This window comes from Monodelphis domestica, chromosome 5, assembly GCF_027887165.1.
Source record: "Monodelphis domestica isolate mMonDom1 chromosome 5, mMonDom1.pri, whole genome shotgun sequence".
In the NCBI taxonomy this organism is placed as follows: domain Eukaryota; kingdom Metazoa; phylum Chordata; class Mammalia; order Didelphimorphia; family Didelphidae; genus Monodelphis; species Monodelphis domestica.
The window spans coordinates 28,987,020-29,059,108 of record NC_077231.1 but is presented as its reverse complement, the minus strand read 5'-3'; the positions used below and the strand labels follow the sequence as shown (position 1 = coordinate 29,059,108).

Here is a 72,089-nt window from a genome sequence, read left to right as displayed (position 1 = left end):
ATCTATTTCCCTCTCCCCTTCCCTCTCCTTACCTCCTCTATTTAAAAGAATAAAAGACCTCTTAGTTAAAGATTTGAGGGTGAGAGTTAGTTATTAAAGAAATCTTCAGCCTTACCATTTCTAAGAAGAGTCATCAAATCAGTTGAGAGGGGAACAGGAAGTGGTGTGGAGGGAGGAGTGCATGATCCAATCTTTCCCCTAGCTTGCTTCCTGGTGTTACTGCCCTATTACCATAAATCTCCCAATAGTGGTATCTATTAAAATTGCCTCTCTGATTAACAGTAGACTAACAATAGATGTCAAAAGATTCTCCTTGTCTCCAGAAGCCTCTCCCAGTATATCACACCCTCCTTCTGAGGATCAGGATCAAACTCAGGACCTTCAGCTTGAGAGACTGACATGCTACCTACTGTGCCAAATCTTAAAGTCTATTGTTAATATGAGAGGCAGTGAAGTAGGACTTTCCCTTGGGGAGGAACTCTCACGTGACAAGGTCAAACAAGGAGCCTTCACCCTTAAGATAAGTAAACTGGGGTTCATTTAATCTTTCTAGGATACAAGTTAGGGGACTTCTAGATTCCATGTTGACAGTGCATAAGAATTATTGACAGGCAGGCCATTAGACATTCCAGAGAACCTTCAGAGCTGGCAGGGGAAAGGTTCCAAATTGTTGAGAAGACTGTTGGACTTCTCTTGGGTTTTTTTTGCAGTCAACAAAGAAGCTGATGGTTGCAGATCTGTGTTCCTATGGACATCTCTGGATCTTCCTTCAAGCAGCCCTCTGGACAAGAGTGGATAGGTGTGTCTCAATTACTCTTGGGTGGACCAAGGGAAAGATTGAGAGTTCCAGCTATTTTCTGGACTCTCTAAGACTCTTCATCTGGACTTCAGCCTCTACTTGCCAGAAGACTCTATATGTAAAATCTCTGCACTTTCTGTTGGACTGACCCTTAGGAGTTTAGGATCAGATAGAATTATTAGTTAGGATTTTTAAATTAAGGAATTAAGTTGTAAAACCTCCTTCTCCCCCTCCCTCCTTTCCCAAACCTCTAATCTTTGTTGAATAAAAGCAAAATATTTATATGTAAATCCCTATGTGTTTTTATCTGAAACCCCTCCAAATTAATATTATTATTTCAGAGAGCCAGGCCTAGAAAAGGAAGCTCCTAGATTCAAATCTGGTCTCAGATAACTCCTAACTGTGTGACCCTGGGCAAGTTTTAACCCCTGTTACCTAATCCTTACTTATCTTCTGCCTTAGAATCAATACATAGTTTTAATTTTAAGATGGAAGGTAAGGGTTAAGAAAAATAAATTAGCAAAATAAAATTAAATCAATAAACAAAAGAATCCCTTGTCTAAGACAACATCCCATAAAAAAATTGATGAAGGACCCCAGATTAAGAACCCCAGGTCTGATATGTGCCATAAGAAATTTGAGGAGAGATAAATCACTTTCATCTGGGAAGCTTTCCCAATAGAGGTGGTTGCTAAACTGAGATGTAAAGAGGATTTCAGAAAGAAAAGATATGGTGGAAATGAACTGTAGGTAAGAAAGAGTATTGGAAAATGGAGCAGGAGAGTACAGAGCAGCTAGCTGTCCAGTTTGGGTAGAGATAAAATTCATGGAAGTTAGTTGGAAATCAGGCTCACCAGGTAGTGGAGAGATAGACTGGAAAGAACCTTAAAATGTCAGGGACACCCACTATAGGGTCTCCCAACTTTCAAGTATTACAGTGTGCCAAGCACAGTGCTAACTGCTGAAAAACCAAGACAAAAAAATGAACCATCCCTTCTTGTTAGGAGCTTGAATTCTAATAGGGAAGACAAATATAAATGTGACTGTATACTGCAGAAAGCACATCAATACAAATCTATATAAAGCAGTTAGGGATCCTACTCATTCTCTCTTTCACAATCATGAAAGCTTAGTGGAAAGACAAAAGACGAGATGACTGATAATGGCCTGGGATGCAGTGGATGACCTTGGCATCTTCAATATCTGACCAAGCTCTAGGTGCTCCTCAGTGCCTGCTTCAGGTATATTTATAGCCAATGGAACAAATTGTTCTCATCTGCCTATTCCAATGGGGAAGTCTTCACATGCTTGGGGTTGACTTTTCCTCTCCCCCCAACTCACCAACAGGTTTGAGTCCTATTGGTTATTTTCATCCTGGTCTGCTGAGAAGGTTTTACTGGGGTGTGTATACAGTGCATGCTACGTCTTCGTGGAGGAAAGAGTGAAAAGAGCCTGGCAAGCCCTCACCCAAGAGATGCTATCCCTCTCTGAATACCCTATGAAAATCTCTAAAATTTTCAGTTAATGATTAACAGATTCCCATTTGGTCATATCTTCTACATCCCAGTGATTCTGATCACCTATAGATTCTAATCCCCTATCCAAATCTCATTCCCCATTCCTTACCAACTAATTTTTATTTTCATGGCTCTCAAGTCACCCAAAGTTCTAACAGAAATTTATTCCCCCCAAATCCACCCCTCTATTGTGCTTTCTACAATACCTGCTCCCTGGCAACAAATTCTTTTATCTGGAATGCTTTCCTTTTCCACTACTTACCTATCTTCCAGCATCCACTGAGACCTGGCTCCATCTTGACACAGTTTTCTTGAACAATGTTTCCAACACTGGCTGAACTTTCATTTATTTCTTTCAACTAATAGGTCATGGTGGAAGAATTAGAATATCCCTTGCCAATTCCAGGTTCTTTTCCTACCACCATCACTCAGTAACTTCTCCTTGGGGTCCTTAGAATTCACATAAACCAGCCAATCAAAATGCAGATAACTCTTGTTTTCAGACCTTCAGGACATTCTCTTTCCTTTTTCTATGAGTTTAGTACTTGACACAATCTTTCTTTCCTCCCCAATTCCTGCCCTCATACTAGGGGCATACATATTGATATTTCCTTCAAGCAGTCTTAACTCCCAGTGTCTCAGCCTACTCAATTCCCAATACTTAACCCATCTCCACCACACACAAAGATAATAGTATCTTTAATGTTGCCTATGCCCATAAATGTACCACTTCCATGTTCATGAACTCTGAAGTTCCCTTATTTGACCATAATCTTTTAGTTTTCTACCTCTCACACTTTGAAATCTATTCCCTTTATTCTTCGATTTTCTCTAGGGCTATTATCCTTGCTCCTTTTGCCATTTTGACCCTTTGGAGGAATAGTTAGACTTCACCACATCCTTTCTTGAATGCCTTGTCCCTCTATATTGTCTCCTGCCAGCGTCAGCCTCAGATCATTCCCGTTTTCTACTGCCTTCCCATACATGTGTTGCTAAACAAAAGATGAGAAAATTGTGCAGTTACTTGGGTCATTGCAAATTTATATTATGTAACCTCAACTGGGCCATCACTGCTGCTAGGCAATTCTTTTATACTTCTTTAACTTTCCAACTCATCCCAGAAACTTTCCCAAACTTTTTCAACCCTCAAACTTCCTATGGCTGTTCCTCCCCTTCCTCGCTACCCCCTACATGTGAGAACATTGCCTCAAATTTCACCGAAGAAAATTGAATTCATTCATCAAGATTAACTTTTCCTCATATCTTATAACCAATATTCCTTCTGCCATCATCTTCACTGACCCATGTGGAAGAGAGAAATGCCAAAATGAATGCAAGGACTAGATTTTGCAAGATTATCTCATGAAAAAATGAGATACAATGCTGGCTGCCAGTGAGGGATAGGAATGGAACATTCCAGTTAAGAAAAGAAAGAACAGTTAGGGATTGCTGGTTTTTTTCTCCCTTTGACTTGAAGAGGGAAGTAGCAAAATCTTCATTGAGTCTACTTAGCTACAAATCTACAAATCCCTTGTTGAGTAGAAAAAGATCCAGAATAACCATCTGTTTTACAGTGGTAGAATAGAGACTTTTTCCCCTTTGGGGAAGGTAATAGCCTATCCTTCAGAAGACTCATTTAAGGCTATATCTCTGTGACAAGAAATACCATAATCTTGAATCTACAAAAGATAGTCTGGGACTTAGTCCCCAGACTTGTGCCTCAAACCCCTGAAGGCATCTATAAGAGGGAGATAGCTCAGGGACTTCCTGTTTCCTCTTTCCTAATTTATACCCAACCCCTTTATCTAATAAGTAGCTATTACAACTTATTGAGAACTCAGACATCTTAAATGTACTATAGGGGAATTACAAATACAATCAACTAAAGAAGAAAGAGATTGAAGGGGATTTTCTCCTACCCTTCAACTCTGGTCAGATCTAAATCTATCATACAGACAGCTCTGCCTGGGGGGAGGTAGATCTATTATTACTCTTTATCTGTTCTCTCTCTCTCAAGTATCTGTCAACACTTAGGTTCCCTGCTAGTACACCCATATAATACAAAGTGGTCCTTCTTGCCAATTCATACCCATTTATTGGCAAAACTGATTCCATTGCATCCCTTCTCTAGTGGATTGCCCTCTCTTATCTTTCCAACTCTTATCTTGCCCACTCACTTATCTTCAAACTTTCCTCATCTAATGCCTTTTCTTTTGCTGCCTATAAATTTGCTCCTCAAAATCCTCTAATTTGATTTTGCTATTCATGCTATCATACCTTACCTTTTCTACTTTTTTGTGGCTAAACTCCTGGAAAACAAAACAAAACAAAACAAAACATCTACAATAGGTGTCTCTACTTATTTTCCTCTCACTTGATTCATTGCCTACAATTGACTTTAAAATGCATCTTTAAACTAAACAATTCTTTCCAAAATTATCAATAATTTCTTTTTTTTTTGTCAAATTTATTTATTTTTTTCCTTTTAAACATTATTTTGTTTGGTCATTTTCAAACATTATTCATTGTAAACAAAGATCATTTTCTTTTTCCCCCCAACCTCCCACCACCCTTCCCATAGCCAACATGCGATTCCACTGGGTATCACATGTGTCCTTGATTCGAACTCATTTCCATGTTGTTGGTATTTGCATTAGGGCTTTCGTTTCATATCTCCTCAACATCTGTAGTCAAGCAGTTGCTTTTCCTTGGTGTTTTAACTCCCACAGTTTGTCCTCTTCTTGTGGATAGTGTTTTTTCTCCTAGATCCCTGCAGATTGTTCAGGGACATTGCATTGACACTAATGGAGAAATCCATTACATTCGATTGTACCACAGAGTATCAGTCTCTGTGTAAAATGTTTTCCTGGTTCTGCTCCTTTCGCTCTGCATCACTTCCTGGAGGTTGTTCCAGTCTCCATGGAATTCCTCCACTTTATTATTCGCACAATAGTATTCCATCACCAACATATACCACAATTTGTTCAGCCATTCCCCAATTGAAGGGCATCCCCTCATTTTCCAATTTTTGGCCACCAAAAAGAGCACAGCTATGAATATTCTTGTACAAGTCTTTTTCCTTATTATCTCTTTGGGGTACAAGCCCAGCAGTGCTATGGCTGGATCAAAGGGCAGACAGTCTTTTATTGCCCTTTGGGCATAGTTCCAAATTGCCCTCCAGAATGGTTGGATCAGTTCACAACTCCACCAGCAATGAATTAATGTCCCTACTTTGCCACATCCCCTCCAGCATTCATTACTTTCCTTTGCTATCATGTTAGCCAATCTGCTAGGTGTGAGGTGATACCTCAGAGTTGTTTTGATTTGCATCTCTCTGATTATTAGAGATTTAGAACACTTTTTCATGTACTTATTAATAGTTTTGATTTCTTTTTCTGCAAACTGCCTATTCACATCCCTTGCCCATTTTTCAATTGGAGAATGGCTTGATTTTTTGTACAATTAATTGAGCTCTTTGTAAATTTGAGTGATTAAAATTTTGTTAGGTTTTTATGAAGATTGTTTCCCAATTTGTTGCTTTCCTTCTGATTTTAGGTATATTGTTTTTGTTTGTACAAAAGCTTTTTAATTTGATGTAGTCAAAATTATTTATTTTACATTTTGTGACTCTAAGTCTTGCTTGGTTTTAAAATATTTCCCTTCTTAAAGGTCTGACATGTATACTATTCTGTGTTCACCTAATTTACTTATACTTTCCTTCTTTATGTTCAAGTCATTCACCCATTCTGAATTTATCTTTGTGTAGGGTGTGAAGTGTTGATCCAAACCTAATCTCTCCCACACTGTCTTCCAGTTTTCCCAGCAGTTTTTGTCAAATAGTAGATTTTTATCCCCAAAACTGGTGTCTTTGGCTTTGTCATAGACTTTCTTGCTGAGGCCACTTACCCCAAGTCTATTCCACTGATCCCCCTTTCTGTCTCTTAGCCAGTATCAAATTGTTGTGATGACCACTGCTTTCAAGTATAGTTTGAGATCTGGGACTGCAAGTCCTCCTTCCTTTGCATTTTTTTTTTCATGATTTCCCTGGATATCCTTGATTGTTTGTTCTTCCAAATGAACTTAGTTGTTTTTTTCTAATTCAGTAAAGAAGTTTTTTGGTAGTCCAATGGGTATGGCACTAAATAAATAAATTAATTTGGGTAGGATTGTGATTTTTATTATGTTAGCTCATCCCACCCAAGAACAATGAATGTTTTTCCAATTGTTTAGATATAGTTTTAACTGTGTGGAGAGTGTTTTGTAGTTGTGTTCATATAGTTCCTGTGTTTGTCTAGGGAGATAGATTCCTAAGTATTTTATATTGTCTAGGGTGATTTTAAATAATATTTCTCTTTCTAATTCTTCTTGCTGAGATAGGTTAGAGATATATAGAAATGCTGATGACTTGTGTGGGTTTATTTTGTATCCTGCAACTTTGCTAAAGTTGTTGATTATTTCGACTAGCTTTTTGGTTGATTCTCTAGGTTTTTTTTTTTAAGTAAACTGTAAAAAATAGACTCGAATACAGGACTACAATCCCCATGAGCCTTTGCTCCACTTCCCCAGAATGCCTTGTAATCTCACCTGGGCCGAGATCGAGAAGATATTTAAGCAAAGGCTTTTGAAGGGCTCGGCCTTTTTGGACTTCCGTTTTTGGAGCAGAGGCGTCTCTTCCATGATGTGAGGTTATTTTGTCTAGGCCTCTGGCCTAGGCACATGTTTCTTACTTGTATATTCTTAATCTTTAACCTTTAATAAACCTCTAAAAAATATATATTCCTTGCAGAGAGAAACTAATTTCTACCTGCCTCAGTCTCCCCTAAATTTTAATCATTACAGTTTGGCAACCACGAAGGGATAAAGAACTTTCAGTCTTCTGATTTCTTTTCTGATCTTAAATTCAGTTTTAATAGCTAGTACCTAGAAAGCGGCCCCGCCGCTTCCTGCCTGCAGCCTGCAGCCCTGATCATCCTCACCTGGTACCTGGTCCCGGCCTTGCCCACCCCCGCAGCCGCTCCTGCTCCTGGCCTCTCACCGGCCCGCTGCCTGCCTATTTCTGTGCCCCAGACCCAGGAGCCTGACCCAGCCGGCTCATCACCCAGATCCTTGGAGCAGATCGCTCAGGACTCATTGCGACCAGCTGGTAACAGTATTGGCCACGTGGGCGGAGGGGAGAGACCAGAGGGAAAGGAGATTTTCCCTTAGGCTAAGCCTCCACGTGGCTGGGGGTATTGGCCACTGCGGGATCAGAGAGGGGAAAGAGAGAAAAGACTAGAGAGAAGAAACAGACTTTTCAAACAGAAACCTAAAAAGCAATGGGCTGTTTAAAAGGATTTTTGACTCTTCTGGCAATTTCATTGATTTTGCCTGCCTGTCTGGGAGCAGACTCAGCCCAAAGATTCAACTTTAACTTTGGGGAGGAAAATGGGTGGCCCAGCGAACTGGAAGCCAGGCCCAGAGACGGGAGGTCTCTAGTTAAAATCTGGCCTCCGATGCTTCTCAGCTATGGGGCCCTGGACGGATCCCTTGAACCCCTTAGCCTAGCCTTTACTACTCTACCTTCAGACAATAGACATTTAAATGGATAAATAAAAACAAACAAACAAAAAAAAAACCCCAAGGAACTTTGAAGAGACTAAAGGCTACATTCTAAGGCATTTCAGACTCCAATGATTTATAAAAATCTCTGTATTCTATTGCATTTTTTGTTATGGTTTAACGTTGTGATTTTAAGTTCATATATTACTGGATTGAATATTATTCTGTGAACTGAAGGTTGATTGAATTTATTTTGAATGTACTGAGTTTTGAAATTCTGTTGTTTTTCCCCTATAACTGTGTTGAAAAAATATTATTGTGAATAAGCCCATATATGAAAAAACAGCTTTTTTCTATTTTGCTGAGGATAGATGGACTTCAGAACTGGTTATAATTGTATTAACAACCTTTGGAATTTTAATGTGCTAAATACCTCAAATGATTTGATTTTAAGGGTTTTTTTAAATATGATTTTGGGAATTTATTTTAACAATCTGGTTATTTTTGCCTGCCCCTACCACGAGGTAAGGCCCATTACAGTAGCTGAAGTGAAATGTATTTTATAACCCCCAACCTTCCCACATGTGAATGGAAGTTGGGCAGTTAATTTCAGGGCATTTGTACCCTTGGGAAAAGCCTCCAAAAGGAGCACCCTTTATTTATACTCTTCAGCTCACTACTTTACTTGCACCAGAATGATATATAGATTTCTTGATTATGTTCTTAACCCAAGATGAGTTTTACTTTGTTTAAAAAAAAAATATGTTTATTACCAAGGTTGAAAGATTGCTACGTTTGTAAAAATTGTGACAAATGTCCATCAATTCATAGGTTTTAAAAATGTCACACAGCAACTTATGTGAAATATGAAAGTGTGTTTGTTTGCTATTGTAATTAATTGGGCTATTGAGAATTTTGGGGATTTTGATATCTACATATTTGTACTACTGTATTTTTAAAGATGAAAAAATTGTTAACCTTGTTCAATTCATTTGCCTTCTACTCACAGTGATCATGGCCAGATACAAAGAGGAAATGGATCTCATTTTTTGGTGAGAAAGCCTTGTATTTTATATTTTCTTAACTGACACAGAGTGTCAATGGTTATAAGCTATATTTTTGAATTTTTTAAAGCTCTTTTTTTATTATATTTTTCTTGCATGTGCAATATACTTTTTCAGTTTTTTTTATTATTTTTTCTCTCCTTTTTATATTTGAAGCACATGTCACCAGTATTAAGATTTTCTTTAACTTTTTGACTTTTCAGTGCTACAAGTTTGAAATACATTTGCTAGTGCATGCCCTAGAAAGCTTGTGACTATAAAAATTATGCCACTAATTATTTAAATAAATTATGGGACTTTGCTTAATGATTCTGTCTGATTCTAGGACAAGATATACACAAAAGAGCCACTGCATAGTGCCAATAGAGCATAAGGTCAAAGAGACCAACCAATCCTGGAGAAATTGACGTCACTTTGAGCCTAGACAAAGAGGACTTGAACGTGTTTGGGGTTCGAGGTTGCGGCTGTTTAACATGTGTTAAAAGCAGGTCTTCCTTGTTCCACATTCTACCAAGTACCTCAAACTTGGCTCCCGGAACCTTGGCTTATATACTCTGGTCCCCTTTTCTGCCTCTCATAGTGTGGTAACTTTCTGTAGTCCTGGCTACTGACTGGGTAAATGCATCATTGCTTAGATCATTTTGATTGGGCCCTGATTCAAGGACCTGTTATAGATTTATTTTTCTTCTACTTGGAATTTTTACACATAAGACTTTGATAGTCTATATTTTCATCCAGAAATTTCTCTTTTCTTTTGGATTTTCTGGTGTCTTTTTAATATCTCTTGCCAATTGATTCATATACCTCATACCTCAGCCATGCATCCCTAACTGATTCTGAATCTTTCAATCACCCACAACACGGGGGAATGTAAAAAATATCATTATTCAAATTGCAAAGTTTAAATTCTTTTTGAGAAGAATTTTAGGTAAAGAAGATGCTACTTCCCTGAATTCAGAAACTGAACTGTTGGAGAAGCCACCATGAAGAAGCCTCCAGACCACAAGTTGCACAAAATTGAACTTTGGGTGTGGTTGATTGAACATTTATTTGTAAGTATACTTTTATGCCAAAGGGGACTGCCCCCTAACGGCTTTTTGTCAATGTGTTCAGAAATTACTTGTTTTATTCTTTTTTCTCTTATCCTCACACTATTGTAATCTTTTAAGTTTATTATGTTTTTATGATCCTTTTGGGGAAAAATTAATTTTTCCACAAATGATCACACGGGGGGATGTAAAAAATAGACTCGAATACAGGACTACAATCCCCATGAGCCTTTGCTCCACTTCCCCAGAATGCCTTGTAATCTCACCTGGGCCGAGATCGAGAAGATATTTAAGCAAAGGCTTTTGAAGGGCTCGGCCTTTTTGGACTTCCGTTTTTGGAGCAGAGGCGTCTCTTCCATGATGTGAGGTTATTTTGTCTAGGCCTCTGGCCTAGGCACATGTTTCTTACTTGTATATTCTTAATCTTTAACCTTTAATAAACCTCTAAAAATATATATATTCCTTACAGAGAGAAACTAATTTCTACCTGCCTCAGTCTCCCCTAAATTTTAATCATTACAAAACCATCATGTCATCTGCAAAGAGTGATACCATGGCATCCTCATTGCCAATTTTAATACCCTCAATTTCTTTTTCTTTTCTAATTGCTACTGCTAGTGTTTCTAGTACAATGTTAAATAATAGAGGTGATAATGGACATCTGTGTTTTACTTCTGATCTTATTGGGAAGGCTTCTAGTTTATCCTCATTGCAGATGATGTTTGCTGATGGTTTTGGATATATACTGTTTATTACTTTAAGGAAAGGCCCTTCTATTCCTATACTTTCTAGTGTTTTCAATAGGAATGTATGTTGGTATTTTATCAAAGGTCTTTTCTGCATCTATTGAGATAATCATGTGATTTTTGTCAGTTTGCTTGTTAATATGGTCAATTATGTGGATGGTTTTCTTAATATTGAACCATCCTTGCATTCCTGGTATGAATCTTGCCTAGTTATAGTGGATAACCCTTGTGATGACTTGCTGGAGTCTTTTTGCTAGTATCCTATTTAAGATTTTTGCATCTATATTCATTAGGGACATTGGTCTATAGTTTTCTTTCTGTTTTTGACCTGCCTGGCTTTGGGATCAGTATCATGTTTGTGTCATAAAATGAATTTGGTAGAACTCCTTTTTTTTTGCTTATTCTGCCAAATAGTTTGTATAGTATTGGGATTAGCTGTTTGAATGTTTGATAGAATTCATTTGTGAATCCATCTGGACCTGGGAATTTTTTCTTAGGGAGTTTTTTGATGGCTTGTTTAATTTCTTTATCTGATATGGGGTTGCTTAGGTAATTTATTTCTTCCTCTTTTATTCTAGGCAATTTATATTTTTGTAAGTATTCATCGATATCACCTAGATTTCCATATAATTGGGTATAGTAGTTTTTAATGATTGCCTTAAATTCCTCTTCATTAGAGGTGAGGTCTCCTTTTTCATCTTGGATATTTTCAATTTGGTTTTTTCTTTCCTTTTTTTAATTAGACTGACTACTTCTTTGTTTCTTCTATTTTTTTTCATAGTACCAGCTTCTAGTCTTATTTATGAAATCAATAGTTCTTTGACTTTAAATTTTATTAATTTCTCCTTTGAGTTTTAGGATCTCTAATTTAGTCTTCATTTGAGGATTTTTAATTTGTTAGCTTTCTAATTTTTAACTTGCATTCCCAATTCATTGACCTCTGCCCTTCTTAATTTCTTAATATATGAACTCAAGGATATAAATTTCCCCCTGAGCACTGCTTTGGCTGCATCCCATAGGTTTTGAAATTATGTCTCATCATTGTCATTTTCTTCAATGAATTTATTGTTTCTATGATTTGTTCTTTAACTAAATGGTTATGGAGAATCGTATTGTTTAATTTCCAATTAATTTTTTATTTACCTCTCCATGCTCCCTTACAAATTATTATTTTCATTGCATTGTGACCTGAGAAAGTTGCATTTATTATTTCTGCTCTTTTGCATTTGTTTACAATGTTTTTATGCCCTAACACATGAACAATTTTTGTGAATATACCATTTTTTGCTGAAAAGAAGGTATATTCCTTTTTGTCCCTATTTATTTTTTTCCACATATCTACTAACTCTAATTTTTCTAAGATTTCTTTCACTTCTCTTACCTCTTTCTTATTTATTTTTTGGTTTGATTAATCTAGTTCAGATAGAGGAAGGTTCAGGTCTCCCACTAGTATAGTTTTTCTATCTATTTCATCCTTGAGCTCCTCTAGTTTCTCCTTTAGAAATTTGGATGCTATGCCATTTGGTGCATATATGTTGAGTACTGATATTTCCTTATTGTCTATACTGCCTTTTATAAGGATGTAATTACCTTCCCTATCTCTTTTAACTAGATGTATTTTTACTTTGGCTTTGTAGGATATCATGATTGTGACTCCTGCCTTCTTTTTATCAGTTGATGCCCAATAGATTTGGCTCTACCCTCTTACTTTCACCCTATGTGTAGCTACCTTCCTCATGTGTGTTTCTTGTAGATAGCATATGGTAGGGTTTTGGATTCTAATCTACTCTGTTATTTGCTTGTGTTTTATGGGTGAATTCATTACATTCACATTCAGAGTTATGATTACTAGCTGTGTATTGCCCAGTATTTTGATTTCTACTTCTGTTCCTGCCTTTTCTGCTTTCACTATTTCCATCTACACAAATGTTTGTTTTTAATCAGTACTCCTAGTTCCTACCCTTATTTTACTTCCCTTTCTACCCGCCCCTCCCTTCTTATTCCCCTCTCTAATTTCCCTGTAGTCTTTCTAAAATTAACCCCCTGTACCCTCCCTCCATTGTACTGCTTCCCTCCCCACCAGTAAGTTTATTACCCTTCTACTCCCCTTTAGGGTGCAAATCTATTCTCTGCCCGAATGGATTGGTTTGTTCTTCCCTCTTTGGGTCAATTTCAAAGCATGCACATAAGAGTTGAGTATTTCCTATCTCCAAACTCTTTACCCTTCCAGTGTATTGATGTTCTCCCCCCTCCCACCTTAAGCTTCTTTGTGACATATAAATTTACCCCCATTTGTTTCTTTTCCCATTTCTTTTAGTGTTAACCTATTTTTAGCTCTAGTTTTATATCTATCTATCTATCTATCTATCTATCTATCTATCTATCTATCTATCTATCTATCTATATAGATATAGATATAGATATATGCATAGATGTGTGTGTATTTATGCATGAATATATCTATATACCTATTTATGTCTTGTCCTTTCATCCTATACAGTTTGTCACTGTTCCCTCTAAGTGTACTTCTTTTTGCTGCTCAAGTAATAACAACAGTTTTTAAGAGTTACCAATGACCTCTTTTCTTATGGGGATACATATCATTTTAACTTATTGAGTCTCTTAAATTTTTTTGTTTTGTTTTTCTTTTTTCCCTGTTTTTAAGTTACCTTTTGATGATTCTCTTGAGTTCTGTGCTTGGACATCAAATTTTCTGTTCAGGTCTGGTATTTTTTTTATGAATTCTTGGAATTCTATTTTATTAAATGACCATAATTTCCCCTGTAAGAATATAGTCAGCTTTGCTGGGTATTTGATTCTTGGTTGTAGACCTAGTTCCATTGCTTTCCAGAATATCATATTTCATGCCTTTCGGTTTTTCAGTGTGGATGCAGCCAGATCCTGGGTTATCCTCACTGTCGTTCCGTGGTATCTGAATGACTTCTTATTGGCAGCTTGTAATATCTTTTCTTTGGTCTGATAGTTCTTGAATTTGGCTATAACATTTCTGGGTGTTGTCAGTTGGGGATTAAGTACAGGAGATGATCTGTGGATTCTTTCAATCTCCACTTTTCCCTCTTTTTTAGCATATCAGGGCAGTTTTCTTTAATAATTTCCTGTAGCATGATGTCCAGGATTTTTCTTTTGCCATAGTCTTCTGGTAGACCTTTGATTTTTAAATTGTCTCTCCTTGAATGATTTTCTAAATCCTCTGTTTTGTGAATGAGATGCTTCATATTTTCCTCAATTTTTTCATTCTTTTTGTTTTGTTTTATATTGTCCTGCTGCCTTGTGAGGTCACTTAATTCTAGTTGTTGTATTCTGGTTCTTAAAGCCTGGATTTCATCCCTCCTTTTTGTTCATCCTTTTCCTTCTGGTCTGATTTTCTTTGGAGGTCATCTTTCATCCTCTTTAACTCGTCTTTCATCTCCTTTTTCTCATCTTCTATATTCTTCACTTCTTCTTTTATCTCCTTTGCCTCATTTTGCAGCTGGTTGATTTTGGCTTTCAAGACACTATTTTCTGTTTCCAGATGATTTATCTTTGTTTTTAAGGTCTTTTCCCAATTGTCTTCAGCCTCTCTTAATTGTCTTCAGCCTCTCTTAATTGTGTTTTGAATTGCATTTTGAGTTCTTCCGAAGCCTGTATCCAATTCGCTAGGATTTCAGATCTTTCCTTTGCTGATCCCTCCCCCTCTGTTTCATTTGCTCTTTGCTCATTACCTGTACAGAAACTGTCTATTGTAATTTCTTTCTTCTTTTTCTGTTGTTTGCTTGTGTTTACCCCTTCTTTGCTCCCTGTATTTGTCTGTGCTCTTGCTCTTCTCATTTTCTTTTTGGTTTTGAGGCTGTCAGTCTTCCCTCTTGGAGGTTTGTCACATCTCTTGGTATAGTCTCTAGGGGAGGAATGTTGGCTTCCCTGTTATCTGGAAGCTTTTGATCAGATTAAGTTCAACTGGGTTGGGCTGTATGTGCTCTGAGGCTGAAAACTCGTGGAAGGCTGGAGCTGCCCAGGCTCTCTTCATTTCTCTCCAGTTGCTTCTCCGCTGCCTGCGTTCCATGCTCTGAGCCTGGCACAGCACTGTCCTCAAGGTACACCAGTGCCTTTGCCTGTCCAGAGTTTCCTGTCCTTGCAGGAGGCCCTGTACTCTAGAGGGGGAGGGGTCCTCCTCCCTGAGGTCTGAGGACTCCTGATGGGATTAAGTTCAATTGGGTTGGTCTGGATGTGCCCCAAGACAAAAACCTCTGTTGAGACTGGAGTCATATGGAAGGATCCAGCTACAGGGCTGCAGGCTCTTCAGTGTCTCTCTGGCTGCTTCCCTGCCACCTGTGTTGGACACTCTGAGCCTGGCCCAGGTTTCTCTCAAGGTACACCCTCCAGACCAGCTCCTTTGCCCACCCAGAGGTTCCCGCTGCTGCTGGGGGCTCAGCACTCTGGGTTGGGGAGAGGGGCCCTGAGACCTTCCTTCTGCCTTCCCCTTAGACCCAAGTGTTCTCGGATTCTGGCTTTTTTGGGGGGTGTACCTTTTGAATTGTGTCCAGAAGAGGGTTCCTCACCTCTGTCCTGTTGTTAAGTTTGAATTTCGGTCCCCTAGGAGCATTCAGTTTGTGATCAGTAAGGAAGGGTTTTCAGAGGTCTGAACTTTTGCTGCTCCTAAGCTGCCATCTTGACTCTGCCTCCCATCAATGATTTCTTACTTGTCACATCCAATTACCTTTCCTCAAGTCATATCCTTCTGGATCTCTCTTCAGCCTTTGGCACTGTCAATCACCCCATTCTCTCTGAAATTCTGTTCTTTAGGTTTTTGGCACATTACTTTTTCCTAGTTCTCCTCTTACCTATCTGACCACTTCTATCCTACAGCACTTTGTTCTGGACCAGTTTCTCTTCTTCCTTTATACTATTTTGCTAAGTGATCTCAATCCCCATGACTTCAATATCTCTGCTCATGATTCTAAAATCTACTAATCCAGTCTCACATTTCTAAGTTCTACTCAAGGTATTGGGTAGACATCTCAAACTCAACACATCTGAAGCTGAAATCTTCTTTCTTCCTCTTTCCAAACTTTCATTATTATATAAGGCACCATCCAGTAATCCAGGCTCACAATCTAGATTTCATATTCAATTCTTCACTGCATCTCATCTCTTATATCCAATCTATTGCCAAGGCCTGTCAATGCTACCATTTCAGCATCTCTGAAATATAACCAATTCCCTCTTCTGATATTTCCACCATTTTACTGCAAGAATTCATCTCATTATGCATATCATTGAAAAAGTCTGCTGGTCTTCCCACTCTAGTCCATTCTTCACTCATTTGCCAAATTTATTTTCCTAAGTGGAAGTTAGTGCAATTAATAATTTTTTATTGACCAATGATTAACTAGTAGAAGATGTGAAACCTTTAATCTTCACCAGTTTTTCATGTGTCAAAGCTTCAAAGCCATTTCTCTGATTCTTGACTCACCACCAGGATGTAGTCAATCAAGGAGAGTGTACAAGGCATGTATGAACTGTTATCTGGCCAAAAGGCAGATCTTGTATGTAGCCAAAGAGTCTCCTGACTTTTCAACCACTGGGAAAGAATGGCAGCTAGATGTATGCCCAGAGTCTAACCTTGGATTACTTACTAACAGCCAAGCTTATATATACCATGGTGTAGCTCCTTCATCAGAAGACATTAAACAATGTCTCTCTTAAGTAGAACAAATTGTGAGTCAAAGACATGTTGATAACATTTTTCCTGAACTTCAGTTCACTTCACTGGTGATAAGACAATCAAATTTAAAGGGCTCCTACCTTGTTTTAAAAAAAGGATGTTACTTTCCCAATTCCTTGGCCCACTGGGGAATATTTCAGTAAATAGATCAGCCAAATATGCCAGTTTACACCATAATCTAGCATTTAGCATGGTGCCTGGCAAGTAGTGGGTGCTTAATTAAAGCTTGTTGACTGAATGACACTAATTCACAGATCCAGAGGATTTTAAACTAGTATATTTCCAAATATAGGAGTTGATAAAGAGATTCCTATTGGACAAATCTCATGTTTTATTTTATTGTCTACTAACATTCATCTATTTTTTAAAAATACATTGTTCTTAATACTTTTTATTCTTATGTCATATGTATTTCCTAATGTATCTCTCCCATCTTCCTTTCAAGGAACCATCCGTATAAAATGTAAAGCATTCATGTAACAAGGAATAAAAAAAGAAAAAAATTGTTTACTAAATTGACAAAAATCAAAATTTTGGGCATTGCATTCATTGTTTTGTACCTCGGGCCTTTCACCTCTGCAAAGAAGGAAGAGGTAACTTCTCATGTTTCTTCTTCAGGGCTTTTAAAATCGTTCTTTCTATTTACATTTTTATAGCCTTTGTGCATATTTTCTTTCTGATATATATCTGCCAATTTTTGTTTGCATTGGTTCATGGAATTATCCCAGGGCTTCTCTGTGTTTTTCACCTTTTCATTCCTTATGTGCTATTCCTTTACATTTTTATCAACTGTACATTATTTGTCCATTCTAAGTAAACAGTCTTCTATTTTTTGCTACCCCTAATGAGGTGCTTCTTTTATCATTAACTTCCTTGTGACACATGCTTAACAAAGAAATATTTTTAGTCAAAGGATATAGGAATATTCATTACTTTCTTAATATAATTGTAAATTGCTTTTGAGATAAAATAGACCAATTTATAGTTTTATCAGTAGTTCCTTAGTATGCCTCTTGTTCTCTAGCCTCACCAAAATGGATTATTCTTTTCTTTTGATATCTTTGCCAATTTGTTATATGTGAGGTAAGACCTTGGAGTTGTTTTGATTTGTATCTCTCTCATTATTTTTTTTAAACCCTTACCTTTCGTCTTGGAGTCAATACTGTGTATTGGCTCCAAGGCAGAAGAGTGGTAAGGGCTAGGCAATGGGTGTGAGGTGACTTGCCCAGGGTCACACAGCTGGGAAGTGTCTGAGGCCAGATTTGAAACTAGGACCTCCCGTCTCTTGGCCTGGCTCTCAATCCACTGAGCTACCCAGCTGCCCCCCCCCCCCCATCTCTCTTATTATTAAAGATTTTGAGTGTTCTTTACTATGTGTGATATTTTCAGATCTTTTGAGAATATTTGTTCATATCTTTTGATCACTTAAATAGAAAGAAGTAAGTTTTGTTAACTATTTTGTTGTTGACTATGTATTTTTAGTAACAAATTTCTTTTTCAAAGATATTTGACCTAATGTTTTTCTCCCTGGGTTGGCCCCTTTCCTTTTCATAGTTGCATTATATGTTTTTTAAACAAAAATTTTAGTATAACATTTTAATCAAAATATCAGTTATCAATTTTAAGTTATATATTTTTGTACACATATGCACATAAACATACACATATTTGGCTTTTCTGGGGGGAAAAGAGCACCATTTTTTCAAACACAAATTATCTTTTAAAAATAATTTTTAACTTATTTCAACAAACATTTCCCAATTACATATAAATTTTTTGACAATCATTTTTTTAAATTATGAGTTACAAATCCTCTCCTAATCTTCTGCCCCTACATCTTCTTGAGAAGACAAATAATTTAATAGGAGTTATACATTTGAATTCATTCAAAATATATTTTCATATTTGTGTGCTTCAAAAGAAAATACAAAAGAAAACAAAAATAAATACAATTTTAATTAGTATGCTTCATCTACATTCAAAGTTTTCTCAGAAGGTAGATATAATTTGTAATCATGTCCTTTAGAATTGTCTTGGATTATTGTCTTAATTGATTACCAATTGAGTGTGTGAATATGTATATGTATGTTTACATATGTGTGCACATATATGTATATATGTGTAGGTACACACACACACACACACACACACATATATATATAAATATATATATACATAATTCCCTCCCCTCCAAACAAGTTTAAATGAGTAAGATTCAAAAGTTTTGCCTTCCTGTTTTCCCTGTTCATTGTAAAAGGTCTTCTTATGTGCCTCTTTTAGGTGAATTAATTCCCCTCCCCCCCCTTTACTGTCCCTTTCCCATCATCCCAGGACTTCCTTATTCTCCCTTATGTTTAATTGAAAATCTGTTACCCTAAAAAGAAGAACTACATATCCCAAGAATCCACTGACTTCATGTCATTACATACTTCATGTAGACAGAGGATAAAGGGAGTGAGTATTGAGACTCCTCCTCTCTTTTTGGCATGATGTAGCATCAATGGTGATGGTGGTAAGGTGGGGAAATTTTGAAAATGACTAACTAGCCATGGGCATGTGGTTTTTATTTTGTATCCTCTTTATTCCTTGATTTCTAATGATCATTTAATAAACCTCCTAAACTACAATATTTTTATTATTAGAGATTATAATTTAATTTTTATAGTTGACCATAAGGGATGTAAATTACTCTCAAATTTTTTTTAAGATAGCCTAGATAAAATTTTAAGCCACTTTTCTCCTGCCAAGGCTTTTGGCCGACCCCACCTATCCACCCACCTTCACAAACTCAAACTCTCTTTGGAGCTGCTGCTTTTTTTTTCTTTTCCTACTTTTTGCCTGGTTGATTGCTCTCCCTACTGGCTGGGCTATTTTTAGCCTGGAGACTATTGGCAAAGAAGAGATAAGGCACTTCTCTTGCCCAACTTCTTGAGTCCATGTTTTTCAGTTGCTCACTGCTGACTCTGGCATTGCTGATACTGCTTCCTCCAGCTCTTGATGGTGATCACTCATCAGCGTGGCCCCAGCTCTAGGTCTCCCCCAGCAACTCTACTCCTGATCTCCAGTCTCTGATCTGTATCACTCATCCAACTCCAATCTCAGCCCCAGGTCCCAGGCTGCTGGTAGCTGCCTACTGTGTCTTCAGAATCACAAGGCAGATGGTAAAAAAGAAAAGAAAACAAAACAAAAAAACTGGGGTGTTCTTTCCTTAGGCAACAATTAGCCTCCAGGTGACAGGGGATGGGGGGTAAAGGAGAAGGAAGAGACTCTTCCAAATAGGAAATTGATTACAAGAATGGCATATTCTATGAAAGAGTAGTGCATTGCCTACAATTCATGAGTGCACTGATCCCTTTACTTATCTTACTTGAGATTCAGGGGAGAAATTCATCTCCCTGCAACTCTTTGCCATTTGGGCCTGACCAGTTTGAGATTCCTAAAACCCATGTTCTCCTCACTATGAAAGATCCCACAGTACTGACAAAAGGAATCTCAATGGATTAAAAAAAAAGAAACTTTAAAGAGACAGGAGGTGAAATTTTTGAGCCTTTTCAGACTCCAATGTTTTATAAAAGCCTCTATATTTTATTATACTTTGCAGATTGTTTTGTTTAAAATTTAATTTTGTTGTTTTAAGTTCATATATTAATGTATTCAATACTGTTTTGTTACACTGAATCATTTTAATCTACTATGTTTTAACTATTAGATATATTCTGTTACCTTTTCCTTATGGCTCCTAAACAAAATATTGTAAAATATTTTAAAAGCTCATAAACAGTCACCCCCCCCCCCCCATTTTTCATTAGTTAATTGTCACATAGATGATGTATGGACTCAACCTAGCTAACAACTTTTAGAGAATTTAATGAGCTGAAAATTTAATGATGATTCTAAAGGGTCTTCAGTAATAATTTTAATTAACTACTGGTTTCTGAATGGATGAGTTTTTTTATATTTATATTTTAAAGAATGCTGTATTAAAGGTAGAGAAACAAAGAAATGTTCCTACCAAGGTGTTTCTATGAATCAGGAAGCTGTAAAAAGACCTCTTGAAAGACCTCTTCAAATTAATTTACTTCCACCAGAACAATCTAGATTTCTTGTTGATGTTCTAGACCCAAATAAGTTTTACTTTGTATAAAAATATACTTGCCAAGGTTGAAAGAATTGCTATGTCAATAAAAATTGTGACAAATGTCCATCAGTTCATAGGTTTTTTATTGTCATACCAGCAACTTGTATGAAATATGATAATGGATTTGTTTGCTATTGCAATTAATTGGGTTATCATGAATTTTGGGGTCTTTGGTACTTCTTTAAATGTGCATTATCTATTGTATGACTGTTGCATTCTGAAAATCATTTGTACTCACACTGTGCTTAAGTTAAAAAGAAAATGGATCTCATTTGGGGGATGAGAAACCTTTGCATTCTACCTTTCCTTACCTGACACAGTGTGTTAATGATTATAAGCTATATATTTTTGAATTTTAAAACATTTATTATTGTTTTTGCTTGCATGTGCAATATTCTATTTCAGTTTTTTCTATCCTTTTTGCATTTAAAGCATATGTCATCAGTAACTGAGTAGATTTTTTAAACTTTTTTATTTTGCAGTAATATGTTTAAAATATATTTGCTATAATGTCGATGCATACCCAAAAAGCTTTACACTATAAAAATTATACCACTGATTGTTTTAAAAAATTATGGGAATTTGCTTAATGATTCTGTTGGATTCCAGGAATAGGGAATACAAAAAGAGCCATTGCACAGTGCCAAAGAAGCACAAAGATACTTCCATAGTGACAATTGAGCACAAAGTCAATGAGACCAAATTAATTCTATATGGACTGATGACATTCTATGCAAAGAGCGTAAGTACTTGATCATGTGTGAGACTTCAGGTTGCAGCACTTTACATATGTTAAGATGCAGGACTTCCTTGTAACACACACTCTATATCAAATGCATATACATCAATTGTTCTTGCTCCAGTATTCCAGAGAAAAATACATAAAATCAGACCAGGGAATGACACTTCCCTATCAATCCTTTTTCCTATCTTTTAGCATGGCAAATCCTCTCTTTTTGGCATGATGTAACATCAGCAGTGATGGTGGTAAGGTGGGGAAATTTTGAAAATGACTAATCAGCCATGGGCACATGGTTTTTATTTTGTATCCTCTTTATTGCTTGATTTCTAATGATCATTGAATAAACCTCCTAAACTACAATATTTTTATTATTAGAGATTATAATTTAATTTTTACACTCATCCAAAGTTTTTACATCATCCCAACATAATAGACTCACTCCCACACACTCTTTCTATATAGAAACCCTCTAACTCTCCTAATAATGATAGAGTTCTTATAAAATGCTTGTATCATCTGCACATACAAAAAATACTTAAAACTTATTGAACCCTTGTGATTTCTCTTCCATGTTTAACTTTTTATGCTTCTTTTAAGTCATTTATTTGAAAGTTATAGTTTCTGTCTAATTCTTGTCTTTTCACCCACAATGCTTGAATATCCTCCATTTCTTTATATATCCTTTTTTTTCACTTGAAATATTATACTGTTTTTCTTGGGTAGGTTATTTTTAGATGTAATCCTGTTAAGGGTAAATTTTAGGTAAAATTTAGGGTTGAGACTGAATATATTTTTTAGTAGTCACCAGGGATTTAAATTCTAAATCCAAATGAAATACTCAAGTCAGAATGGAATTTTATAGTGGTTTATTTACAATAGAAGGAAGAAATCAAGGATGAAGGAGAGAGAGAGAGAGAGAAGGGGAAGATTTGCTCTGAGTTGGTCTGAGCCAGGGGGAGTTCAGAGGCCTCAGCTAAAGGGCCTTCCCAGAAGATTAAATATAGCTTGGCTTCCAGCCATGAGGCCTCCTCCAAGATGAGGGCCTCCTTCAAGGCTGGTGCCTTCTGAAAGGTCAAGAGAAAGGGGAGTCATCCATATCACTCACTACATGGTCATTTCAGGGAAGCAGTCTGAGGTCCCTCACTCCAAGTTAAGTTCCACTGAAAAGGCCCCTATCATAGGAAGTGATGAAAAATATACAGGCAGTTCTTTACATCACTTCTTGTGTCTCACATGTACTAATGGTGGCTTAAACTTGACTTTGGACAGCCCAGGGGGTCAGTCAGTTGTTTCTGATTTGTCACTTGCTAGCACACAGAGGTCACAGTCCATCCTCTCTCACACTGAATCCTCAAATGGGCGTGTATACATTCCTGGTTGCTAAAATTCTAAAGACTAAGCAGGGTGGAGTAAATCTGAAATTCACAATCCCTCCCTGATAATGATTGGGAGACGAGTCTCCCCAGTTGATCACTAAAAATAATCATCTTGTACATATAAATCTTCTAACTACAGGTGCATACAAAATTTCACCTTCTAAGAGGAAACTACAATAATTAAAGATAAGAGGGGAATAGAAGAGAGAGACAGCAAAACCAATATTTTGCTGTGAGCATTAACAAAAACCAATTAGGGGGTAGTCCCCTTTTGGCATAAGAGTGTAGATTCAAAATAAATGTTCAATTAACATTCAGTTCAATCAATCACCCCCAAAGTTCATTCTGGATCTTCTTGATGTAGTATAGGTTTTTCAGGTATTTTTCTGCAAACAGTTTGTTCTCTGGATTTTAGGAGTTATCAAGCTTCTTTCCTTGAAGATCTTTCTCAAACAAAATTTTCAATTTTGGATTTTATGAAAATACAATCCCCCCTACCCCCGAAGTGGGTGTTGAGAAACACCTAGTTCAACTCAGGATGCATGGTTGGGCTATGGGGGTATATGAGTCAATTATTGAAAAAAGAGGAGAAAATCCCCTCAAAAACATCAAGACAAAAAATGGAAGAAAGTTAAACTTTTGGGAGAAAGAAAAACATTCAAAATCAGAATCAAAATATCAAAATCTAGTGTACAAAAGTTTTGAGTAAACAAGAATAAATTCATAATAGGCCCTGGTATTAGGGTCCAATTAAAGTAATTTCTATCCCACAAGTCTGTAGGACAGAACACAGTAATATTTCACTTGCCCATTTGCAGCCCAGACTACAGGAAGTTGCCATACTATAAGAGAGAAAAAAGGACTAAAGTTTTGTGTGTATGATAGGGAAGTATCATTCCCTCCTCTGATTTTTTGTCATTCTCAGGGATAGGGGGAACCAGGATGATAGCCAACCTTCAGTACTTGTTTCTGAGTATTTCACAAAGAGTTTGGATACAAGGGAGTCCTATGTCTTAACATATGTCAAGCATTGTAACCTCAAGTCTCACACTAGGTTCAAGTCCTTAAGTATTGACATAGAAGTTCATCATTTCTGCCTGGATTGGTTTCTTTCTTTTTGACCCGTGTGATGTTTTTGGCACTATTCAAGATAAGTCTGTGCTTCTATGGCACGGTATAGATGAAGTCTGAGCTCCCTTTTTTACTAGTATCAGACTCAAGCATTAATCACAGTTCCATCACATTTATCAATAAATGGCAGGTTTCCATAGTCTAAAGCTTTGGGGTATACATTATTATTATAGCAAGTATATATATTTTAAGCCCTATTACTACAGAATAAAAATTATTATTGATTGTATGTACTTTAAGTACAAGAAATGAGAAAAAGGAAAAAAAATCAAATATTCTAATCAAAATAAAAGAAAAGCAATAATAAAATAAAATTCTAGAATTCAATGTGTTCCCCAAAACAGTATCCACTTGTTTATGGATTATTATCTCCAATGCATGTGACAGGATAGTCAATCAGTCTCAACAGAAGATGCTTCTCTTTACATGTGAACAAAGAATCCAAGAGTCCTTCTCTCCAATTTTTATAGATATTGGAGTAGTTAGCAATATTTGGAATGGCCCTTCCCAGGAAGGCTGAGTTGCTCCTGTGTGCTGGAAGATTTTTATATACTCCTTGTCTCCTTGGTTTAGGTCATGAAGTGAAAAGTCTAGTGGTCCTGCTTGTACTGAAGTTCTGGATTCGTGGAGTTCACACAGTTTGTACTATTATTCTTGTATATAGGAAGCAATAGAAGTATCTCCCCCTAAAAGTGATGTATATGCAAAGGAGAAAGACTTAGCCTGTATAGGTGGATGTCCAAAAAGCATCTCAAATGGTGAGATGTGTAGGTCTCCCCTGGGGCTGCTTCTAAGATAAAATAGAGCCAGAGGGAGAATTTCAGCCATTTAAAGTGTCTCAGTGCATAACTTGCCAATCATAGTTTTAAGTTCTTTGTTCATTCTTTCAACTTGGCCTGATCTCTGGGGATGATATGGTACATGAAATTTGTGAGTTATCCCCAAGCAAGAATATATCTGATTTAGAATAGAAACAGTAAAATCACTGCCCCTATCTGAATCAGTACAAGCTAGCAGGCCAAAGTGATGAATAATCTCTTTTAAAAGTGTCTTAGCAAAAAAAGACTCTGTGACTCAGGCTGTAGGAAATGCTTATGACCATCTGGTCATTTGATCTACTATGACTAGACAAAATTTATAATTTCCAGCCTTTAGCATTGTTATGAAATCTATCTGCAGATGCTCAAAATTTGTGTAAGCCAGAGGATGCCCACCTAAAGCTTTGCAACAAAAAACATGTTGGTTATATGATTGGTAGGTAGAGCAGGCTATACACACTCTAGAGCCTATAGTAGTTATACCAGGGGCTATATTTTAACAGAGTCCATGATGCCCTGGGTACCAATGTGACCATTCTTATGAACAGATTGGCAAATATGGTGATAAGAACTTCTAGGGAGCAAGGGTTTTCCTTCAGATGACACTCATACTCCATTAAACAGTTTTGCTTTAAATTTTGGTTTAAAATTCCATGGAGACTGGAACAACCTCCAGGAAGTGATGCAGAGCGAAAGGAGCAGAACCAGGAAAACATTGTACACAGAGACTGATACACTGTGGTACAATTGAACGTAATGGACTTCTCCATTAGTGTCAATGCAATGTCCCTGAACAATCTGCAGGGATCTAGGAGAAAAAACACTATCCACAAGCAGAGGACAAACTGTGGGAGTAAAAACACTGAGGAAAAGGAACTGCTTGAATACAGGGGTTAAAGGGACATGTCTGAGGAGAGACTCTAAATGAACACTCTAATGCAAATACCAACAACATGGAAATGGGTTTGAATCAAGAACATGTGAAACCCAGTGGAATCTTGCATCGGCGATGGGGAGGGGAGGAAAGAAAATGATCTTTGTCTCCAATGAATAATGTTTTGAAATGACCAAATAAAATGTTGTTTAAAAAATTTTGGTTTCCATTTTTACACTTCCTCTTCATTATAGGACAGTGATAAATTTAAGACAATTGTGGTTGTTAATGTTAAAATTAATTCATGCCCTTCTATGTTCACTACCTTTGCATTGGTATCTGCCTGGTCATTTCCCCTAGATACAGGGTCAGTGCCACCTCTATGGGCAGAGTAGTGAACCACAGCTAGGGCTTCAGGCATCTGGAGAGCAGAAATAACTTCATTAATAATTTCTGCATTAGCTATAGATTTTCTAGCTGAGGTTAAAAATCTTCTCTGGAGTCATAGCATCCAGTCTGAATGACAAATGCCAAAATCATATCTAGAATCTGTATAAATTGTTGCCTTTTTATCATTGGCAATTATACAGGCATGTTACAGGGCTATGAGTTTCTGCACCTTGAGCAATAATATTTGAGGGCAGTGAAGCTGACCATTCAGTGGCAAATTCTGTGACTATAGCAGCTCCAGTGTAAAAACATCTGTAAATAAGACAAGATCTGGGTTGTCCAAGGGAGTGTCCAAGAGATTATCTCGAGACTTTTATGCCATGGACACTAGTGTTTCACAGCTGTGTAATGGTTCTCCTGAAGCTGGTAAATCAGGAAGCAAGGTGGCAGGGTTTGTAACAGTTAAAAATTTAGGAAACTGAGGCAGGTAGAAATTAGTTTCTCTCTGCAAGGAGTATTATATTTTTTATGAGGTTTATTAAAGGTTAAGGATTAAAGAAAATACAGAATAAGAAAGCACATGCCTAGGCCATAGAGGCCTAGACAAGATAATCTCACATCATGAAAGAGACACGTCTGTTCCAAAATGGAAGTCCAAAAGATAGAGGCCGAGCCTATTCACAACCAGGTTTAAATACCCCATCTCCCTCTTGGCCCAGGTGAGAATTCAGTGATATTACAAAGCATTCTGGGGAAGGGGAGCAAGGAATTCTGGGGATTGAAGTCCTGGATTAGAGTCTATTTTTTACAGGTTAAGGGTTGTATAGCATTTCAAGGTAATGTTTTCACTGTTTAAAAAGGTTATTTCATATCTTGTAATTCTCTGATCAGAAAATGCCTGTGTTCTATGCCTCAGCAACAATGCTTCTACCTCATGTGGGCCAATAATTGTCAATGGGAATCCCAATACTAGATCAACAGTTTTTGTCACTACTAAAGCTGTGACTGCTCTGCCTCTAAGACATGGTGATGCTCCTGAAGGTACTGGGTCCAGCTGGGCCTCATAATAAGGAATTGGGTTCTGAGAAGGTCCCAAATTTTCAGTTAAAACACCTTAAGCTAGCCCTTTCTGCTCATGTACATATAAAAGTAAATGGCTTCTTGTAATCTGGGAGAGCAGGGTGATACAGGATAGCCTGTTTTAGATCTGACAGAGCTGACAAGTGTTATGGCTCTAATTTAAGTGGTGCAGGGACTGAATCCCTTTTTAGTGCTCTAAGAGGCTTAGTAATTTCACCATAGCAAGGGATCGATTGTCTACAAAACACTGTTGTTCCTAAAATTGCTGTTAACTATTTCTTAGTGGTAGGAGTGCTCAATTTTTGAATATTTTCAATGAGCTTGGGAGAAATAGAATGGGCACCAGCAGTTAGGATGAATCCCAAATATTCTACTTTGGGGAGACACCACTGAACCGTATCCTTTGAGATCTTATGCTCTCTTTTGTGCAATTCCAAAAGAAGATGTTTACAATCATCCTGACATGCTTCTATATTTGTTGAAGCCAAGAGTAGATCATCTATGTTTTTGATTAATTTGTTGTTTTTAAATTTTGTATTATCTATATCTTGGCTCAAAATTTGTGCAAATAAACTCGGGCTTTTCCCAAAACCTTGGGGTAGATGGACCCATGTATACTTAGAGTCCTTCCAGGTGAAAACAAAGATATGCTTGGAATCCTCATGTATGGGTATGGAAAAGAAGGCTGAGCACAAGTCCACTACTATAAGGTATGTAACTGTGCTAGGAATAGAAGAAATAATAGTATTTATGTTGGAAACTTTGGAGTGTCTTTTGATAAGATGATTGTTCTTGGCTCTCAAATCCTGTATGAAACTATAGAGGTACTTGCCATCAGGCCCCAATTTTGATTTTTTAATAGGCATGATGGGCATATTGTATTCAGATTTACAGGGAATTATGATGCCCTGATTGATTAATAAATTTATTACCGGGGTAATGCCCTCTATTGCCTCCTTTGAGAGAGGGTCCTGTGGAATGGAAGGGGATGGGCTAGATTGAGTTTTAATCTGCACAGGAACAGCCAACTTAAGTAAGCCTATATTGGAAGAAGATGTGGCCAAAAGAGACTCCAGTATGTCTGCAGATATTGCAAAGGTGGGAGGCTCTTTCACCTCCTGGGTCTCTGAGAGAAGTATAGAGAGAAAATTTAAAGATTTCTCAGGTACTTCCAATAATAAGGAACCAGCTGGAGAGCAAGTTATTGTGGCTCTGATTTTGCATAGAAAGGTCCCTCCCCAGCAAATTTAAAGGGGAGTCAGGCATCAAGAGGAATCAATGCTATACTTCTAGGGGTCCTTCAGACACCATCCTAGAGGAAAGCTTTTTAACTCTATGGGGTATCCCTGACACCCTCCCATTACATTCTATGAGCCAATGGAATTTCAATATAAATCAGTTGTACTCTTTAATACAGATCTGGAAGCTCCAGTGTCCAAAAGACAATCATAATATGTGTTACCTACCTTTAAGGTAACATGGGGCTCATGTATGGTGGGGCAGTGGATAGGGATAACAGATAGTAAGACATCAGGGCCAGGAAAATCAAAGGTTGTATCCTCTGATTTCTGCCTCCCCAGACACCTTCATAATATTTGGGAAGTTTCTTGGGGACCCCCCTAAGCTGCATTAATACCCTGAGTATTTTTTGAAAAAGCTCTACTTAAGATATATTGTTGTTGGGTCATTTGGTTTGAGTTATCATTCTCCTAATTTCTATTTCTAGAATTTATATTCCTAAAGCTGTGGTTTCTATTATCATTATTATAGTTATTTCTATATATTATTTCTATAATTATTATTTCTGTAGTTGTTATCAAACTGCACATTATTTCTGATTGCCTTGAATAAATTTCTACACTCCATCATTTTGTGGCCCTTCTTCTCAAAGAATTGGCAGGTAATTGATTGAAAGTTAGATTCTTGGAGAGGGGCAAGTGCCATTGGTTGAGTATCATGCCCCTTTTCCTGTTTATCTATCTTGTCTCAAATATTTCAATTCTTTCCTATTTGACTCCATGAAATCATTAGTCTCTTCTTCCTTTTCTTTGTTTCCTTTTGAAACATATACAGCAGTTTTTCTCAAATCATCAAGATCCATTTCAGGTCACTTTGGGCAATGAGTTCTAAAATAATCCCTGATACTTTGCAAGAGTTATTGACAAAGTGTCTTCTAATTTGTCTTATGTAATTTTCTTTAGAAAGGTCAAAATCTAGGTATTGACCCCCAAGCTCAATGAGCCTATCCAGGAATCTGTAGGTTGTCTCATCATCATTTTGCTTAATTTTTTCAAATTCCATCCATTTCTCTGTATTTTCAGAGCACTCTCTCAAAGTAGTTAGAATGGCCTCCCTACAACAATATAGTTGTAAATAATCTTCAGAGTTGTTATAATTCCATCTGAGATATTGAGAAGGCCAGTATACTGCATTGTACCCCCGGACTTTATTGACGTGAGAAATTATTTTATTTTTCTCACGTTCCATTAAGAAAGCCTGGATTAAATTTTCAACATTTTTGTAAGATGGATTATACTGAAGAAAATATGTCTGCCATCTTTTTCATTATCATAAAGAGATCTTGTTCATATGTGGGAATATTTCGTTTGAATTCATTGATGATTTGGGGAGTAAAGGGTATATGGTGCCTTAGAGTCACCACATTCCCATTGCATCTTATTTTGGATACTTTTCTTAGGGGGAAAAAACCTTTAGTTGAATTTGGTAAGGGTGAGTCAGTTTTACTAGAAGCATTTTTGTTAGAAGGATGAGATTTTCTTGGGGCTGGAATTGATTTTGAGATGGGAGAAGGAAAAGGAGAAACTGGGATTTCAGGAGAAGCATCTTGGGAGGTAAGTTCAGCCAAGAATTGCAGACCATGAGAGAAGCAGTCCTGCAGCTGAACTATAGGAGAGGGGTCTTCCATCTCCATTTTGGGGGAAGGATTTTCCTTATTTAGAGGTTCAGAAACAGTAAAAGTAAGACATGTTTTGAGTGTGGTCAGTATTTGCCATTTGACCCTCTAAGAAGCATTTAAAATTATCCAATTGGTTTTGTATGTCTGCCTGCATTTTAGCTTCAAATTTTCCCGAGGTAGTATTTTTTGTCACAATATTTAGGAATATAAAAATAAAATGACCCAAAACCATAAGGAATGGGAGACATTCTGAAATCTTCAAGGTTCCTAATTTTTCAAACACCATGAAAGTTACGTAAAACATAGTATTCATTTTTATATTTTTAAAAATTATTTATAATTCTGGTTTTATTCAGTAAATGTTGCTACTGGCTAGGGGTTAAAGTGAAAACAAAATATAAGGGTGTAGTCTCTTTTAAAAGCCTTTTAATCCAATCAACTCTTTTAGGTGAAAGGGGAGACAGAAAGCAAAGCTTTTTGCCTGAGGCTGAGGCTGAGTTTTTATTAGTTTGGGAGGGATCAAAAATGTTTTCTCCTTCCCCTTCAGGGTAAAACCATTTCCCTCTTTGAGCAAATCCCACTTAAATTAAAAAAAAACTCAATACCTTTACTCTGGTGATTTAGCCATTTTTTGTTGGGAGAGATTAAAACAGGGTTCTTTTTTCCTGGTTTTCCATACTGCTAGTTAAGAGCAATCTAGCCACTTAGTATTGTCAGTGAGGGTCGGGTAATTGGGTTGTTTGTTCCCTAAGACAAGGGAGATTTGGAAACAGCTTCCCCAGCTAAAATCTCAGAGCCCTGCTCTGAGGAGAAACAAAAAAAAATGTTTTCTACTCACCTGATCTAGTAGCTCTTTTAAATTGTAGGCTCAAGAGGAGGTACTAAAGAGAGAAAGAGGAAGGAAATTTTTCAAAGAGATTGAGGGTAGTCATCACAACCTTCATGGATTAGCCAGACTGTTAAGGGTAAATTTTAGGGTTGAGACTGAATATATTTTTTATTGGTTACCAGGGATTTAAATTCTAAATTGCAATGAAATACTCAAGTCAGAATGGAATTTTATAGTGGTTTATTTACAATGGAAGGAAGAAATCAAGGATGAAGGAGAGAGAGAGAGAAGGGGAAGATCTGCTCTGAGCTGGTCTGAACCAGGGTAAATTCAGAAGCCTCAGCCAAAGGGCCTTCCCAGAAGATTAAATCTAGCTTGGCTTCCAGCCATGAGGCCTCCTTCAAGATGAGGGCCTCCTTGAAGGCTAGTGCCTTCAGAAAAGTCAAGAGAAAGGGGAGTCAGCCTTATCCCTCACCACATGATCATTTCAGGGAAACAGTCTGAGGTCCCATGCTCCATCAAGTCAAGTTCCAACACAAAATCCCCTCTCACAGGAAGACATGCGATATATAAATGTAGTTCTTTCATCACTTCCTGTGTCTCACATGTACTAATGGTGGCTTAAACTTGACAGCCCAGGGGGTCAGTCAGTTGTTTCTGATTTGTCACTTTCTAGGACACACAGGTCACAGACCATCATCCCCCACACTTTATCCTTAAGTGGGGGTGTACATTCCTGGTTGCTAAAATTCTAAAGACTAAGCAGGGTGGAGTAGATCTAAAATTCACAATCCCAGTTATTTTGCCTTCTGGAATATCATATGCCAAACTCCTTTTTTTAATGTGATAGCTGCAAATATCATGTGATCCTAGATTTGGCTCCATAGTATTTGAATGGTTTCTTTCTGGATATTTGAAGTATTTTCTTTTCAACCTGGGAACTATGGAATTATGCTAGGATTTTTCATTTTGGGATCTCTTTTAAGGGGTGATGATTGGATTCTTTCAATTTCTATTTTATGTTCTGGTTGAAAGATATCAGGGCAGTTTTACTTGATGATTCTAAAAAATATTATGTCTTAGCTGTTTCTTTCATCATGGATTTCAGGTAACCCAATAATTCTTAAATTATCTCTCCTAAATCTATTTTCCAGGTCAGTTATTTTTTCAAGCAGATAGCTCAAATTTTCTTCAATTTTTTTATTCCTTTGACTTTGTTTGTTTAATTGTTTCTTGATATCTCATGGCATCATTAGTGTCCAAAATCCCAACTCTAATTTGAAGGATTATTTTCTTTAGTTACCTTTTTACCTCTTTATCCCATTTGGCTAGTTCTATTTTTTAAGGTATTGTTACAAATATCTCTTGTGTCTCTTTTACTAAGCTGTGTGTTTTCTTTCCATAATTTTCTTCTTTTTTCTTTCATTTATTTACTCAATTCTTCATTTGAATGAATTATCCTCAACTATTCATTTAAAATATTTTTAATTCTCCTAGGAATTCTTTTTGGGTTTGTGTCTAATTTACATTACCCCATTTTGACTTCATTGCATTTTTCTGTGTTTGGAATTTGGTCTTTCTTGACACCACTGTAATTTTTATGATCAACTTTCTTTGTTATTGTTGTTTTCTCGTTTTTTGCTCTATTTCCTAATCTGGGACTCTATGTTAATATTGGATTCTATTCTTTTTGTATACAACTAGGAACATTGTCTTAAACTTCTGACTCTCATTCAGCGAATTCTGAGGGTTTGGAAATTTTTTTGTTGCTTCCAAGATGGTGTGAACTGGAGAGAGATGTTGTCATTGTATTCTTCATCTGTTCCCTGGTCCAAACCCAAGAAGGAATCCTGATTCTTTGGTATGGCAATCAATACTTCTCCTTCTGGCCCTTACTCTCTTATAACTAGTAAAGGGATTTCTCCTTAGAATCTCCACTTTCTCTTGACTGAGAGTTCTTTATGACCTTGAATTATGACCTATAAGAGGGTATAGGTAATGGAATTTCCAAGCAAAGTCTGGTCATTCTTCGAGTGCTAGGGCAGGAGTACCCTGTGATTTCTGTCTGACCAATTGCCAGACCCCTTAGTATAAATGGCTTGAGAACTTCTGAAACTACTGCTGCTTCTGTCACCACCATTTATTTCTATCTCTAGTGTTTAATCTCTTTAGGTCCTATCAGGTTCCCCCACAATATAGGGAAATAGTTTATTTGCATTGCTTTAATCTTTCTATTGTGGTATTAAGTGCTAACATAATCATTATTATTCTACTTCCAACTTAAAATTCATTTTTGAGTATGTACTACAAATACAATATATAATTTCCAAAATATATATAAATATAGTTTATGGGGTTTTTGTCATTTTTATAATCTTTGCAAATTTAATCACCTAAAATGTAATTTTATACAGGACATAATTTGTACATCTCTAGGAGGGCATATACTATATTGAAAGACACAACAATATCTGCAAAAATGCAATAAAATACAGAAAATAGAAAGAATAGATGTTATCATATGGGGAACAATTATAAACAACAGTACTATTGGAGTTGTAAATTTAACAAACCCATAGTTTATAGAAACAACTGCAAATCAGGAGACTGTTCTGACAGATATTAAAACATTATATACACAATGAGGTAAATGTACCTCGGTCTTTCAAGAGGTAATTTTGGTTTAAAGCTAATGAAATATTGAAACATCTTCTTTACATGTATATTAACACCAAATACCTCTATAATAATTTTCAATGGCACAATGTGAAAAAGGATACCAAAAAAATGGTCATGATTTATTTTACAAATTTTGTTTAGAAAAATTAATGAATGTCTATGTTCCACAAAAAGAGTAAAATGTTATTAGCCACATTTTCAAAGGTATAACAAAATAAATTTAATATTGGAGTGAAAAGTGCCAAGGTTGTACTGTCATCAAGAAATCCAGCATCTCTTTTCTTACTTCTTATACTATCGTGGGGGTAGAAGATGTCTCACTGACCTTTTATTGGCTCTGCCACTCCAGAATTAAATTCAAAGCATTATTTTAACGTGTTTAGAGGGGGAATGTTGAAATGAATGGTATGTAATCTTGGCTCTGAAAAGTGTCAGAGGTTGTAATTTTTAATTTCTAAGAAATGTCAAAACTGGACAAATATTTCCTTACTATAAAGAAAAATTATTTTAAAAATGGAATAATACTTAGAACAAGATAATGAAAGAATTAAAATTCACAATACTCCTATATTGGCAGTTAAATGCTTGCTGATTAAAGAGCTCTTAAGTCTGCTTTGAAGACCTAGGATCAAAAAAAGATCCAGTGGTTGCTATAGAGATCAAACTTTTTATTTTTATTTGATATTATGAGATATTGTAGCAGATATTTGACAGAAGGGAATACCCTGGGCCTAGAGTCATGAAGATTCATCTTCCTGAGTTCAAATTTGGCCTCAGATATGTAACAGTTGTGTTACTCTGGGCAAGGCACTTAACTCTGTTTGCCTTAGTTTCCTCATCTGTAAAATAAGTTGGAGAAGGAAACGGCAAGACACTTTTGCATCTTTGCCCAGAAAACCCCAAATAGGGCCACAAAGACTGGGACACAACTGAAACAACTGAACAACAAAATTATAAGAATATTTTTCTGTTTTAAAATCATCTGTTATTATACAAGCCATTAAGATAACCTAAGAATGACTATGTATATGCAACAATTTTCAAAGAGATATATAAGATCTATTTATACAAAACAGAGGGAAGGAGCATATGGATGTGAAAATAGCAAATGAATCCAAGTGCTCTTTCACCCTGAGTTTAATGAGTAGGGACCATTATAAAAGATAGGAAACGAGATGCTGGGAGACCAAAGGACATTCTAATGTCCCCTCATTATTTAAAGTAGTAAAACTCTCTCCATCTCTAGGGACTTTAGAATTCACTCTCCCTTGAGTGTAGGCAAAATATTATTTAGGAAATATGCAAAACAGCCCACTTTGTAAACTTGGCTTCTTGGTCAATTCCCTGATAATTTCATTTCTTATAGGATCTTTCTCAATTATTTCTATGGTTACTTTTTGTTAGACTTTCTAATCTAAATTATATATTAAAGAGATTTATGCCATAGTTTCAATTATAACCTGTGCATATATCTCTCCCTGACAACCTTTGCTAATTTGCTGAATGAATCCCTTAGAGCCCATAGCAAATAGAAGGGATTAAAATAAATTTAGCTCTGAATAGTTGAAAAATGCTCCTTGCCTAGAAAGTTTGAAAACATCCTATCTTCTTTTCTTTGATAGCAGGGGTTGCCTGTGGTCTGTGAACTTGATTTTTAAAAATATTTTTATAACTATTTTAATATAATTCATCTTTCTTGTAATCTTATTTTTTATATTTATATAATTTTTTTCTTAGAAGGAATTCATAAGCTTTACCAGGTTGCCAAAGGTGGTGAGGAGTACATTAATGATATGCAAAACAAAAACAAAAACAAAAAACAACCCTAAACCCTGCTTCAGAGAAAAATTTATAAGAAATCTGTCTAGAATTTGGAAAACTATTTCTAATATTTTCAGTGGATAGGGTTTAGTAAGATCTCAAACTCAGAGATTTCTTTGAATGGATAATAACATAATGGACTTGGAAATACCCCTTTATCAGGCATGGGATAAGGACAATTGGGAGAGTTATTTATTATCTAAATCTGCAATATCTATGATCATATGTGACATATATGAAAGATGAGCTAAAAGTAAGAACTGAGCTATATGCAGGTTTTAAAAAGTGCCTCCTTGCATAGATTAATACTGTATCACATCAGCTTTTGAATAAATCATATAGAATATTCAGGATTCAACTTTTGACTGCAGTCATCAAAAACTTTCAAAGTATGAATAGCATTTGCTAATGAGAACTGTTATTTCATTTTCTTCTAATAACAATTCTTAGTGTGTATGACCCTTGGGTTTTGAGACCTATCCCTTCAAAATGTATATATTAAATTAAATAGAAATCAACTCAATGTGAGAAACAACTTGAATTGTCCCTTTGATTCTAAAACTACATTCCCCCTTGCAAAGGTATGTGAGTTTTGTTGATTTGAACTTGCATTATCTGAGAGGGTATTGATTTACAAGTAATTAGGTAATTAGGAAAGAGAATATGTTTCTTTTATGTTAGGTCACTCAGTCTGCAAAGTCTGAAGTTCTGGAGTGAATGTACAGGTCCTGTGTAAATAAAGTACATACAGTAATAGTTCCTCATATTCAAGAGAAGCTCTCCTCCAGATTCTTTGAGAGAACATTTTAAAATAATGAAAATTTTTATATGAATACTATTTAGAATCCCCTAGAGTGACATATTTCCATTCAATAATAGAGCAAAGAGAGGAAATTAATTTGAGGTGAGCACAGTATTGGGATTTGTCCTTGACTAAAACACAGACATTCAGGTAGTCTTTGCCCTTTGGTCTTACCATTTTCAGTGACATTAGGAATTGGCATAATAGGAATAGTGTTTTGACAAAGACCAAGCCAGAGGAGAAGAAAAAAAATCTGATGCTCAAATATCTATTTTTATCTTTGTCTTTGACTTTTGAGTTGTTCTAGCCAGTCATCTTCACAGAAAACATTTCTGAGAACCCTTGTGAAAAAGGACATCATGGAAGTGACTCAAGATTTGATTGATTGTTCTACAATAATGTGGGTATTTATGAGACTACAGTGTCTACAATTTAAGCCTGAATACTATCTCTCTTGGAATTTTTCAAGCCTGTTATTCTATACATAGAAAATTTTAAAAAATCCCAAGAAATTATGTTTTAATATTAGTGAGTAACCACCAATACTTTTGTACATCCATAGACAATTAAAAGGGTACATTTCAACTACAGATATAGAAGGCAACATTTTACTTGGCTTCAGTGTTTTAACTAATTACATATTCACATGTACTTGAGAGTTGGGAGAGAAAGAAAAAATGTATATGCTCCATATTATTTAGCGATAGGAGATTCAGGATGAAATATATATTTATAAATAATTGTGAATTGTTCGATAGACTTTTTTTCCCAGGCTAATCTGAATAGATATTTTGTTTTTATTTGACCAAATTCAAATGTTAAATCATCAAATTGCAAAATCTTTAAGAACTGTTTCTCATTTCATCACTATGATTTTTAGAATTTAAATAAGATTTACACTATGATATGGGCAACATGAAATTATCAGATTTTAACATAATTATTATCTTCCATATATTTTCAGATATAAAGAAAATAATTTTGTATTGTATTTAACCATAGAGGAAAAAAAGACCAAATTTTGAGGCCTTGACTTTGGTAATCACCAGTTTTATGATCCTTGAAACACTACCTAAAATCTCTGAGTGTCAATTCTTTCACATGTAAGATGAGGCAAAATCTTTTCTACCTAATACACAGAGTAGTTATGGAAAAAAAGTATTTATGATTTTGAAAATGGAAATATTGTTTACTGGTAATATGATGTAAAGTTAAGGTCCACAGAGCAACTGACAACTTAGAATGCTGGGCCCAGTCCTTATGAAATATTATATTGAATAAGGATTAAGTTAAAGTCTTAAACTTGTGTTAAAAAACAACAATAAGGACCCTTGGGCTTCCAAGTTCAAAATGGAAAAGGAAAAGAGACAAAAATAAATAAACAAAACCAGACAACAGTTTTTTCAACAGAAAATGATGAAGTAGGTCTCAATAATAACAAAGAGGAAAGCACGACAATTGCATTTGAGTACTTGAATGACTATCATATCCAAGAGAAATTGGTTATATATTTGACTTAGCAGAAGTTCAGGGAAGGAGAAGGTCACCTAGAAGGAACAGTAGAAATTTGCAGAGACAGCATTTTCATACAAGGAAGAAATTCCTGATAATTAAGAGCTGTTCCAAAGTGGAAGTGACTTATTTGGTACCTATTATTATTCACTAAAATGATCAAAATACAGATACTTGTCTATTACCACATAGAATAAATTCTTGCTGAGATATAGGTCAAATATTTCTGTAGTTCCATCTAACTCAGAAATTTTTCAATTCTGTGAGTTTATATGTGATTGTTTTGTGGTCAAATCATTCATTTCTTCTTGTCCTCAATTCTGATTTCTTATTTTCACTAGCAGGTTTTTTATTCTGAGGATGCAACAAAAATGAGAAACAGCACAGTGATCACAGAGTTCATCCTCCTGGGACTTTCAGATGATCCTGACCTGCAGGTTGTGATTTTCCTCTTTCTGTTTATTGCCTACATCTTAAGTATTACTGGAAACCTGACCATCATCACCCTTACTCTGGTGGATTCTCACCTGCAGACACCCATGTATTTTTTCCTCCGGAATTTTGCCTTCTTAGAAGTCTCTTTCACTACTGTTTGCATTCCTCGATTCCTGAACACCATTATTACTGGAAACAAAACCATTTCCTTTAATAGCTGTGCAGCTCAGTTATTTTTTTTCATTTTCATGGGAGTGACAGAATTTTACCTTCTTACAGCCATGTCCTATGATCGCTATGTTGCTATCTGCAAACCCCTGCATTATATGACCATCATGAACAACAAAGTCTGTACAATGCTTGTTCTCTGTGCTTGGCTGGGAGGATTCATGATCATTTTCCCACCACTCATGCTCATTGTACAACTCGATTACTGTGGCTCCAATGTCATTGATCACTTTGCTTGTGACTATTTCCCCCTCTTGCAGCTTTCTTGCTCGGACACACGCATCTTGGAGGTGATCGGTTTTTACTGTGCTTTGGTGACTCTACTATTTACTTTGGCATTAGTGATTCTGTCCTATATGTACATCATTAGGACAATTTTGAGAATCCCTTCTGCTAGCCAGAGGAAAAAAGCCTTTTCCACATGCTCCTCTCACATGATCGTCATATCTATCTCCTATGGCAGCTGCATCTTTATGTATGTGAACCCCTCAGCCAAAGAAAGAGCATCATTGACCAAAGGAGTAGCTATTCTTAATACTTCAGTTGCTCCTATGTTGAACCCTTTCATTTATACCCTAAGGAACCAACAAGTAAAACAAGCATTCAAGGATATTGTTCAAAAGGTAGTTCATTTCTCAAGAAAGTGAAGTGCTCTATTGTCATGAGTAAGGGACAGTATAAAGTTCTGGTAATATTCATATTTTATTTGTTATATTTTATTTAGTTTGTATCACATCTTAGAAATCACTATTTCTTCACATTAAAGTTGATTTAAAGCTTTGTTTTTTTCTGTTCTCTTCCTGTCACTATTCCTGGCACACAGTAAGTGTTTAATTAATGCTTTTTCTTTTTCCTTGTTGCCTTCCCTTTCCTCTCATCTCAACTCATTTTCTTCTATATCTGGAATATGCTCCCTCTGTACCTTCAACTCAAAGAATTTCTAGCTTTTTTCAAAGCATGATTAAGGCATCATCTCTTCTAGGCCATTCTTGATGCCCTGAGTTAAAAAATCAATAAAACTATCTATCTATCTATCTATCTATCTATCTATCTATCTATCTATCTATCTATCTATCCATCCATCTATCTATCTATCTATCTATCTATCTATCTATCTATCTATCTATCTATCTATCTATGTGTCTATCTTTCTAAATCTACTATAAATATGGCAGGCTTTGTTCTGGTATCTGAAAATGAAAAGACAAAACAATTGAAATAATGCCTATTCTCATGTAGCTTACATTCTATTGGGAGACCTAGTTTATAAACATATAAATTGCAGAAGGTAATTAAATACAGACTAGTGAGGGAGAGGGGGTACTACCAATTGGTAGAATAAGGAAATACTAGTGAATATTCTCTAGCTGATTATCCAGGAATAAGTCTAGATACATCTGCCTTGTTCCAGTGTGTCTTGAGGAGCTGTAGTTGTGTTTTCTAGTTTTCTCAGGCTCCCCCCTTGTGTTCTCCCTATCTATATGTAAGATACACACACATGCACACTCACACACATACACACTCCTTTTTAGCCCTTTCTAATTTGGTCCTAACCCATATTTCCATATTCTTTTATATATAACTTTCTTCCCATATTCTTCAGTACATTCAAACTAACCTTTTCTCTATCTCTTCACCTAAAAACTATTTCCCTTCTCTGTAAAGATGGACTAGATATCCCCCATGCTTAAAATAATTTAATATATCTCTGCCTTCTCCCTATTTAAAATTTTAAAGTTTTTAATTTTTAAAAATTTTATTTAGTCAATTCAGAACATTATTCCTTGGTTACAAGAATCATATTCTTTCCCTCTATCCCCTCCCCATCCCCCTTCGAATAGCAGATGCACAATTTCATTGGGTATTACTTGTGTCTTTGATCAGAACCTATTTCCATGTTTTTGGTATTTCCATTAGTCTAAGAATTGAAAAGTTCATAAAGGATTAATAGCACAAGGGAAACTTTAACAATCAGGATAAGTGAAAATGGACAATTTGAAATGATTCAATATATACTAAATCTCCTGAAATTCCCTTTCCTTTGGTCAATTAATGTCTTGGACAAAAAGTTACAGGTGGAATGTAATGTAAATGAGTAATAGGCTTGTGGAAAAGAGAAAAAATATGTAAAGCATCTCTACCAAGTTCAGAGGTGAAGAGTAAGTGATTCCTATGGTCTAATTGCTTGATAGGTGAAGTAATCAATCAAAGATTTCTTTTTTCAGAATAAACTTTAAAAAAGAGAGATATTGAGGAGGAAAGAATGAATGAAAACATTTGGGAAAAGGTCACAGCAAACAAAAATTATTTAAAAATAAGAGTTTAGATGGTAAGATTTGTACCTAATCTGTTAAATGAGTGAGGAAAGATACAGAATAAAATGGGAAGAAATAACCATAAAAATTAAAAAAAAAATCTAATAATTGAAGAAAAGTAAAATAACTTGGAATAAGACAAGAAAACTGAAATTGAGGAGAGAGGAAATGCTTGTATGAATAAATTGGCTTTAAATATTTTATTAATAATAGTTAAAGAAAAAATATTGACTTAAAAGAAGAATAAACTAGAATTGAGGTAATTGAAGCACAGAGATATTAATGACATAGTCATGGTAAAGGACGTAATATCAGAGCTGGGGTTTGAACACAGTGTCTTTTATATAGCAGAAAGACTTATCCTACTTCATCCCTAAAATGCAGAAATTAGGAACAGTAGTCACAGAAAGATATATTTCAGTCTAAGAAAAGAAAAGAAAAAAACTTCCTAATCACTAAAACTGGCCAAAAGTAGAATGGAATGCCTTGGGGATAATGTTCTCACTAACACTGAGTGTTTTCAAGCAGAGGTTAGATGATAACATTTTAGCTACGTCTCAGATGCATTGAGATGATCTTTGAGGTCCTTTCTAAATCTAGGTGCTACAGAACTGGGGAGTTTCCATTGAAAAGGAATATTGAGTGGAATGTGGAACATAGTGTCATTAATGTATAAGTAGACATCAATCAATACACATTCATGTGGTATCTACTAAGAGTCAAAGAAAAGAGTTGGGTGGTGTAGGGTGTAGAGCACTAGGCTTGGAATCAAGAAGACATCTTCCCGAGTTCAGATCCTTTCAGAGATGCTTACTAGCTAGCTCTGTGTTCCTGGGCATGTCACTTAACCTGTTTATCTCAATTTCCTCCTCTGTAAAATGACCTAGAGAAGGAAATGGCAAACCACTCCAGTATCTTTGCCAAGAAATCCTCAAGTAGAGTCATGAAGAGTTAATTACTGAAATGATGTCTCATAGTAGATGTCTAATAAAAGTTTATTTTACTTTCTTTTTAAATTTTATTTATTTGTTGGTTTGTTACACTAAAGTTCCTGGGTATCTCCTTTTCTGCCTCCCCTCATTGTGCTAGAGAAGGCATCATTTGACAAAAAGATATATATGTATATACAATTCTGTCTTGTTTGCTTCTGTTTATTAGTTCTTTCTCTGGAGGTGGATATCCATGTTATTCTTTAAACAATATTACTGTTTCATGTAATATTCTTTTGGTTCTGCTTGATTTGTTCTTCATAAATTCATGGTGGTCTTTCCTTTTCTTTTTTTAAGATAAATATTTTATTAAAATCATATGCCACAACTTGTGTAGCCACTGTCTAATTGATGGTCATCCTCTCAATTTCCAGTTCTTTGACACCACAAAGAGAACTAATCTAAATATTTTACCACATTCTTTTTCCTCTTATCATCTTAGAAAAGAAATCTGATTGTTGATTCAAAGAGAAAAAAAAAAGTTTATTTCAAGGAGGTAGAAAGTACATATAAAAGTATTTACAGAATGATTAAAATAGTCTCCAGTCTGACAACACCCATCTCAGGGTCACTATTTAGACACATGACAAAGAAATAAACATTCAGGGGCTTCCATTAAAAGAATCTTCCACATTAGATGTATAATGAGAAGAATCAAATAAGGCCTACCAGATTTAGAATCATGGACAACTCCCAGTGTTGGATGCAATGCTGAATAACTTGGTGCTTTTTGATGAAACAACAAAAAAAAATTATGTTAACATGAAAGGGAGTATTATTTCTCTTCATCATTTCCCTTCCATTATGGCATGGTTAGGAATAATAGCTAAGTGTTTTATCTCAACTATTTTGGAATTTAACCAAACTTTTTATTTTGGCTAGCGTGAGATCTTATCTCTACTGTTTTATGGAAAAAATATCTTCTAAATTCTTGACGTTCTTAGAAATAAGTTTTTAAAAAATCCTTCTATGGCCCAACATTTTCAAAAAGCATTATTTGAAATTGTTTTTATAAGTTTCAATTTCCTATTAGCAGAATATGTGCTTTGGTTTTAGTTTAATGGAAAGGATCCATTATAGAATATAGGACATGAAAGAGCAAAGGACATTCCAGTATCCTCTCATGGTATAAAATAGCAGAGCTCTCTCCTGGAGATGGCCTGTCTCCAGAGATTTCAGTTCATATTCTCACTTGAGTTCAGGTAAAATGCTATTTGGACAACATGGGAAATAACCCACATTAGAAAACCAGAGTTTGGTTAATTATTCTGGTAATAATTTCACGATTTTATAAGGTCTTTCTCAGTTGGTTCTGTGATCCCTGTTCCTTAACTTTTTCTAAATGAATTCTTATTGTATGTCATTCTAACACTTTTTCTTAATTTTATGAATTAATTCCTCAGAACCCAGAGGAAGTAGATGAACATGAACCTGTCCATAGATAATGTGAATTACTCATTACTCAGAAACGTTGGAAGCAATTTACTTTCTTTTCCTTTAGAGAATTTTTACTTTTGAACTCTACGTATAATTTGGTAAAGTATCTCAGGATTTCAATGAGAAACATTTAATAGGATCTGAAATCTTGGGTAATATTTGGGCATATAGTGACAAAATGTATTTTGTAATTCTCCTTTGTCAATTATGGGATGGAGATAACAGGGAGAATTCTTTAACTGATGCTAAAATGTCTATGTATATGAGTTACCCCTGTGGAGAAGATGAGCTAGAACTGAGTTACACAAAGGTAAAAAGCAATGCTTGCTCTCACAGAGGAATATTGGATTTCATCTTATTTTTAAAGCAAATCACACAAAATATTCAGGACTCAACCTTTGACCGAAATCTTCAAAAACCATCTGAAAGTAAGTAATATTTGCCAATGCAGATTGTTAATGTATCTTTATGCTGTTTAGTTAACTTTTAAAAATATTTCATTTTCCCAATTACACATATTAACAAGTTGCAATGAATTTTCTGAAAGTATAAGATCCAAAATGTCTCCGTCTCTTCCATCTGCCCTCCTTGAGATGGTAAGCAAGTTGATCTAGGTTATACATGGATGTTCATTCAAAATATATTTCCATACTGGTCACTGATATGAGAAAATAGTTATATAAAACCAAAAGCCAAAGTAAAATCACAAATGAAATATAGTGAAAAAAATATGCCTCGATCTACATCTAAATTCCATCAGTTCTTTCTCTGGAGGTGGATAGCATTCTTTGTCCCAAGTCCTTCAGAATTGTATTACTGAAAATAGCAAAGTCTCTCATAGTCAATTGTCATATGATTTTTCTGTTTCTGTGTTTAGATACTTTTTTAAAAACTTTCATCTTCTGTCTTAATATCAGTACTGTGTATTGGTTCCAAGTCAGAAGAATGGTAAGGGTTTAGCAATGGGGGTTAAACAATTTGCTCAGGGTCAGAACTAGGAAGTATCTAAGGCCAGTTTTGAACTGAAGATATCTTGTCTCTGGGCCTTGCTCTCAATCCACTGAGAAACCTACCTTTCCCTATATAGTTAAGTTTTAATGTTTTTGGTGGGTACTATTTCTTTTTTTTTTTTTTAAACTCTTACCTTCCGTCTTGAAGTCAATACTGTGTATTGGCTCCAAGGCAGAAGAGTGGTAAGGGCTAGGCAATGGGGGTTAAGTGACTTGCCCAGGGTCACACAGCTGGGAAGTGGCTGAGGCCAGATTTGAACCTAGGACCTCCCATCTTTGGCCTGGCTCTCAATCCACTGAGCTACCCAGCTGCCCCCGGTACTATTTCTTAACGTGTACGATGCATGGATTTTTAGACCCAACCTTTTCCAAGGTTACCTGAGAGGCTATCAACTGTCAAGCAATTAGGTGATTAGGAAATGTGTGATTGTTCCTTTCTTTTCTTTTCTAAACTCTTACTTTATATTTCAATTTTAAGACAGATGAATGGCAAGAGGTAGGCATTTGGGATTAAGTGACTTGGCCATGGTCACACTGCTAGGATGTGATTTGAACCCAGGTTCTCTCAAATGCAGACCTGACACTCTCTCTACTGTTCTACCTACCTGCCCTTGTTGCTCCTTCTTGACTCTATCAACAAAGACTGAGGAATGAGGGAATCCTTTGTGGAAATTAAGACTACTTATTTAGGGAAGACAAGGAATATATATATATATATATATATATCTCAACTCAGAGGAAGCTCCGTTCTAGATTTTTTGAGAAAACATTTTAAAACAGGTAACTAAAATCATTCATATAAAAACTAATCATGGGCTTCTTCCATTTAGTCATTGAGTAGAGGCAGAAAGTTAATTTTAGCTGAGAACATTATTTGGAGTTCTCATTCATCAAAACACAGAAATAGTCTTACAGCTTTCAGTGATTCTGAGGAAATGAAGAATAATGTTTGGAAGAAGAAATAAATAGCCAGGGAAAAGAAATGTTATGCTCATGCATCTATCTTGGTTTGTCTTTTTAATTTATTAAATTCTTCTGGGAAAGTAGCCAACCATGTTCACATAAGAAAGTCTTATGTGACTGGAAATCAGGATAATAACTTAAGATTTGACCAATTGTTACTTTCGGTAACTGTAGAGTGCTACATTTTAAGCATAAACACTATCAATCTTGAAGGTAAAGGTAAAAGAAATAACAATTTAATTTGTTCACAGTTAGGATATTATCAGAAATAAAATAACAAGTTGTATTCTGTTCATATTAGGGATTAATGCAACTATCATTACTTTCAGAAAGCCATTCCTTTCACATCATCGGTTAACAAACATAGATTTGATTCAAGTGCAGTAAAAATACTTGGCTTCAGTTTTTTACCTAACGACACCTCCAAGACCATTCAAAGGTTGCCTGATAAATAAAGCATTGTTGATCCTCCATATTAAACAAGGGGCTAAAGGTTGAGAGGAAAGTATATGTGTTTATCACAAAAGTTGTGACTTGTAGAATTTGTAGCATCTTTTCCAGTTTGCTTGAGAAAGTATATGGTTTTTATGCACCAATTTTAAATGCTAAATGATTAGTTTGTAAATCTTCAATAATTATTTGTCATTTTACCATCATTATCTTTAGAGCTTAAATATGATTTTTTTTCTGTGATGAGAAAAATGAAATTGTTAAATTTCAAGGTAACAATTGTTGTCAATATATTTTAAGATATAAAGGACAATATTTTCTCATTATATCATATGTAGGAAAAATTTTAAAGACATCAAAAGAGTCAACAGTGATAGATCTATGAATAAAAGATTCACTGAAGTTATGCTTGTCCATAAATTTATGTATAGGTTCCACCTGTTAGTCCTGGGCATTTCTAATCACTAGCTTTGTGTTTAGCATTTACTTAGCTCTGGGAGCTTCCATTTCTTCCCCTGTAATATGTGGTAAATAATATTTGGACTACTTAGCTATAAAGTATTTACAGAAAAAGCTTTTGGACCTTAAGTTGAAAGAATGCAAAGATGTCTCCAGAAAGACTCTACAAGTTGGAATTTTGGGACTGATTCATATAAAAGATTAAATTTAATAGAAATTAAGTTAAAATCTTGCTTTAGAAGGAAATAAGCCTCTATTAAGTGCCCACTGTGTTATATACTATGCTAAACACTTTACAAAAATCAACTTTAGAAGTTCAAAATAGTGCAAGTGTAATCAGATAAGAGTTTTTCTGAAACTAATTAATGGGCTAGAGAATTACAAATTTAATGCATATTGTGATATGGCTATCAAGAAAAGTTAAAATGACCTAAGACTTTTATTAAGACTAGTATATGAGGCAACTAGGTGGCTCAGGAGGTAGATAGTAGACCTGGAAATGGGAGGTGCTGGGTTCAAATTTGGCCCCAGACACTTCTTTGCTCTGCTACTCTGGGTAAGTCACTTAACTGCAGTTGCATAGCCCTTACCACTCTTCTTCCTTGGAACCAATGCTTAATATCAGTTCTAAGACAGAAGGTATGGGTGTAAAAAAAGTGGCAAATAATCCAAGACTACAGGGATGATAAAGCTATAGTGTTCTCTTCTTTTTTGAGCAGTTTTTGATTCTTGCATTTAGTTCTGGTGCCATACTTTAGGAATTACAAATTAGTGACCAAGTCACAGACTTAGAAGAGTGTGACTACGTTGGTGAAGAACTTTAAAATGGGGGCAGCTAGGTGGTTCAGTGGATTGAGAGTCAGGCCCAGAGATCGGAGGTCCTGGGTTCAAATGTGACCTCAGACACTTCCTAGCTGTGTGACCTTGGGCAAGTCACTTAACCCCCATTGCCTAGCCCTTACCACTCTTCTGCCTTGGAACCAATACTCAGTATTGATTCTAAGGTGGAAGGTAAGGGTTTTTAAAAAATTTAAACAATTAAAATTTAAAAAAAAAAAAGGATTGGCTGAATAAAATGAGTTCATTTAGCTTTAAAACAAACAAAAAAACCTTCCCTTCTCTCTTAGAAGTATTGGTTCCAAGGTAGAAAAATAAGAACTAGGGAATTGGGGTTAAGTATTTTGCTCAGTCTCCCATCTAGGAAGTATCTGAGGCCATGTTTAAACCCAAGACTTTCCATCTTTAAGACTGGCTCTCTATCCACTGAGTTGCCTATCAGCCCTGGGTAATAGCAGACATAGAAGGGGTTAAGATGGTTGTCTGCATGTGAATGCTCTCCCTTTCATGTGACAATTCTTCAATTATTTGATAATTTAGACAGTTTGACACATTGGAAAACTGAGACTGATCCTTATAAGAGATTAAATTTTGTAGTGATTGTGTTAAAGTCTCCAAGTATTTGAAGATATGGCATGTGAAAGATAAACTGTTCACTTGTCCTATTTGACATGTGTCTTAGCAGAGGATTAATGAATCAGGACCAGTGGTAGAAATTATAAAAAAGATAGATTTTCATACAGGGAAAAATTCCCTAATAATTAAAAACTGTTCCAAATTGGAATTAACCTACTGGGTTATTATTCACTAGAATGACCAAAACTTAGACTGAATGTCTACTAGCCTGTCATGTTATCAAACACATTCTTGCTGTAATAAAACCCTAAAATTTTAAGAGGTGAATATATTTTGAGAGGTTTCTAGATGGTATGTGCTGACAGACTTGGATGTATGTGTCTGTCAGGACCTCTCTCTATATGTCGTCGCTATTACTAGGACAAAGAGGGAAAATCTTTGTTAAGATGGATTACTAGAGATTGAGCAAGCATTGATAGTTTGACTAGTCTTTACTTATGGGTAATATTGGAGGTACCCCGGGATTGATAAACTCAAATCCCCCTCAGGCATGGGGTTTGATCAAGACAGAGTATTAGTTCCTTGTTCCCTCTAAGTCCCCCTGAATAAAGTCTCCTTTTATCTGACTGCAAATCAAGTTTTATTATAATAATGATTAAGTTGTCAGGAGGTGGGAAGCAGGTAGAGGCATATGAGGACTCCCTGATTCACTAATTCCAAGGGTCCTTCTTCCTGGCTCACCAAATGGCCCAAACAAGAAATTCACCTTCCCTTTCCCTATTTCCTATTCTAATCTAAACCTACAGTGTTTAAAACATGACAGGGATTTCTAGTCCCTGACCCCTCAGGTCTAGAGGAACCAGAATCTCCTCCTAGTTGATGGTAGAGGATGTCAGGAAACACCAGGCTTTGAGGTAATATGTCCACAGTAAATCCCTTGGGCTGCTCTCCATCAGTCCCAGGAGGGCAAGTGCTCATCCTCTCTCCCCAATATTCCAGATTAAGAGCCCCCTCCATTCCTGTTCTTTTCCCAAGATCCTTTGCTCTGTTTCCAATGGTCCTCTCTGTTACTCAATTCAGCTTCCTGATCCTTCCAAGCCTCTTCAGCCCAGTCTGCTCTTACATTGCTCAGAGTTAGGTTGTTACTTGCTATGACCCCTTATGATTCAGAGATTTTTTTATAGGTGGTTCTTTTGTGGTCGAATCCTTTCCTCAATTGTCCTCAATTCTGATTTCTTATTTTCACTAGCAGGTCTTTTATTCTGAGGATGCAAGAAAAATGAGAAACAGCACAGTGATCACAGAGTTCATCCTCCTGGGACTTTCAGATGATCCTGACATGCAGGTTGTGATTTTCCTCTTTCTGTTTATCGCCTACATCTTAAGTATTACTGGAAACCTGACCATCATCACCCTTACTCTGGTGGATTCTCACCTGCAGACACCCATGTATTTTTTCCTCCGGAATTTTGCCTTCTTAGAAATCTCTTTCACTACTGTTTGCATTCCTCGATTCCTGAACACCATTATTACTGGAAACAAAACCATTTCCTTTAACAGCTGTGCAGCTCAGTTATTTTTTTTCATTTTCATGGGAGTGACAGAATTTTACCTTCTTACAGTCATGTCCTATGATCGCTATGTTGCTATCTGCAAACCCCTGCATTATATGACCATCATGAACAACAAAGTCTGTATCTTGCTTGTACTCTGTGCTTGGCTGGGATCGTTCTTGAGCATTTTCCCACCATTCTTGCTACTTCTACAGCTTGATTACTGTGACTCCAATGTCATCGATCACTTTTCCTGTGACTTTTTCCCCCTCTTACAGCTCTCTTGCTCAGATACACAGTTCTTAGAAGTGATCAGTTTTTACTTTGCTTTGGTGACTCTACTATTTACTTTGGCATTAGTGATTCTGTCCTATATGTACATCATTAGGACAATTTTGAGAATCCCTTCTGCTAGCCAGAGGAAAAAAGCCTTTTCCACATGCTCCTCTCACATGATCGTCATATCTATCTCCTATGGCAGCTGTATCTTTATGTATGTGAACCCCTCCGCCAAAGAAAGAGCATCATTGACCAAAGGAGTAGCTATTCTTAATACTTCGGTTGCTCCTATGTTGAACCCTTTCATTTATACCCTAAGGAACCAACAAGTAAAACAAGCGTTCAAGGATATTGTTCAAAAGGTAGTTCATTTCTCAAGAAAGTGAAGTGCTCTATTGTCATGAGTAAGGGACAGTATAAAGTTTTGGTAATATTCATATTTTACTTGTTATATTTTATTTAGTTTGTATCACGTCTTAGAAATCACTATTTCTTCACATTAAAGTTGATTTAATGCTTTGTTTTTTTCTGTTCTCTTCCTGTCACTATTCCTGGCACACAGTAAGTGTTTAATTAATGCTTTTTCTTTTTCCTTGTTGCCTTCCCTTTCCTCTCATCTCAACTCATTTTCTTCTATATCTGGAATATGCTTCCTCTGTACCTTCAACTCATAGAATTTCTAGCTTTTTTCAAAGCATGATTAAGGCATCATCTCTTCTAGGCCATTCTTGATGCCCTGAGTTAAAAAATCAATAAATCTATCTATCTATCTATCTATCTATCTATCTATCTATCTATCTATCTATCTATCTATCTATCTATCTATCTTTCTATCCATCCATCCATCCATCTATCCATCTATCTATCTATCTATCTATCTATCTATCTATCTATCTATCTATCTATCTATCTATCTTTCTAAGTCTACTATAAATATGGCAGGCTTTGTTCCAGTATCTGAAAATGAAAAGACAAAACAATTGAAATAATGCCTATTCTCATGTAGCTTACATTCTATTGGGAGACCTAGTTTATAAACATATAAATTGCAGAAGGTAATTAAATACAGACTAGTGAGGGAGAGGGGGTACTACCAATTGGTAGAATAAGGAAATACTAGTGAATATTCTCTAGCTGATTATCCATGAATTAGTCTAGATACATCTGCCTTGTTCCAGTGTGTCTTGAGGAGCTGTAGTTGTGTTTTCTAGTTTTCTCAGGCTCCCCCCTTGTGTTCTCCCTATCTATATGTAAGATACACACACATGCACACGCACACACATACACACTCCTTTTTAGCCCTTTCTAATTTGATCCTAACCCATATTTCCATATTCTTTTATATATAATTTTCTTCCCATATTCTTCAGTACATTCAAACTAACCTTTTCTCTATCTCTTCACCTAAAAACTATTTCCCATCTCTGTAAAGATGGACTAGCTATCCCCCATGTTTGAAATAATTCAATATATCTCTACCTTCTCCCTATTTAAAATTTTAAAATTTTTAATTTTTTAAAATTTTATTTAGTCAATTCAGAACATTATTCCTTGGTTACAAGAATCATATTCTTTCCCTCTATCCCCTCCCCATGCCCCTTCCCATAGCAGACGCACAATTTCATTGGGTATTACTTGTGTCTTTGATCAGAACCTATTTCCATGTTTTTGGTATTTCCATTAGTCTACATCCCCAACAATATCCCCGCAGCCCATGTACTCAAGCAGTTGTTTTTCTTCTCTGTTTCTACTCCCACAGTTTTTCCTCTAAATGTGGATTCTGTTCTTTTTCATAGATCCCTCCGAGTTGTTCAGGATCATGGCATTGCCACTAATGGCTTTATCCCTATTTTAGCTGGAATTTATAGCACCTCGTTTCCCAGCAAATATCAATTAACCTTTGGAAAGGGATATTTACTGAAAAGATTTGAACAAGAATAAAAGTGCTAATATGCCACATATGTCTCTCTTGTTCCTCCCCCTCTCCTGTTCCTCAAGGGTACACTCTGATTAGTTTCAAAATAATACTGATCACATAAAATTCACATCCAGATTTAGCAAGAGGACTTGATAAGGCTTCATCTGGGCTGCTACATGCAGAGTCCTGAAGGTTACTCCTGCTCCTCAGGGCATTCACATTGAGTTGAATGTTTACAACTTATACATGGGTTGATAGGATTCCAACATACTGATCTTTCTTCATCTCAAAGAAAAGAACAAATGCTGAAACAGGCAAAAAATTTGGGATTGTATTCACAAGGAAGAGAAGGCCAGAGATGTCTAAAGGCCCAAGGCCTCTTCTCTTATGATAGAATTGTCTCTCTCATTTTTTGAGTAAAAGAATCAAAGAACTCTTTCAATATTGAGCAGCCAAACAGTAAAGTGACTTTGGCTCTGGTTTCTAAGTCCCTTTTGGAGGCCTCTGAAGACTTTCAAAGAGCATGCAACAGAGGTTTTTCAACAAAAAATACTTGTCCAAGGCAATTCTATACATGATCATAACCATTCCTGGAAGCAAGCTGTCTAGTGTCTCTCTGTGACTAGATGTCATTAGTCACTCTACAATGCCAGAGACCCATTTCAAAGAAAAGAAATGTGATTTAATTAAGTAAGGAATATTATGATGTAGAGATAAAGATTAGATGGATTTCAAGCATGGGGATTTCAAGCCAGTACAAAGGTATGGAAATCATTTTTATGTGAAGAAATAGAGAAAATGTTAGTTTGAAATGTATTGAAAAATATGAGAAGAGAGTAAAGAATATGGAAATATAGATTAGGACCAGATTGGAAAGTATCAAAGGGAGTTTATTGAATAGGAGTATGGCATGATCTATGCCAAAGAAAAGTCTCTTTGGCATTTCTATGTTTTAATTGCAATGAAGAGAGATGAGGCAATGAGATCAATTATGAAACTATTACCATAGTCCAGGTGAGAGGTGCACATTCTCTCCCTATTGAAATTACCTTCTATTTCTTTAACACATATAGATATCTCCACAGGACAATGTAAAATCCTTCAGGACAGAGACTTTTTTTATGCTTATTTTCCACACTTACATTAAAAAAAAGAGGAGGGCAAAATATAAATTGAGGTAGGATGAAAACAAGCATCAAGTAGCTGAACTAGAAGATCAGCTACAGCAAGTCTTATAGCACTAAAAGGTTATTCAGGATAGGGACCCAGACCACCAACTCTGATATAATCCATTTCAAAGGAACTTAGATATCTCTAAAGCCAAGCAGCCTGAACAGCAGAAAAAGGAAGATGATTCACAGTGTAAGCGAGATAAGGAAATTACCAAAACACTAATGAAAATAAGAGAAAAATTCCAATAATAGTCTGGCCCCAAGCAGAAAATTCAACAGAAAGGGTCTTAAAATTGTAGACAATTTGAATAAAATCACAAAGAGGAACCAAAATAAGCTTAGCAAATGACTTCTGGACCCCAATCAACCATGGTCTTGTGACAGAATTTTTAAAAGATAAATATTATAATTTAAGGGATAGAAAACCAATAGGGCTTGATGTAAGTCAGTATTTATGGAACAATAAGAAAACTCAAGATCATTTAAGGAAAATAAAATCCACAAAAGAAAACAATTAGAATGACTATAGGTCAGGAGTTAGAGCTTTTGATGTAAAAAATAGAATTTTCAAGGTAGATGAAGTGGTGGAGAACAATATACAGAGTAGGAAAAAAATAAAGCCATACTGAAGACTCTAAAGAGAGAGAGAGAGACAAACAGTCACACAGAGTTCATAGGTGGTTGGTGGAGGCAGACATTGTAATATTCTTGAAATGTGAAAATATTGAAGTAAAAAACTGACAGTAAAGAAACAAAGGACCTTAGAAAAATTTATGGATTCTCTTTGGCCTAAGCAACTGACTCTGAAGATCTGATGCACAGAGATAACAGAAGAACATGAGAAATTAAAAATTTTGGATATTTCAATGAATAAGATACTGAAATAATGAAATACAGAAAACTGTTCATAACTTCTGAATATCAACAATTTACTGATTGAGAGAATCTAAATATTCTGGCAGAAAAAGCACTGGCACATTAAAATTCAAGATCTTTAAATTTAATCATGTAGTAGTTGGATATAGCAGATTAGTGAAAAATAATTGATTTTACTAGTATCTAGGAATGAGACTTTTAAATGAGATGGAAAGTCATTTGAATTAATAGGATTATTTCATATTAAAAAGTTGAAAAGTCACTTTAATCGAATTGAATAACAAACTTCAAAAAAGGAAAGCCAGTTATAATCCAAGATGATGTATCCCCAAATTGGAGATTAATCATAAGTTTTTTAAAATGGATTTTCAATATGAACGACATTTGAGACATTTCCAAGAAGCACATAACCATAATATTAACCTTGCAAATACTCCAGATAATAGAAGTAAAATATAGAGAACTAAGCATAATTACTGATGAAAAGAATAAGAAAATGGATCATTTCATGATAAGAGTTTGTTACTATAAAATTAGAGAAACAGAGATTGACCTAAGAATCAGAAGACAGAAAATAGAGAAACCATAAAAGAATTGAAAAGTTCATAAAGGATTAATAGCATAAGGGAAACTTTAACAATCAGGATAAGTGAAAATGGACAATTTGAAATGATTCAATATATACTAAATCTCCTGAAATTCCCTTTCCTTTGGTCAATTAATGTCTTGGACAAAATGTTACAGGTGGAATGTAATGTAAATGAGTAATAGGCTTGTGGAAAAGAGAAAAAATATGTAAAGCATCTCTACCCAGTCCAGAGGTGAAGAGTAAGTGATTCCTATGGTCTAATTGCTTGATAGGTGAAGTAATCAATCAAGGATTTTTTTTTCAGAATAAACTTTAAAAAAGAGAGATATTGAGGAGGAAAGAATGAATGAAAACATTTGGGAAAAAGTCACAGCAAACAAAAATTATTTAAAAATAAGAGTTTAGATGGTAAGATTTAGACCTAATCTGTTAAATGAGTGAGGAAAGATACAGAATAAAATGGGAAGAAATAACCATAAAAATTAAAAAAAATCTAATAATTGAAGAAAAGTAAAATAACTTGAAATAAGACAAGAAAACTGAAATTGAGGAGAGGAAATGCTTGTATGAATAAATTAGCTTTAAATATTTTATTAATAATAATTAAAAAAATATTGACTTAAAAGAAGAATAAACTAGAATTGAGGTAATTGAAGCACAGAGATATTAATGACATAGTCATGGTAACGGACGTAATATCAGAGCTGGGGTTTGAACACAGTGTCTTTTATATAGCAGAAAGACTTATCCTACTTCATCTCTAAAATGCAGAAATTAGGAACAGTAGTCACAGAAAGATATATTTCAGTCTAAGAAAAGAAAAGAAAAAAAAACTTCCTAATCACTAAAACTGGCCAAAAGTAGAATGGAATGCCTTGGGGATAATGATCTCACTAACACTGAGTGTTTTCAAGCAGAGGTTAGATGATAACATTTTAGCTATGTCTCAGATGCATTAAGATGATCTTTGAGGTCCTTTCTAAATCTAGGTGCTACAGAACTGGGTAGTTTCCATTGGAAAGGAATATTGAGTGGAATGTGGAACATAGTGGCATTAATGTATAAGTAGACATCAATCAATACACATTCATGTGGTATGTACTAAGAGTCAAACAGAAGAGTTGGGTGGTGTAGGGTGTAGAGCACTAGGCTTGGAATCAAGAAGACATCTTCCTGAGTTCAAATCCTTTCAGAGATGCTTACTAGCTAGCTCTGTGTTCCTGGGCATGTCACTTAACCTGTTTATCTCAATTTCCTCCTCTGTAAAATGACCTAGAGAAGGAAATGGCAAACCACTCCAGTATCTTTGCCAAGAAATCCTCAAGTAGAGTCATGAAGAGTTAATTACTGAAATGATATCTCATAGTAGATGTCTAATAAAAGTTTATTTTACTTTCTATTTAAATTTTATTTATTTGTTGGTTTGTTACACTAAAGTTCCTGGGTATCTCCTTTTCTGCCTCCCCTCATTGTGCTAGAGAAGGCATCATTTGACAAAAAGATATATATATGTATATACAATTCTGTCTTGTTTGCTTCTATTTATTAGTTCTTTCTCTGGAGGTGGATATCCATGTTATTCTTTAAACAATATAACTGTTTTATGTAATATTCTTTTGGTTCTGCTTGATTTGTTCTTCATAAATTCATGGTGGTCTTTCCTTTTCTTTTTTTAAGATAAATATTTTATTAAAATCATATGCCACAACTTGTGTAGCCACTGTCTAATTGATGGTCACCCTCTCAATTTCCAGTTCTTTGACACCACAAAGAGAACTAATCTAAATATTTTACCACATTCTTTTTCCTCTTATCATCTTAGAAAATAAATCTAATTGATTGTTGATTCAAAGAGAAAAAAAGTTTATTTCAAGGAGGTAGAATGTACATATAAAAGTATTTACAGACTGATTAAAATAGTCTCCAGTCTGACAACACCCATCTCAGGGTCACTATTTAGACACATGACAAAGAAATAAATATTCAAGGGCTTCCATTAAAAGAATCTTCCACATGTAAACCTTAAAATTCCTTAGACTTCTAAATGTTGGAAATTTCACCATTGGGAAATTTCATACTTGGAAAATTTCTTACTGATAGTCTATTGGAATGTGAACCCCATTGGCATGGGAGGTTCCTCCTCCTCCCTTCTTAAGATTACTTTAGGACAGAAAACTTTTGCTGAACAATGGAAAGGACTTTGACCTATGCTTAAGCATAGAACAGGAATTTCTTTGAGTCATGATTGATTTTAGAATTGATACAATGGAGATACTTGGAATCAATCTCCACCCTACTCAGTCCTAACAGGATTGAGGAAGGGCTGCAGCATAGATCAAAATTTAATTATTCCAATCTCTACCCTACTCAGGTTAACAGGATTTAGGAAGGGTTGTAGCAAAGGATCAAAGATTTAATTATTTGAGGATATGACCTTCAACAGACATGTGCAAAGCCAGAGACCTCTGGGAGGTCCTGGGTTAAGCTAGAGCCTCCATTGGCACAGGGAAATTGATGGACAGTGATTAGTAGATGTGAGAACTGAGGGGAGGGAACTTGGATGGTTTCCTTAAAGATAGAGGGGTCTGAAGACTCAGGTGGTGGTTGAGGAGTTGGTCTGAGTGGTTGGAGTGGGCTCTGAGAAGCTTGCTCTGAAGGAAGCTGAAGGTGGGGGCTCTGAGACTGTTTCTCCATTTTCGTCACGTGAGTAATAGGGACTGATCTCCTTTCTTTGCCCCAGCTATCTAAGGGCTTGGGCCTTTTTGGCCCAGCCTAAACAGAGGGGGTATTTAAGCCCTATTCCCTTCTCTCCTCTTCCTCTCTCTCTCTCTAATTCCTTTCTTCCTCCTGTTTGTAATTAAACTCTATAAAAGGCTGACGGCTGACTTGAGTTTTCATTTAGGAATTACATAGCTGAATTCCTTGGCGACCTTAAATTAATATATATCAGTCTTTTAAAGTGATTTCCTTGTCACATTGTGGCTGACCACAAGGGAGTCTAAAGAATCCTCCCAATAAACTTCTGAAATTCCTTGCCTTTTTACTATACCGTCTCACCACTTAGTCCCCTTTTTTAAACAAAAAACTAAAGACACAGCTGATAGAGCACGTGAGTATAAAAAACTTTTTCTCTCTTCTCTTTTCTCCTTAAGTTAAATTGGAATCAGCAGTTTTTTCTTTTTCTTCCCTTTAATCTTAAGGGACAGCTGGGTAGCTCAGCGGATTGAGAGCCAGGCCTAGAGACAGAAGGTCCTGAGTTCAAATCGGACCTCGGATACTTCCCAGCTATGTGACTCTGATAGACAGAAAACAGCTGTTTTAAATCTCAGCAACAGGACTATAAAGTCCTGCCTGGAAGAGCTGTTTCTAAATATCCTTTCCCTTAAGGAACAACTTCCTGGATAAAAAAAAAAACAAAAAAAACCTTGTGGAAAGTTTTTGGCTTTGCCCTGCTCCCCACGTGTTTTGTGAAATTACAAAATATATATAAAAAAATGAGTACTACAGTTTTTGACAATTATATGGCAGCTGAAGAAGTAGGGGCACTGAGGAATGCAGGATACCTCCAAATTTTTATATTAATAGGTACTGTCATTTTTGTACGCCTCAATACTATATTTAGAGATGCTAAAATAAAAAAAAAATTGAGGATAAAATAAAAAAATGAGGATAAAATAGAAAATATTGAGGATAAAATAGAAAAAAATGAGGATAAAATAGAAAATATTGAGGATAAAATAGAAAATATTGAGGATAAAATAGAAAAAATTGAGGATAAAATAGGAAATATTGAGGATAAAATAGAAAAAATTGAGGATAAAATAGGAAATATTGAGGATAAAATAGGGAATATTGAGGATAAAATGGGAAATATGGAGGATAAAATAGGAAAAATTGAGGATAAAATGCAAGCCCAATTAGAAGATCTAAAAAGTTTCTTACAGGATCAATTGGCAAACAACCACTCTACCAGAAACAGACCTGTTTCTGAACCTTTGAATGAGGAAATTTCCTTCCCTGAAATAGAGATGGAAAACACCTTCCCTATAGCCCAGTTAACAGACTGCTTCTCTCGTGCAGTGCAAATCTTGACTGAATTTAATCCCCAAAACCCTTCCCCTGTAATCCCAGTTTCTCATGTTCCCTCTCCTACAGAAAACCAAATTCCAAAGCAAAGGAGATCTTGTCCTCCTAGAGAAACCTGTTCTTGTCAAACTGACCCACAGGTACAAAATTCAACTAGAGGCCTGTTTCCTCTAAGAGAAGTACCTGAAATAGGACGGAATGGGGATGTGGTGACTTTAAGACATAGGATACTGTTTACTCCCCAAGAAATAAATGAATTTACACGAAATATCCCCACATATGAACAAGATCCTTTTCTAGTAACAAAAAAGATGGGAGACATATTTTTTCAGTATAATCCATCTTACAAGGACGTTGAGAACTTACTACAGGCTTTTTTAAGTGAACGTGAAAAAAATAAAATAATTGCTCATGTCAACAAAACCCGGGGGCGTAATGCAGCACATTGGCCATCTCAGGATCCCGAATGGGACTATAACAATCCTGAGGATTATCTACCACTATACCGTTGTAGAGAGGCCATCCTCACGACAATGAAGGAATGTGCAGACAGTACAGATAAGTGGATGGAACTGGAAAAAATTAAGCAAAAAGAAGAAGAATCACCATCCAGATTTATGGATAGAATTATCGAGTTTGGGGACAGATACTTAGATTGGGACTTAACTAAAGAGAGTAGTTTAAGACAAGTTAGAAGAATCTTTATAAATAACTCTTGCAAAGCAATTAAGAATTATTTTAGAACACAATGCCCAAGATGGTCAGATATGGACCTTGAAGAATTGCGAAAAACAGCTATATATGTTTTAAAGGGAAACAAGGAAAAGGAGGAAGAAAATAATGATGACATAGAGGAAATGAAGAAAAAAAATGAGATATTTAATAGATAGGATGACTAAATTAGAAAGTGGGCATGATAATGAACCAACGACAATTGCCCCTCTCCAGAAATCCAATTATCAATCCATTACTTGCCACTTCTGTGAGAAGAAGGGCCACAAAATGATGGAATGTAGAACCTTTCTTAAGATGTTTGGAAGGAATACACAGTTTAATAATAGTTTTAGAAATAATAACTATAGAAATGATGATAATGGTTATAGAAACCAGAATTCTAGAAATTATAATAATGACTATGGAAATAACTATAATGAATATAGAAATAAGAACTTTAGAAACCAGAATTATAGAAATAGGAATTGGGAAATTAATGACAATGCTCAAATTGAAGAAAATTATAATGATAATGAACAACAACAATAAATGAGAAATGGTGCTCGTCCAAAAAATACTCGAGGTACTAATGACCCTCAGAGAGGTGCCCTTCAGGGGGGTGCCCAAGGAATATCCCAAACACAATGATGGTGTTCGGGGGGGGTGGGGCTGGGGCACAGGAATCAGAAGATACAACCTTTGATTTCCCAGACCCTGATGTCCTACTACCCGTTGTCTCTATCCACTACCCTCCCCATACTAATGAACCCCATGTTACCTTAAAGGTGGGTAACACCTATTATGATTGTCTATTAGACACCAGAGCTTCCTGGTCTGTATTAAAGAGAACACCTGATTTACAATGCTATTCTATTGGCTCAGAGAATGTAATGGGAGTATCAGGGATAACCCAAAGAGTTAAAAGACTTCCTCCTAGAATGGTGTCTGTAGGACCCCTAGAGGTACAACACTCCTTCCTTTTGATGCCTGACTCCCCTTTAAATTTACTGGGGAGGGACCTTCTATGCAAACTCAGAGTCACAATAACCTGCTCCCCAGATGGCTCATTATCATTAGAAGTACCAGAGGAATCTTTAAATTTACTCCCTGTACTTCTCTCAGAAAACCAGGAGGCAAAAGATCCTTCCATTTTTGAAATACCTAAAGATATACCGGAGTCTCTTTGGGCCACATCTTCTTCTGATGTAGGCTTACTTAAATCTGCTGTTCCTGTGCAGATAAAAACTAAATCTAGCCCACCTCCTCTATCCCTCAGTATCCCCTCTCAAAGGAGGCAATTGAGGGTATTACACCAGTTATTAACTCATTAATAGAACAGGGAATAATAATCCCTTGCAAATCTGAATACAACACGCCCATCCTGCCAATTAAAAAACCAAAAAAAGGGCCCAATTGCAAGTACATTTATAGATTTGTACAGGATCTAAGGGCAGTGAATAATCATGTTATAAAGAGACACTCCGTAGTTTCTAACATACATACTATTATTTCATCTATTCCTAGCATAGCTACATACTTTACAGTAGTAGACTTGTGTTCAGCTTTCTTTTCCATACCAATACATGAGAACTCCAGGCATATTTTTGCTTTCACCTGGAAGGGCTCACAATATACCTGGTGTCGGCTGCCACAGGGTTATGTAGAAAGTCCGAGCTTATTTGAGCAAATTTTGAGCCAAGACACAGACAATATAACATTAAAAAATAGCAAATTAATCAAATATGTAGATGATCTACTCTTGGCTTCAACAGATGCAAAAACATGTCAAGAAGATAGCAAACACCTTCTTTTGGAATTGCACAAAAGAGGACATAAAATCTCTAAGGATAAAGTTCAATGGTGTCTCCAAAAAGTAGAATATTTGGGATTCATCTTGACTGTGGGTGCTCTTTATATTTCTCCAAAATGAATTGAGAACATTCAAAAATTGAGTGCTCCTACCACTAAGAAACAGCTGAGAGCAATTTTAGGAGCAACAGGGTTTTGTAGACAATGGATTCCTTGCTATGGGGAAATCACTAAACCACTTATAGCATTAACAAAGGATTCGGTTCCTGAACCCCTCAAATTAGAGCCTGAACACTTGTCAGCTCTATCAGATCTAAAAAAGGCTATCATGTCTTCCCCTGCTCTAGGCATCCCAGATTACAACAAGCCATTTACTTTATATGTGCATGAGCGAAGAGGAGTAGCCTCTGGTGTGTTAACTCTGACTTTGGGATCTTCTCAGCGCCCAATTGCTTATTATTCTGCCCAACTAGACCCAGTAGCAGCAGGAGCACCACCATGCCTTAGAGGAGTAGCTGCTACAGCCTTACTAGTAACAAAAACCATTGATTTAGTATTGGGATGTCCATTAACAATAATGTGCCCACATGAGATTGAAGCATTATTGATAAAACATAGAACACAGGCATTCTCGGATCAGAGAATTACAAGGTATGAAATAACCTTATTAAATAGTGAAAATATTACCTTGAAAAGCTATTCAACTCTTAATCCTGCCACCTTGCTTCCAGATTTACCTACTTCAGGAGAACCATTACATAACTGTGAAACATTAGTGTCCATGGCAGAAAAGCCTCGAGATAATCTCTTGGACACTCCCTTAGACAATGCAGATCTGATTTTATTTACCGATGGTTCCTCTTTTATGAGGGATAGCATACGTTACACTGGAGCTGCCGTAGTCTCAGAATTTGCCACTGAATGGTCAGCTTCACTACCTTCTAACATTAGCGCTCAAGGAGCAGAACTCATAGCTCTAAAACAAGCTTGTATAATTGCCAAGGATAAAAAGGCAACAAATTATATGGATTCTAGATATGCTTTCGGCATTTGTCACTCAGTCGGGATGTTATGGCTCCAAAGAGGATTTTTAACCTCAGCTGGAAAATCCATAGCTAATGCAGAAATTATTAATGAAGTTCTTTCTGCTCTCAAACTGCCTAAAGCCCTAGCTGTAGTTCATTGCTCTGCCCATACAGGTGGCTCTGACCCTGTCTCTAGAGGAAATGACTGAGCAGATGCCGCTGCAAAACTAGCAGCCATAGAAGGGCCTGGATTAATTTTAACATTAACAACCACTGATAATTTAAATTTATCACTTTCCTATAATGAAAAGGAAGTGGAAAAATGGAAACAAAAATTTAAAGCAAAACAAATTAATGGAGTATGGGTGTCATCTGAAGGAAAACACCTGCACCCTAGAAGTTTCTATAACCAAATTTGTCAATCTATTCATAAAAATGGTCATTTTGGCACCCAGGGCATCGTGGACTCTGTCAAGAGAGTATGGATAGCCCCTGGTATAACTACTATAGCCTCTAAAGTATGTTCAGCCTGCCCTATCTGCCAGGCATATAACCAACATGCATATCGTGGAAAAGCCTTTGGGGGACGTCCTCTGGCTTACACACCTTTTGAACATCTACAGATAGATTTCATAACAATGCCAAAGGCTGGACGTTATAAATTTTGTCTAGTAATTGTAGATCAACTAACCAGATGGCCGGAAGCATTTCCTATGACCCGAGCCACAGCAGATTTTGTTGCAAAGATACTTTTAAAAGAAATAATTCCTCGTTTTGGCCTACCAGCACGTATTGACTCCGATAGAGGGAGTCATTTTACCGATTCTGTCTTAAATCAAATATATTCTTGCTTGGGGATAACTCCAAAATTCCATGTTCCATATCACCCCCAGAGCTCAGGCCAAGTGGAGAGGATGAATAAAGAACTTAAGACTATGATTGGCAAATTATGCACTGAGACCCATTTAAAATGGCCTGAAATTCTTCCTCTGGCCCTATTTTATCTTAGAAGCAGGCCTAGAGGAGACTTACATATTTCACCATTTGAGATGCTTTTTGGACATCCACCTTTCTCCCTGGCTTATACATCGCTATTAGAGGGAGATATTACTATTGCTTCCTATATGCAGGAGTTACAGCACAAACTACGTGAACTTCATGAATCCGGAGCTGCAGTACAAGCCGGACCATTAGACTTTTCTCTGCATGACCTGAACCCAGGAGATAAAGTTTATATCAAGAATTTCAAGCGAACTGGAGCAACTCAACCTTCATGGGAAGGACCATTCCAAATATTATTAACTACTCCAACATCTATAAAGATTGGAGAAAGAGACTCTTGGATTCACTGCTCACATGTGAAGAAAGCATCTTCTGCTGAGACTGATTGACTCTATCCTATCATATGAATTGTGACTCTATCTTATCATATGAATTGGAGATAATAATCCATAGACAAATGGATGCTGTTTTTTCAAGAATATATTGAATTACTGATTTTTTTCTTATTTTTTCTTATTTCTTTTATTTTTTTGATCAGAATATTTGATTTTTTTCTCATTTTTTGTACTGAAGATACACATAATTAATATTAATATTATTTTTCCCTGCAGTAATACAAGTTAATATATATACTCTTGCTATAATATCAATATATGCCTAAAAGCTTTAAACTATGGGAACCTGCCATTTATTGATAAAATATTATAGGACTGTGATTAATGTTTGTGTCTGATTCCAGGAAAAGGGATAAAAACAAGGAGCACAGACTAAACCTGAATAGTGCCAATAGAGCACACAAGAAATATTAAAGTGAGACTCGAGGTTGCGACGCTTAACTTATGTTTAAGTCGTAGGACTTCCTTGTATCTACACTCTTTTCGAAGTACTCAAAAAAGTACAAAGCTTGACTATCATGCTGGCTCCCTATATCCCTGAGGAAAAAATCAGACAAGGGAATGACATTTCCCCATCAAAATAGAATTCTAATTCTTTCCTTCTTATATTAAGGCAACTTCCTGTAGTCTTGGCTACAAATGGCTAAGTGAAATATTACTGCATTCTGTCCTACATACTTGTGGGATAGAAATTACTTTAAACTGGACCTATACCAGGTCTATTTTGAATTTTTCTTATGTTTTTGATTATTTTTCTATTCTTTTGATAATTGACACATACACCCCCATAACTGAACATTTCATTCTGAGCTAAACTTGATATTTTTTTTAAATACTTACTTCAGGGGGGATTGTATTTTAATTTAAAATATAAGAATTTTTGAATTTTTTTTGTTTGAGATTGTATTTTTATAAAAATCCAAGAATTTTGTTTAAGATTTTACTTTTATAAAAAAAATTCAAAGATTTTGATTCTGTTTGAGAAAAGATCTTCAAGAAAGAAGCTTGAAACTTTTATATTCAGAGAATGAACTGTTGCAGAAAGATGCCAAAAACCTACACTTCATCAAGAAGATCAAGAATGAACTCTGGATGTGATTGATTGGACTGAACTTTTGATTGAACATTTATTGTAACTGTACACATTTATGCCAAAAGGGACTGCCCCTAATTTGGCTTTCTGTCAATGAGCCTAGCAAACATTGGTTTTGCTTTCTTTTCTTTTCTATTTCCTCTCTCACTATTCTAATTTCTCTTAGAAAATTGAATATTGTGTATATCTTTAGTTAGAAGTGAATTTAGAACTAAAAAATGATTATGTTAAATGATCAATGGGGAGACTAGTCTCCCAATGATCATCAGGGGGATTGTAAACCTTAAAATTCCTTAGACTTCTAAATGTTGGAAATTTCACCATTGGGAAATTTCATACTTGGAAAATTTCTTACTGATAGTCTATTGGAATGTGAACCCCATTGGCATGGGAGGTTCCTCCTCCTCCCTTCTTAAGATTACTTTAGGACAGAAAACTTTTGCTGAACAATGGAAAGGACTTTGACCTATGCTTAAGCATAGAACAGGAATTTCTTTGAGTCATGATTGATTTTAGAATTGATACAATGGAGATACTTGGAATCAATCTCCACCCTACTCAGTCCTAACAGGATTGAGGAAGGGCTGCAGCATAGATCAAAATTTAATTATTCCAATCTCTACCCTACTCAGGTTAACAGGATTTAGGAAGGGTTGTAGCAAAGGATCAAAGATTTAATTATTTGAGGATATGACCTTCAACAGACATGTGCAAAGCCAGAGACCTCTGGGAGGTCCTGGGTTAAGCTAGAGCCTCCATTGGCACAGGGAAATTGATGGACAGTGATTAGTAGATGTGAGAACTGAGGGGAGGGAACTTGGATGGTTTCCTTAAAGATAGAGGGGTCTGAAGACTCAGGTGGTGGTTGAGGAGTTGGTCTGAGTGGTTGGAGTGGGCTCTGAGAAGCTTGCTCTGAAGGAAGCTGAAGGTGGGGGCTCTGAGACTGTTTCTCCATTTTCGTCACGTGAGTAATAGGGACTGATCTCCTTTCTTTGCCCCAGCTATCTAAGGGCTTGGGCCTTTTTGGCCCAGCCTAAACAGAGGGGGTATTTAAGCCCTATTCCCTTCTCTCCTCTTCCTCTCTCTCTCTCTAATTCCTTTCTTCCTCCTGTTTGTAATTAAACTCTATAAAAGGCTGACGGCTGACTTGAGTTTTCATTTAGGAATTACATAGCTGAATTCCTTGGAGACCTTAAATTAATATATATCAGTCTTTTAAAGTGATTTCCTTGTCACACACATTACATGTATAATGAGAAGAATCAAATAAGCCCTACCAGATTTAGAATCATGGACAACTCTCAGTGTAGGATTCAATGCTGAATAACTTCGTACTTTTTGATGAAACAACAAAAAAAAATTATGTTAACATGAAAGGGAGTATTATTTCTCTTCATCATTTCCCTTCCATTATGGCAAGGTTAGGAATAATAGCTAAGTGTTTTATCTCAACTATATTGGAATTTAACCAAACTTTTTATTTTGGCTAGCGTGAGATCTTATCTCTACTGTTTTATGGAAAAAATATCTTCTAAATTCTTGATGTTCTTAGAAATAAGTTTTTAAAAAATCCTTCTATGGCCCAACATTTTCAAAAAGCATTATTTGAAATTGTTTTTATAAGTTTCAATTTCCTATTAGCAGAATATGTGCTTTGGTTTTAGTTTAATGGAAAGGATCCATTATAGAATATAGGACATGAAAGAGCAAAGGACATTGCAGTATCCTCTCATGGTATAAAATAGCAGAGCTCTCTCCTGGAGATGGCCTGTCTCCAGAGATTTCAGTTCATATTCTCACTTGAGTTCAGATAAAATGCTATTTGGACAACATGGGAAATAACCCACATTGGAAAACCAGATTTTGAATAATTATTCTGGTAATAATTTCATGATTTTATAAGGTCTTTCTCAGTTGTTTCTGTGATCCCTGTTCCTTAACTTTTTCTAAATGAATTCTTATTGTATGTCATTCTAACACTTTTTCTTAATTTTATGAATTAATTCCTCAGAACCCAGAGGAAGTAGATGAACATGAACCTGTCCATAGATAATGTGAATTACTCATTACTCAGAAACGTTGGAAGCAATTTACTTTCTTTTCCTTTAGAGAATTTTTACTTTTGAACTCTACGTATAATTTGGTAAAGTATCTCAGGATTTCAATGAGAAACATTTAATAGGATCTGAAATCTTGGGTAATATTTGGGCATATAGTGACAAAATGTATTTTGTAATTCTCCTTTGTCAATTATGGGATGGAGATAACAGGGAGAATTCTTTAACTGATGCTAAAATGTCTATGTATATGAGTTACCCCTGTGGAGAAGATGAGCTAGAACTGAGTTACACAAAGGTAAAAAGCAATGCTTGCTCTCACAGAGGAATATTGGATTTCATCTTATTTTTAAAGCAAATCACACAAAATATTCAGGACTCAACCTTTGACTGAAATCTTCAAAAACTATCTGAAAGTAAGTAATATTTGCCAATGAAGATTGTTAATGTATCTTTATGCTGTTTAGTTAACTTTTAAAAATATTTCATTTTCCCAATTACACGTATTAACAAGTTGCAATGAATTTTCTGAAAGTATAAGATCCAAAATGTCTCCGTCTCTTCCATCTGCCCTCCTTGAGATGGTAAGCAAGTTGATCGAGGTTATACATGGATGTTCATTCAAAATATATTTCCATACTGGTCACTGATATGAGAAAATAGTTATATAAAACCAAAAGCCAAAGTAAAATCACAAATGAAATATAGTGAAAAAAATATGCCTCGATCTACATCTAAATTCCATCAGTTCTTTCTCTGGAGGTGGATAGCATTCTTTGTCCCAAGTCCTTCAGAATTGTATTACTGAAAATAGCAAAGTCTCTCATAGTCAATTGTCATATGATTTTTCTGTTTCTGTGTTTAGATAGTTTTTTAAAACTTTTATCTTCTGTCTTAATATCAGTACTGTGTATTGGTTCCAAGTCAGAAGAATGGTAAGGGCTTAGCAATGGGGGTTAAACAATTTGCTCAGGGTCAGAACTAGGAAGTATCTAAGGCCAGTTTTGAACTGAGGATATCCTGTCTCTGGGCCTTGCTCTCAATCCACTGAGAAACCTACCTTTCCCTATTTAGTTAACTTTTAATGTTTTTGGTGGGTACTATTTCTTTTTTTTTAAACCCTTACCTTGACTCTTGGAGTCAATACTGTGTATTGGCTCCAAGGCAGAAGAGTGGTAAGGGCTAGGCAATGGGGGTGAGGTGACTTGCCCAGGGTCACAGAGCTGGGAAGTGTCTGAGGCCAGATTTGAAACTAGGACCTCCCATCTTTGGCCTGGCTCTCAATCCACTGAGCTACCCAGCTGCCCCTGGTAGTATTTCTTAATGTGTACGATGCATGGATTTTTAGACCCAACCTTTTCCAAGGTTACTTGAGAGGGTATCAACTGCAAGCAATTAGGTGATTAGGAAATGTGTGATTGTTCCTTTCTTTTCTTTTCTAAACTCTTACTTTATATTTCAATTTTAAGACAGATGAATGGCAAGAGGTAGGCAGTTGGGATTAAGTGACTTGGCCATGGTCACACTGCTAGGATGTGATTTGAACCCAGGTTCTCTCAAATGCAGACCTGACACTCTCTCTACTGTTCTTCCTACCTGCCCTTGTTGCTCCTTCTTGACTCTATCAACAAAGACTGAGGAATGAGGGAATCCTTTGTGGAAATTAAGACTACTTATTTAGGGAAGACAAGGAATATATATATATATATATATATATATATATATATATATATATATATCTCAACTCAGACAAAGCTCTCTCCTAGATTTTTTGAGAAAACATTTTAAAACAGGTAACTAAAATCGTTCATATAAAAACTAATCATGGGCTTCTTCCATTTAGTCATTGAGTAGAGGCAGAAAGTTAATTTTAGCTGAGAACATTATTTGGAGTTCTCATTCATCAAAACACAGAAATAGTCTTACAGCTTTCAGTGATTCTGAGGAAATGAAGAATAATGTTTGGAAGAAGACATAAATAGCCAGGGAAAAGAAATGTTATGCTCCTGCATCTATCTTGGTTTGTCTTTTTAATTTATTAAATTCTTCTGGGAAAGTAGCCAACCATGTTCACATAAGAAAGTCTTATGTGACTGGAAATCAGGAAAATAACTTAAGATTTGACCAATTGTTACTTTAGGTAACTGTAGAGTGCTACATGTTAAGCCTAAATACTATCAATCTTGAAGGTAAAGGTAAAAGAAATAACAATTTAATTTGTTTACAGTTAGGATATTATCAGAAATAAAATAACAAGTTGTATTCTGTTCATATTAGGGATTAATGCAAGTATCATTACTTTCAGAAAGCCATTCCTTTCACATCATTGGTTCACAAACATAGATTTGATTCAAGTGCAGTAAAAATACTTGGCTTCAGTTTTTTACCTAACAACACCTCCAAGACCATTCAAAGGTTGCCTGATAAATAAAGCATTGTTGATCCTCCATATTAAACAAGGGACTAAAGGTTGAGAGGAAAGTATATGTGTTTATCACAAAAGTTGTGACTTGTAGAATTTGTAGCCTCTTTTCCAGTTTGCTTGAGAAAGTATAGGGTTTTTATGCACCAATTTTAAATGCTAAATAATTAGTTTGTAAATCTTCAATAATTATTTGTCATTTTACCATCATTATCTTTAGAGCTTAAATATGATTTTTTTTCTGTGATGGGAAAAATGAAATTGTTAAATTTCAAGGTAACAATTGTTGTCAATATCTTTTAAGATATAAAGGACAATATTTTCTCATTATATCATATGTAGGAAAAATTTTAAAGACATCAAAATAGTCAACAGTGAAAGATCAATGAATAAAAGATTCACTGAAGTTATGCTTGTCCATAAATTTATGTATAGGTCCCACCTGTTAGTCCTGGGCATTTCTAATCACTAGCTTTGTGTTTAGCATTTACATAGTTCTGGGAGCTTCCATTTCTTCCCCTGTAATATGTGGTAAATAATATTTGGACTACTTAGCTATAAAGTAGTTACAGAAAAAGCTTTTGGACCTTAAGTTGAAACAATGCAAAGATGTCTCCAGAAAGATTCTACAAGTTGGAATTTTGGGACTGATTCATATAAAAGATTAAATTTAATAGAAATTAAGTTAAAATCTTGCTTTAGAAGGAAATAAGCCTCTATTAAGTGTCCACTGTGTTATATACTATGCTAAGCACTTTACAAAAGTCAACTTTAGAAGTTCAAAATAGTGTAAGTGTAATCAGATAAGAGTTTTTCAAAAACTCTTTGAGTTTTTATAAACTCAAATCCCCCTCAGGCATGGGGTTTGATCAAGACAGAGTATCAGTTCCTTGTTCCCTCTAAGTCCCCCTGAATAAAGTCTCCTTTTATCTGACTGCAAATCAAGTTTTATTATAATAATGATTAAGTTGTCAGGAGGTGGGAAGCAGGTAGAGGCATATGAGGACTCCCTGATTCACTAATTCCAAGGGTCCTTCTTCCTGGCTGACCAAATGTCCCAAACAAGAAATTCACCTTCCCTTTCCCTATTTCCTATTCTAATCTAAACCTACAGTGTTTAAAACATGACAGGGATTTCTAGTCCTTGACCCCTCAGATCTAGAGGAACCAGAATCTCCTCCTAGTTGATGGTAGAGGATGTCAGGAAACACCAGGCTTTGAGGTAAGATGTCCACAGTAAATCCCTTGGGCTGCTCTCCATCAGTCCCAGGAGGGCAAGTGCTCATCCTCTCTCCCCAGTATTCCAGATTAAAAGCCCCCTCCATTCCTGTTCTTTTCCCAAGATCCTTTGCTCTGTTTCCAATGGTCCTCTCTGTTACTCAATTCAGCTTCCTGATCCTTCCAAGCCTCTTCAGCCCAGTCTGCTCTTACATTGCTCAGAGTTAGGTTGTTACTTGCTATGATTCAGAGATTTTTTTATAGGTGGTTCTTTTGTGGTTGAATCCTTTCCTCAATTGTCCTCAATTCTGATTTCTTATTTTCACTAGCAGGTCTTTTATTCTGAGGATGCAAGAAAAATGAGAAACAGCACAGTGATCACAGAGTTCATCCTCCTGGGACTTTCAGATGATCCTGACATGCAGGTTGTGATTTTCCTCTTTCTGTTTATCACCTACATCTTAAGTATTACTGGAAACCTGACCATCATCACCCTTACTCTGGTGGATTCTCACCTGCAGACACCCATGTATTTTTTCCTCCGGAATTTTGCCTTCTTAGAAATCTCTTTCACTACTGTTTGTATTCCTCGATTCCTGAACACCATTATTACTGGAAACAAAACCATTTCCTTTAACAGCTGTGCAGCTCAGTTATTTTTTTTCATTTTCATGGGAGTGACAGAATTTTACCTTCTTACAGCCATGTCCTATGATCGCTATGTTGCTATCTGCAAACCCCTGCATTATATGACCATCATGAACAACAAAGTCTGTATCTTGCTTGTACTCTGTGCTTGGATGGGAGGGTTCTTGACTATTTTCCCACCACTCATGCTACTTCTACAGCTTGATTACTGTGACTCCAATGTCATCGATCACTTTTCCTGTGACTTTTTCCCCCTCTTACAGCTCTCTTGCTCAGATACACAGTTCTTAGAAGTGATCGGTTTTTACTTTGCTTTGGTGACTCTACTATTTACTTTGGCATTAGTGATTCTGTCCTATATGTACATCATTAGGACAATTTTGAGAATCCCTTCTGCTAGCCAGAGGAAAAAAGCCTTTTCCACTTGTTCCTCTCACATGATCGTCATATCTATCTCCTATGGCAGCTGCATCTTTATGTATGTGAACCCCTCAGCCAAAGAAAGAGCATCATTGACCAAAGGAGTAGCTATTCTTAATACTTCGGTTGCTCCTATGTTGAACCCTTTCATTTATACCCTAAGGAACCAACAAGTAAAACAAGCGTTCAAGGATTTTGTTCAAAAGGCAGTACATTTCTCAAGAAAGTGAAATGCTGTATTGTTATGAGTAACGGACAGTATAAAGTTCAGGAACATTTATGGTATAATACCCAGTGGAAAGCACTTCTTGCAAATCTCTATTCCCTCTCATTAAAGTTGATTATATATCTTCTATCTTCTTCCTCACACTTCCATTATTATATTTTTTCATTTTATATTTCATAACTGAGACAAGTTCCCAGTAACAATATTAAGACTGACTTTTCCGTTTATCTTTTTCTCAAATCTTACCTACCTATCCCATGGGGACTGAAGTGAAGTTAAGCTTTGGATTTTGTCCAAAAATGAAAACTATGCTCTTTGGTTAAAGATTCTGTTTGGTATTTAATGTACATATTCATGTGTAAATTTCTGATTATCTCACTGAATTGAAGAAGAAATGATCCCAAGTTCCTGTTGGGGAGTAATATTAATAATATTTAATAATAACTCATTTATGTAACACTTTAAGTTATATTATATATTATATATATATTATTTATAACTCAATGTTATATCCCTAATTAGTGTGTGAGGCAGGTTTTCCTGACTCTAGATCCTGGGCTTTGTTCAACATATTCCTTCACTTTAGAAACATTAAATTATAAACCTCTTAAGCACAGGATCAGAATCCCTTCACCATTAGTGTCTGGCATAGTTTGCTAGTTTGAAGGGAATTAATAAATATTAATACTAAAAATTCTAAGAAATTAATAGCAAATGCATCCCATTTATGCATTTCATCCTCTTCAATTATTCAGTCTCTACACTAGTACCAATTCTCATCCTTTTTTCTGCACTATTTTAAAAACTTTTTAATTGTTCTCCTTGTCACTACTCTTTCACCTCCCCAACTCAACTTCATTAAAACTTACAAATTGATGATCCATAAATCATACATCTGACCATATCAGTCAAAAATCCTCAATGGATTTCTCTTATCCCTAGGGCAAAATATAAATTTATTTCCTATTGTTTGCCTTCCTAGTTCTTATTCCCTTAAATTACATTCCATCTCTTACCATAATGCCTTTGCATGAAGGTTCTCCCATATCTAGAATCCACCTACTTTATGAGCCTTTGCTTCATAAAAATTCTATCTTTGTTTACATCATAGCTCTGATGCTGTTTCTATTAGACCTTTCCCAATTTCTCAAATTATTAATCTATCAGCAAGCATTTATTGGGCATTTACTATGTGGCAGGCATATTGCTGAGCTTTGGGAAGACAAAAGAAAAAAATAAATAAAACAATCTTTACTTTCAAGGATTTTACAACCTGCCAGGGAAATACAGACATGCTTATTATGCATGTATATATTTACATATATACTTGTTCATTTAATATAT

General features: G+C 35.8%; 3 protein-coding genes across 3 annotated transcripts; all 3 read left to right on the top strand.

Moving 5' to 3' along the window:
• Positions 1–37,915: 37,915 nt before the first annotated feature.
• On the top strand, positions 37,916–38,854 carry LOC130454794 (olfactory receptor 6C3-like). The gene has a single exon (XM_056800995.1). The coding sequence runs from the start codon at positions 37,916–37,918 to the stop codon at positions 38,852–38,854; it is 939 nt and encodes a 312-aa protein (XP_056656973.1).
• Positions 38,855–48,474: 9,620 nt separating this feature from the next.
• On the top strand, positions 48,475–49,461 carry LOC130454793 (olfactory receptor 6C3-like). Its single transcript, XM_056800994.1, has one exon. The coding sequence runs from the start codon at positions 48,523–48,525 to the stop codon at positions 49,459–49,461; it is 939 nt and encodes a 312-aa protein (XP_056656972.1). The 5' UTR covers positions 48,475–48,522.
• A 20,284-nt stretch (positions 49,462–69,745) lies between these two features.
• Positions 69,746–70,749, top strand: LOC130454792 (olfactory receptor 6C3). The gene has a single exon (XM_056800992.1). It carries the CDS (start codon positions 69,811–69,813, stop codon positions 70,747–70,749), a length of 939 nt encoding a protein of 312 aa, XP_056656970.1. The 5' UTR covers positions 69,746–69,810.
• The last annotated feature ends 1,340 nt before the right edge of the window (positions 70,750–72,089 follow it).

Bases quoted from the DNA above. Each gene is read 5' to 3' on its own strand.
- LOC130454794 (XM_056800995.1), top strand. From the start codon at position 37,916: ATGAGAAACAGCACAGTGATCACAGAGTTCATCCTCCTGGGACTTTCA.
- LOC130454793 (XM_056800994.1), top strand. From the start codon at position 48,523: ATGAGAAACAGCACAGTGATCACAGAGTTCATCCTCCTGGGACTTTCA.
- LOC130454792 (XM_056800992.1), top strand. From the start codon at position 69,811: ATGAGAAACAGCACAGTGATCACAGAGTTCATCCTCCTGGGACTTTCA.